Here is a 64894-nt window from a genome sequence, read left to right on the forward strand (position 1 = left end):
CCGGGTTCACGCCATTCTCCTGCCTCAGCCTCCCGAGTAGCTGGGACTACAGGCGCCCACCACCTCGCCGGGCTATTTTTTTGTATTTTTTTAGTAGAGACGGGGTTTCACCGTGTTAGCCAGGATGGTCTCGATCTCCTGACCTCGTGATCCGCCCGTCTTGGCCTCCCAAAGTGCTGGGATTACAGGCTTGAGCCACTGCACCTGGCTTGTGTTTTGTTTTTTAGAGACAGAGTCTTGCTCTGTTGCCCAGGCTGGAGTGCAGTGGCCGGATCTCAGCTCACTGTAGCTCTGCCTCCCGGGTTCACGCCATTCTCCTGCCTCAGCCTCCCGAGTAGCTGGGACTACAGGCGCCCACCGCCTCGCCCGGCTAGTTTTTTGTATTTTTTAGTAGAGACGGGGTTTCACCGGGTTAGCCAGGATGGTCTCGATCTCCTGACCTCGTGATCCGCCCGTCTCGGCCTCCCAAAGTGCTGGGATTACAGGCTTGAGCCACCGCGCCCGGCCCTTATAATATTTTAAATCAACATCCCACATGCTCATTTTTTAATTTCTTTTATTTATTCATTTTTTTTTTGAGATGGGATCTTGCTCTGTCGCCTAGCAATTTAAGAGCTCTGTCATTCATTCATTCAAAAATATTTATTAAATGCCTACAATCACTAGGCCCTGAGTAGAGGCAAAGGATACCACAATAATCAGAAACAGAGATGATTCCTGCTCTTGTGCTCCCATTGTTCAGTGGTGAGATAAATATTCTCAAATCAACCACACAAATGAATGTCACTTTACTACCATGATAAGGGCTACTGTTGAATTATTCTGAGAGCTCTGCCCTGGTTCTCTGGCAGTGAAATGTCTGCAATCAGGGCTGTCCCTTTTTTCATTGGCAGCAATGATAGTGGAATTCAACTTTCCACAGGACTACGGCCCCATGGAGTATAGGGCATGGGGAAATGGTGTTTCTTAGCACTCCCCTATACGTCTAGCACCTGAGATCTTCTGTAGTGTTCTTGATCTCAAAGTGTTTATTTCCTGCCTCCCTCCATGCAAGGCACCCTTCATACTCATTCTATTAGAAGAGTGGCTAGCAGAGACTCCGTTCTCTCCACAGTGAATTTAACAGAGACTCAACCTTAAGTGAGTGTCTTTGGAGATACTAGAAGTGTAGTGACCCATACACCTTTTGAACTTTCTGCTCATAAGTAAAGCATATCCCACATGATCACTTGGCTCGATACCTACAAAAGAGATTAGGTAATCGCATATTGACTTGAGATGTTCAGCAAAGCATACCATAGGAAGTACGACTGGGATGAGGTCGGAAGGAAATCTAGACTTAATTAGACAATGAGCCAAGGGAATCATGTCTCAAGTAGAGGGAAGAGCGTATGCAAAGGCAGAAAGAAACAAAAGGGTGAGAAACGAATCTAGCATGGCTGGATCACCAAAATAGTACAAGATGAGTCTGGAAAGATGCAGGACCGTGTCACAGGAGCCCAGAGGTCACGTTTAACGTTTGAATCTTTATATCCTTGTTAGTATTTGGGGGGAGGAGCGAAGAAAGCTAATACCTACTTTGCCCTCTGAAAACATCCTTTTGGATGGAGTAGAAGGAGAAGGACAATGGAAGAGGAGAGTCACTTAGAAGACAAATATGATATCCAGGTGCAAGAAAATGGTTAGTGGGACTAGGATGGTGACAGTGATATTGGGGTAAGTGGGTGGTTTCCAGAGATTTCAAATCAATATCTCTTGGTAATATGGCAGGAGAAGGAAGTGTCCAAAAAGAGTACCCAGGTTTCTGACCTGCATAGACGACAGTGGTTCCATTCACTGAAGTACAGAACTCTACAGGAGCCCCAGTACATTTACTGCTGGGGTGGAGATGGGGGCGGGAGAGTTTGGTTTTGAAGGTGCTATGTATGTATGCAGCACTTTCCAGTATCTAAGTGAAGTTGGCAAGTACCTGACTCTCACATGGGAGTTCTGGAACAAAAATATAAATGTATGAGTCATCTGCACAGAAGAGGTTTTGCTGGGGTTCAAATTTCTCTTTACCATGCTTCTTCTACCTTTTAAAATTTGAAGATCATGTCCTCTGATAAAGAAAATAGTAGAAAAATAAAAGTGTGAGAGATTGATATTTGTCCTTCTCCTCCCTACTGCTCCTCCTCCTCTTCCTCGTCTTTCATTATCATCTGTTCACATTGTACCATCTGGAAAAAGCCTTGGGATTTTCCTTGTTCTATTCATTCCAAGCCATCTCTTTTAAAAAGTCTTTTTTGCTTTTACCGTCCTTGGCTTTTTTTTTTTTTTTTTTTTTTTTTTGAGACAGGGCCTTGCTCCATCGTCCAGGCTGGAGTGCAATGGCACGATCATGACTCACTGCAGCCTCGGACACCTGGGCTCAAAGGATCCTCCCACCTCGGCTTCCTAATCAGCTGGGACTACTTGCATGCTAATTTTACTTGGTTAATTTTTTTATTTTCTGTAGAGACAGGGTCCCACTATGTTGCTCAGGGTGGTCTCAAACATCTCAGCTTCCCAAAGTGTTGGGATTACAGAAGTGAGCCATCGTGCCTGGCCCTTGGCTCTTTTTAAAATTCACAAACCTCATTTCATTCTGGGCTTTAGCCCTTTTGGGGCACTTCGTGTAGACACTTATCACTTACCTGTGTTCTTTCTTGATTGTGAACCCATCTCTTATGCTTAAAACAGGTTTTTTTCATTGGAATACTTCAGAATCATCATTGTGCAATTCTTTTGGTTTCTTTCTAGGCTTCTTTTATTCTCATCTGGATCATTTGATAGGATGTTGCTATAATTACATTTTGTGATCCTACCTTCCCTTGAATCTCCTGCCCTTTCATGCTATTGATCAAACACAGCTCTCCCCCCATCTCGTTCTCCTCTGTCTTCCTCTTCCTCTTTCTTTTACTTCCTCCACTTCATCTTTATTCTCTTCTTCCTCTTCCTTCTTGTCCTCCTCTTTTTCCTGGTGCTCTCACTCTTGCAGATTTGGGGATTTGTTTTCTTACTGAAAGTTAGCCATGATAAAACACCGGTACAGGTGGTTCTTGAAATACGTCTGCAGCCTTCTAGTCCTCAAGATCATCCCACATTTGGGGTCATCCTTTCTCTTCCCTAACCTCTCACTATCTGCCTTGTATAGAATGTATTATATATAACTCATTCATATAATTATAAACATATGACAATGTTCTTTTGGCAAATTAATAATTTTATACATCTTTTTTTTTTCAGAATCAGGATTTATTTTCTTAGGCCAGTGCTATCCTGATACCCAAACAAGAAAAAGATATTACAAGAAAAGAAATTTACTGACCTATCTTCCTCATAAAATAGACATGCAAGCCCTTAACAAATTGAATACATCAATATATTGAAAAGATCATATATCATGAGCAAGCAAATATTATCTTAGGGATATAAAGTTGATTTAATATTCACAAATCAATGTAATGCATCATGTTAAAATAAGTTTTATTGTGATATTATTTACCCATTTAAAATATACAATTTAATGGTTTTAGTGTATTCACAGTTGTGCAGCCATCACCAAGATCTAAGATAAGAATATTTTCTTCGCTCCAATAAGGAATCTTCTACCTGTTAGCAGTCACTTCCTAGTCCCCCTATCCCAGGTGCAGGGCAATCACTAGTCTACTTTTCTGTCGCTGTAGATTCTGCCTTTTCTGGACATTTCATATAAATAGAATCTTATGATATGTGATCTTTTGAGACTGGCCTCTTTCAATTATCATACTATTTTTAAGATTTATCCATGTTATAGCAGGTATTAATATGTCATTTGTTTTCATTCCAAATAATGTTTTATTGTATGGATATACTACATTTTTAATCCTTTCATCAGTTAGTGAATATGAGGATTCTCTCCACTTTTTGACTATTGTGAATAATGGTGCTATGAACATTTGTGTATAAATGTTTGTATGGACATTTGTTTTCATTTCTTCTGGTATATCCCTGAAAGCATAATTGCTGGGTCATATGGTGACACTATCCTTAACACTTTGAAACAAACCAATCATTTAATTATGATTTTCCTTATCATTTCTTATTAAATGCACCCATGCTTTTATTAATTCAGTAGAGGAAAGTTTTGGCATTTGGTTTTGTATGGTGACAAAGAAATGAAAGGTGGAAGTCTTTGCTCTAAACTGAAATTGTTTTGCTCAGTCGTATTGTCCTTGTCTGTTGATAACCTACAAGTGATCTTACTGGTGTGGTTGCAGATTGCACTCAGTAAAGCTGGATTTTAGTAAATGCTGCTCACTTAAAACTTAGAAAGCGAAATACTTGGAAGAGGACGCTGCAACTGTTCCTTTGCCCCATCCCGAAATGAGACACACACACACACACTTTAAATAAGTTTTACTGAGATGTTGCTCTATGGAAGTCAATTTTTTAAAAAATGAAGTGTTTGCCAAGAGATTGCGAAAACATGTTTAATTCTTTTGAAGAAAGTGAATGAATTATTGAGAAGTATTACTTAATTTTTCTCTAAAAGAGAATTTGATATCTCAAGGATGGAAATCTATTGTTATTTTACTCCTTAAAATCTGTTTGTTAGCTGACTGAATGTTCTATCCAATTTGTGCATGTGCACACTTCAACATTGTAAAAGGCATCTGCCTTTCCATCACTAGTCAAACAACCAGGCACGCTTCTTCTAGCAAGCTGCAGGGACCGTTCCCTCATGGGGACTTGCCTTTGACAGAATATCTGTTACCCCCTATATGTGCTGCAAAGTGATCAACAGCCCAGAATTTACTGAGATAATGAAAGATAGCAATATGATTTTGCTGGGACAGTGAGCATGCCGGACACTATAAGGACAACTGCTATGCAAAATTGCACAGGCTGAAAAATCTGCACTAAGTATTCACTTAAGTGTTATTCTTCAGTTATAGGGTTTTATTTCATTAAGTATCTTTATATGAATGAAGATGTAAAGTTGCAAGTCTTGAGTTGTGAGCCATGACCAACCACTCTCCCCCCACCCCCAAGTCCTGTGTTTACTGCCTCACTCAACCACTTAGAATCGGCAAATCATAGAGAGAAGCTAAATGCTCTCAGCTGCACTACACCAAATCAAAGCTGAGATGAATAATGAACTTAATTTTCCATAAAGACATTCTGTTTGGCATTCCAGCTAATAAGGTAAGCTAATAGCAATTCCGGGCTATGGAAAGGAAAAGAAATCGTTTCTTTGTGCTTGATTTCTGTGCTAATCCATAATCTTTCTTTTAACATGCTGGAGTTAATTTCATGTTTCATGATGTCTGTGAATTGGGGATGAACAATTTTATAAAGAGTACCCCCAACATAGCCTTTTCCTCTGATTAGGTTGCTTATGGTACTTGCAGGGCTAAGGGAGAAATCCAGCTTTTTAATAAGAATGAAATGTGTATATTAATATTTTTATCATCTATAGTACGGAGTGAATTTAGCTAAACAGCAGAATATTTAGATGCAGCAAAGACAGGCTAAATTACTTAAGCACTGATTGTTGAATATATTTAGTATGATATAGTGTAAATTGATGTTGAATTTGCTCTAAGCTGCAAAGAAAAGCAGAATACATACATCATGTTGATTTCTGAATCATTTCATTTCTAAGTACATGTTATTCTAGAGAAGGTAGTAATTTTCAATTGCTAAAATTATTCCACAGCTTCAGTTTAGGTGAGTTTTATTTTGTAAAATTGGATTTTTAAAATAACAGCATGCTGGTAATGTGAATTTTTGTTATTACTTTTTTTGATTCACCATGGCGGCAATGATTTTGCTTCATGTGGAAAATTGTCCACTAAGTTTATGGAATTAGAAACCATCAGGTCTCTCTGAGACTTCTATTGCTACCTTGGTTACTCTATCTCAAAAACAAGAAGTGATGAGGCAATTACTAGGTTGGCTTCACTTTTTGCGATATAGCTTTCTGGTGTTTAACACAGGGATCTTGATTTTCATCAGATGGTAGCAGAAATTCCTGAAACTAGAAAAGGCTTAGCAAGCTGGGGAAGAAATTATCATATTTTCTTTTCTAGAAGAATGACAAAAATGGAAAATATAACTAAGATTTATGTTTTCAGACATTCCGAGCTTGCTGCCGTGTCACCTGAAAAATCAGAGACTTTAGGCTCACAAAGTAGGTGACCTCAAAAGATATTTCAGAAGGTCTATTCAAAAACAGCCAAAGCATGTGGGAAATATTGGAGAAATAGGAAATGCCCCTCCTATTCCTACTGTCTCATCTTTGTACTCTGTTTTTATGCATGGGAGACGAGCTGTGGGCACAGGTGTTTTTGTTTCATAGAAGCCTTTAAACACCACAATCAGACTTTTATAGATAAAGAAGAACATTTATTTCATCCCCTGAAATTGTTCACAGTGTCTGTTTTTCCTAGAAGTATACACAGGATGCTGAGAGCTTGAGCACAGGTATTTAGCTGCCACATATAACTTACTTCCACCCAAAATATCATCGATGGTTCCCCTAAAATTTTTAGGCATTTCTCTTGAAATGCCTGTAATTTAGTAGACCATCAAGAAGTAGGAGTGTGGAATGGAATTTCAATCTATCACACTTAATTTTTAAGAACAATAAGACAGACGTATGTTACCTATTCATACTTAGATGTTTGATTTCACAGCCATTCTGTCTTTGTAAAATTATATTGGAGGCTCAAACGTGTGGATTGTTTTGGATTTGAAAGGTGTTCATTTTGTTTTCTTCTTTTCTACCTTTCTCTCTCACCCCTCATCACTCCAGAGCATCCTGGGCTGCTCCATGCACTTTTATGCTTACTTAATTCTGCTATTTTTCCCATTTCCTTTCTCCCCAATAACAGTAATTCAGAACCTATGGATTGATCTATGTTCTTTTTTTTTTTTTTTTTTTTTTTGATCTATGTTCATTTTAAGGGTGGCAGAAACAAACTAGGAAACAAATTTTTGTAACCACCATGATGTGGTCTTCTATTTCCTGCCATTTGTGCAATAAGAAGACTTTTATACCAGCAGAGCTTTTTATCCACAATTGCTCCATAAAACCAACTTGAGGATGAAAATGTGCAAGGCTCCTTGGCCAACATCAGTTTCATGATCTTTTGTCTATAGTGGTCAACCCATGCATGCTGGGAGATGAGATGCACAGTTGTTAGCCCTCGAAGGTATTTTAGCAATGCCAAATGCAAGGCATGTATTATTTACAAACTCACACATTAGCTCTGTGTTAGTTAATTAATGGAGAAAATCTAGAGAAAGCAACACCACCACCTTCCCTACATACACACACACATCAAAGGCCACAGAGCAGGTACCAGCTGAGGACAGTGGTGACTGAGGCAGCAGCATCAGTACAGATGGCCCACAGTCATAAGAAGTTCTTGGCACCATTGCAAAAAGGCCTAACAGAAGGCAACAAACAGATTTGTTCCCAAATACACGTGAAGCTCATTCTTGGGGACAGTCAGAATTAACTGGGGAAGGAACAAAGATGAGAGAGGACTAAAATATCACTGGACTTGGTTATTACTGTTAATATGACCTCATATCTTCTCACAGGTTGGGGTACACAAAGATATCTAGGTTACAAAAATGAAGGCATGACACAAAAACCTATCATGTCAAAAACTGCACTCAGTATCTCCCCAAGAGCCTGCTACCCCATGTTTCCTACCCCTGTAAATCACACCACTATCTATGCATTTTGTTAACCCTGAAACATGGGGCCAATCTTGATACCTCTCTCTATTTCACCCTCATGTCACTCCTCCAAGGCAGACTCATAAAAGTTAGTTGAATGAATGAATGAATGAATGAATGAATGAATGAATGAATGAATCAGTAGGGAAGGAAAAAAAAAACACCAAATCTCATTTCTCTCCACTTCTCGCCTTTCCCTTTGCCACAATCCCAGTTAAACCTCCATCATTTCTCAGCTAGACTATTGCAGATATCCCCTAGTGGTCTTCCTGCCTCTAGTGTCTCCTCAATCCAGTTCACTCTGCACATTATAGCCCAAATGATCTTTCTAAAATACAGCTAAAATCACTAAATCTTCTGCTTCAAAATCCTTCACCGGTTCCTCTTCACCCTTGGGATAAAGTCCAAACTTCTTAACATGACTTACAGAGTATGATGTAGCTGGGGACCTTTTTCCTTCACAATCTCATTTCCTAACACTGCCTCTGTCCACTCCACATTTCAGCCATGCTGGTCTACTTTTCCCTTTCTTAGCAGTGCCATGTTCTCTTGCCCAGGAGCTTTGCATGAACTGCTTCCTCCTTTGTCTCTTCTGCCTGCCTACAACCCCCCCTCACCCCCTATCCCCCACCCCGCCAAGCTCCTCTCTTCCCTACTTAACTTCTTACCAACTTTCCAGTCTCATCTAAGATGGTATTTCCTCCAAGAAGCCTTCTCTGACTGCCCTAGTTTAAGTGAGGTACCCTCTCCCAATATGCTCTCATAGCACCCATCATTTCCTTATCATGCTTCTTCTATCTTAGGTAGGATTGCCTGGTTTCTTGTTTGACTCTTCCGCTAGATCATTTCATGAAAGAACATAGCTGGTCTCTTATTCATAGTTGTGACCTGTGATCCAACACCATGCCTGGCACAGGGTGAATTCTCTCTGAATGCACAAATAGCTAGCTGGACTCTTTCACAAGCCGTATTACCTTTTGTCTTGCTGAGGTTGCAGAAACCAGATGCAATGATTCTTTATGCTACTCATTCCTGCAAAGTACTGTGCTAAGGTGGTTCATATAATTTCCTGAATCTTCATGTTGTCGTTCCCGTTTTGTAAATGAAGAAACTGAGGCTCAAGTTGTCATGAATGACGCTGATATTACGGAATGGGACCCTCAGTCTGTTTGACACCAGGGACCAGCTCTTTCTATTTTCCACGTGATCTACTGCCTTCTTAGAATAAAAGAAAAAGTTTATTCTTAAAAATGTATAGTGATCATTTTTTAAATCCTTAATTTCTCACTGCCTGCCAGTGTTCATTTGCCTTCTGACCTCCAGTAGTCTGCCCTGAGTGTATTTTTCCCTCAAATTAAACTGAAAGTACTTCTCTTTGTGCTGTATTCTTTATTCTCAAGCTTTCTTCTACGAGCGCTATGTCTGCAGGAGCTTTCAGCCTTTCTCACTTTCTCAACAGAGAAAGTAGCTGGGCCTTACGTTTCTGTTTCATTTCTATTGTCCTTTTAAACAGGCATTATTTTCCTGGACCTGCTCTGTGATTACTCTTTCCACAGCGCTTTGCCTGAACTCAGTTGGCCCTTAATGTTCTTCAGCTGTAGCCTGATGTCAGCCTACTTAGGGGGGCTTCCACTGGTATTTCACTGGGGAAGCAAATTGCTACTTGTTACCACCTAACCACTTAATTGACTGTGCTCTTTGTGGAAGAAATATCTGGAAGTACAGCTAGAGAAGGGACATGTGCAGTTTCTGGAAAATTTTCCATTGTGTGTTGACCGTGATAGTTTTTAGGTTCCTTTAATTAAAACCAGCACACAGACGCACAGTCAGTTGCAAAATGTGAGAGGCAACCGAGTGTTCTGTGAATGAGTGACAGCTTTCCAGTTGGACACATCTAGGTTTGAATGCTCTTTCTACCACTTCTCTGTCTATATGACTTTACTAAATTACTAAAGTTTTCTGTGCCTCAGCTTCTTCATCTGTAAAATGGAGATAATGCTGGTGCCTATTTCATAAAATAACGCCTGGCACAGAGTAAGTACTCGATTAACAATGGTGTTCGGCCGGGCGCCGTGGCTCACGCCTGTAATCCCAGCACTTTGGGAGGCCGAGACGGGCGGATCACGAGGTCAGGAGATCGAGACCATCCTGGCTAACACGGTGAAACCCCGTCTCTACTAAAAATACAAAAAATTAGCCGGGCGTGGTGGCCGGCGCCTGTAGTCCCAGCTACTCAGGAGGCTGAGGCAGGAGAATGGTGTAAACCCGCAAGACGGAGCTTGCAGTGAGCTGAGATCCGGCCACTGCACTCCAGCCTGGGAGAGAGAGCGAGACTCCGTCTCAAAAAAAAAAAAAAAAAAAAATATGGTGTTAGTGTGGGTGGTCGTAGTTAGTGGAATAGAGGCTCCAGATGGGGCCACACTCTAATGTCAGGAAACTGAGGAGGTTACCTTATGTGGAAATGATGACTTTGCAGATGTGATTACATTAAGGATCTTGAGATGCGAGATTGTCTTGGATTATCTGGGTGGCCTCTCAATGTAGTCACAAGTGTACTTTTAAGAAGGAGGCAGAGGGAGACTACATGGCCGTGGAAGCGGAGAGAGATTTGAAGATGTTTGCTCTTGGTTGTGAAGATGGAGGAAGGGAACACCGGACAAGGAATGCCAGGAATGCAGCTGTGGGAGGTGGAAAAGGCAGGGAAATGGATTCTCCCCTAGAGCCTCCAGAGGACGCCCAGCTCTGCTATCTTGGTTTCAGCTCAGTGAAACTATTTTGGACTTCTGGCCTCCACAACTGTAAGAGATTAAATATGAGATGCTTTAAGCCACTGGGCTTATGGTAATTTGATAACGCAGCCAAAAGAATATAGTGGTGATATTTTGGGAAATGAAAGATGGCTCCAAATGAGCTGGTAAAGAGGAATAAGATGTTAATATAAGAAAGATGATATTACAGGGTTAAATGTGTAGAGAGGCGCTCTAAGTATTATAAGTGTGCCTAAAGTAAGTGTGCCTAAATATGTGGTCAGAGGAATCGCAATGCTGGCGCTAGAGGAAATCTTGAAAGAGAGGGTTGAAGGAGTAAAGCCATTTGTGGGACTGTAGACATAAAGAGAACTGGGGTCTCCTTGAGAAGGGAGGTGACGCATGGTGATTGAGGGTGGGGCTGACAGCCAGGGGTTCTGAGCAGATGGCGGAATGTCCTGTTCAAAAGAGAGTGATCAGCTCAGAAGAAAGGCTGGTTTGAGGAATTTCCCAGGGCAACCAGGCATGAATCTTAGAAAAGAGGAGGTGTGTCCCAGAAACAAAAGGAACTGTTTTCTGTTGTTCTCAGTGCCATGTTGGTGATAGAAAGAGGCAATCCAAGAAAATAAATTCTGAAAAAGACCTCCTGGGTCTTTAAACCAAGTCCAGACTATTATAACAGGATGAGTACCTTCAGCAAAATCTGTTTCTAGCAGTACCCTGAGAGGCCCTAGGTCCAAAGTGAAGCTTGCTGCTTTCCATGAGTCTATATCATGCCTGTTTATGTGCTCATGTTTCTGTTTCCACTTCTGTACTGCCCTCCTCTCTTCCCTTTGCCCAGTTGCCAAAGTCTTGGCCATCATTCAAGTCCCAAGACAAGTATGACCTCCTTAAACTAGCCCCCATGCTACCAATGCCTACATGTGGATTGTCTAGCAATTTTCGTACTTTGCTGACACCAAGCTTGAGTGCCTGTTGCTCCTCTCCTCCAATAATTCCACCTGTCCCCCAATAGAGAGTAGACCCCTAGAGACAAATATAAGTCTGTTGATTTTATTGACTCTTATGGTTTCTACTCCTACAGTGCTTGGCACACAGGAAGCATTCAATAAATGTGAATGAATGGATTGATGAATTGATTCATTAATTGCACCCTGTGGGCATGGTTATCATAAGATAAAGAGAATAATGAAGTTCATGAATCCCAGGGTCAGTGTCTAAAGAAAATAAGCCCTTCCACCTTAACCTCTCAAAAGCAAGAAATTGTAAAAGAACGTAATAGAGCTGCATCATGCATGAAACAGACATTAATTTCATTATCATCTATTTAATAGTTCAATATCTAAGATAAAATTTAAGACAAGTTTTCTTCACTCCCAGATCTAATTTGCCATCTCTTTTATGACATGATTTTTTTTTTTTTTTTACCAAAGCAGGCTATGAAAGGAGAATAACAAAATACCATGTGAAATGCACGCTAATTTATTTTCAAGTACAGTAAAACCAGAGTTTGATTTTTGCCTGGTGTTTTGTACATTTGAGGAACATTTTCTAAGATTAACAATCATTTTCTTTGAAAAGATAAATGTGTCATGTTTAGTGCAAAATTTATAAATGGATGCAACACTTATCTTTTTATTAAATAGTAAAAGCAGTAGTAGAACATCATGTTCACATTTGAAACATAAATCACTTTAGATGGATTAAATATATCACTAATGAGTTACCAAGTGATTAAATATCTACAGCATATACCTACAACAAGCAGTTCACGACCTGGCTCTAAGAGTTTACTCATTGCTGTGAGCACAAAAGGGTGCAGCTCTCTATCAAATAGAGTGCTTTTGGGGGAGAGTGAAATCCTACACTTCCGTCAAACACTAAGCATGTCGTTTTGAACTTTCTGTGTATGCAAGGGACAATGCCAGGCACCATCAGAGATGTAAATATGTGTGGCAACCATGCCCGGTTACAGTGCTTTACCACTGCTGAGAATTTCTAGTCAGATTTACACATAAACCATACAACAGAATATTTCTTAACAACGGAAAGAACCTGATTAGCATGACTAAACTTGAGAAAGAACAATTGACATTTTGATATTTCCTTAGCTCAGGTGGACTGGTTACATTTTTACTAACTTCGAATACTTTATGATCAAATCCTGTGCATATGGTATGAGGGTAATCTTCGATGAAAACATCAGGAAAACTCAGTTCTTTCATTCACTAACTGAAGCTCCCCTTTTTCCACAGACAGTTGGCTATTATTCTAAAATTGCCTCTGCCTTCTATTTCCCTCTTCTCCCCATTGTTGAATTCTGTGGCTCCATCCCAATCTACATTTTGTTTTAAATTACTAAAACATTAGATGCCATCAATTAGTAATATACTGGTTTTTTTAAAAACTATTCTTTTCCAAACTATCATAAAATCAAGAGAGAGAAATGTGTACGATTTGCAGGTATCCCTGTCCTTTTTTTTTTTTTTTTTTTTTCTTTTTTTTTTGACAGAATCTTACTCTGTCGCCCAGGCTGGAGTGCACTGGCTTGATCTTGGCTCACTGCAACCTCCGCCTCCCAGGTTCAAGCAATTCACATGCCTTAGCCTCCTGAGTAGCTGGCTTTACAGGCACATACCACCACACCCAGCTAATTTTTTGTATTTTTAGTAGAGACAGGGTTTCGCCATGTTGCCCAGCCTGGTCTCGAACCCCTGAGCTCAGGCAATCTACCAACCACGGCCTCCCAAAGTGCTAGAATTACAGGCATGAGCCACTGCGCCCAGCCTCTGTCCATGACTTTCACAATCTGGGTTACTTTGCTTTCTCAAAGTGAGATTATCAGTTATGTCTATCTTTTTAAAAATTTAATATTGTTTCAAGTTTTGTTTATGAAGAGAAAGAGGCTACATCTATATAAAGTGTAGGATTTATAATATCCATTGCTGCATCAATTAATATATTTACAGCTGAGTCTAAAACCATATACAAATAGAACTGGAAAGATCTGAAAGGGGGCCATATGCCTAATATCACATTTCTAAAGGCTGCCTTTTTTAGAAAATAAACTCTAAATTATTGAGGAAGGAAAGCTAATTCATCATAATGGAGGTTTAAACATAAAAGGAAAAGAAGAAAGAAAATAACATATGCTTGGATTTCAAAATCCTGTTACATCATAACACCCAAAATTGGGAGGAAGATAGAAAACACATCTTGAAAGCCTATTTTGCAGGCTTGGCTCCACCTCACAAAATCCCTGTGCCATTTTCTTAACAAACTTCTTTACATGTAGCAATTGGATCTAATGAGAGGCTAAATCTTGCCTTTGTGTTAGAAATTGATTTTTTTTCCCCTCATTCTGAGTTCTCCTGTAGCCAGCCCCAGCATTCAAGAGCCTGCTTCTTTGTTCATCATTAGTATTTATCACTTTTACAGACTGCCACAGGGTGCTCAGAAATCTACCACGCTCTTCAAAAGAAAACACAAAATCCCTGCTCTTAGCAGGGGACCAACCCATTGAAAGCATTGGCAGAATCTAAGAAAAGAAAGCCACAGCAGTGATAAAACAATGCATCTGGTAGGAGGGCCACTTAGGCGACCTCTGAGAGGTGGATTCTGAGGGGAGATGGAAAAATGTGTGGCTGAGAACTCTTGCTCCTTCTTCACCTGACTGCCCTTGCAATGCCTTTAGGTCAGCGGCTACCTCAGAGCAGGAGCAGGTGGCAAGCCCAACATGGAACAAGCCAGGTATTCCAGTCACATCCTAGGAGGAGAGAAAAGAGCAATTCCTCCTCAGTGGGCAAATCTCATCCACCTGCGATCTGTGTGACAGTATTCAGGGTGAGGAGAACGTTTGACAAAGGAAGAAAAAAAAAACTTTAATCCCATTACCTTTGATGAGTGCTCAGAGGAAACTCCTATAAAAACTGAAGATTAAAATGTTGCATAGTGATGGCATATACGCATGCCCTCACACAGACCTCATTTCCTCTTTCATATTACCCGATAAATGCAGTTTTCTCCTGAAGTGTATTTTTTTTAATAAATAAAATCAGTAAGATCCTAAGATAGGTCTATTATTCTGAGTGGGAAAGTGATGTGTTTGGTTTCATTTCCTCCTGGTGTCATCATCCTTTGCCATCAGCAATGCTACCAAGATTGGAACACTGATTTTAATATTTCATACTTTAATTGACTATAGTTATCCTGTATACCTACCCAGTTTGCAATTTCATGTGACAGTATATTTTCAGCTTATTTTAATTCTTATCCTGGACTCTGTGGAATCGTATGACAGCAGGCTTAAGGCTAATATTAATCACTTCTCATTTTTGGCAGGTTGCTATAATTATTAAATAGGTATATAAGGTCAAGTTAAATGTAGTCGACATCATCTTTGTATTTGTTTTATAACAACTGTGCCTCCCATGGAGTAGACACTCAATAAATAGTTGATAAAAGAATGATGGTGATGGCGGGGAGGCACTACATAATTGGAAGGGAGAAGGGAGAGAAAAATCTTCCTATGCTATTATTGGAAACTTTCCAAACATGTTTATGTTTCCATTAAATTAATTATAATCATCAAATAATGAAACTCATGTGGGATGCCCTTATATATGCAATGATTGTGACTGGTTACAGAAGAGCTAGAGCTTTTATGTTAGAAAGGAGGATGTTTTCTTTTTTTGTTGTTGTTGTTGTTGTTGTTGTTGAGACGGAGTCTTGCTCCGTCGCCAGGCTGGAGTGCAATGGGGTGATCTTGGCTCACTGCAACTTCTGCCTCCCGGATTCAAGTGATTCTCCTGCCTCAGCCTCCCAAGTAGCTGGGACTTAGGTGCCCACCACCACGCCTGGCTAGTGTTTTGTATTTTTAGTAGAGATGGGGTTTCACCGTGTTACCCAGGATGGTCTCAATCTCCTGATCTCATGGTCCACCCGCCTCAGCCTCCCAAAGTGCTGGGATTATAGGCGTGAGCCACCGCGCCTGGCCAGAAAGGAGGATATTTTCTATGAAGCACTCATTCTATAAAAACTTGCCATTCTTATATAATGCAAATGATAAATATGGCATTAGTGTTCTGCTTCTTTCTCCAAAGGGTATTTTTTTAAAGAACCCACAAATGTCATCTCATCTATTTTTAAGTATAGGGCTGCTGGATAAACAGCTAAATCATCTAAACCCAATGGGAAAATTCAAAGTTTAAATAAGCTATTTTATGTCATTGAAAATAAGTGGTACAGACTGACACAGACCATATGGGTTTTTGCATACAGTTACATGTAAATTTTCTTAACTTTGAATATAAAATTTTAGTTGAAGCTGAAGAAATGGAAAAGCAAAATATAATCTGTAATGATGATTCTTTGAAGATTCTAATTTCTGATTTCTCTAGTCCAGGTTTCATCAATTTCCAGTCAAAGCCTGTTCATTAGGTTATCTATGTACATAATGGAGTTGTATCTTTAGGTTGAGATAATGTAAAGACAACACAAATTCTAAAAGGTGGATCTCCAGTGGTCGTACATTTGGGGTTCTTCCTCAGAATTCATTTTTTAATAAAAGTTACATATGCTAATTGTGAAAAAAAATTCAAATGGTACAGATTCATACAGAGTTAAAGAGCCCCTCCCCCACCGTTTTCCAGGCTTATTCACCAAAGGCAGCCATCACTGTCACCATTTTCACATTCGCCTTCTGCTATTTTCTACATATAGTCAAGCATACAAATATGTGTATGTGTACGTACATATTCACCTATGTACATATACTTGATTATATGGGGTGTTCATTCATTTGGCAAATGTTTAATGCTCATTTACTGTGTGCCAAGCTCACTTCCGGACACTGGGAACACAGGTTTGAATCAAATCAAAATTCTTTCTTTAATGAAGCTGCATTCTACTATATTAACATCACATATTAAAGAAGTAGTATATTAGCAATACATATTGAGGAACAGTATTCACTATCACGCATTTTGCTTTTACAACCAGTGCTATGATGAATCATCTGTTCATAAATCCTTTTTTTTTTTTTTTTTTTTGAGATGGAGTCTTGTTCTATCAACCAGGCTGCAGTGTGCAGTGGTGCAATATCAGCTCACTGCAAGCTCTGCCTCCTGGGTTCATGCCATTCTCCTGCCTCAACCTCCCGAGTAGCTGGGACTACAGGCTCCCGCCACCACGCCTGGGTAATTTTTTGTATTTTTAGTAGAGACAAGGTTTCACCATGTTAGCCAGGATGGTCTCGATCTCCTGACCTCGTGATCCGCCCACCTCGGCCTGCCAAAGTGCTGGGATTACAGGTGTGAGCCACCGTGCCTGGCCCATAAATCTTTATACCAATTTATGAGTTGGATAAATTGCAGAAATTATTTTTATATAGTCAGTCTTTAGGTCAATGTTTTATTTGTATTATCAACTTCTTTAGAAATGGATTCTGAGTTTTTCATTGATAATCTAATGCAACAGTAGAATTTTTACACTGTGGTACTTAATCTTTTGTAAATCAACACCTTCAAGTATCTTAATAAAGGTGTCAAAATTGTATCATTCAGATAAGTTATTCAGATAAATTTATCATTCAGATAAATCACTGTATCCTTCTAGATTCGTCTATGAGAATGCTCCAAAAGGAAATCAGTTCAGAAGTCCTAGTTTCCCTCTATTTTCATTGATCACACGTGCTAGAAACCTCTGATTTAAATATTTCATGATTAAATGCTTCCCAAACAAAATAGTTATCTTTTTGTTTGTTTCTGTGTAACAGAAGAGAAAAATAGACGATGTTTAGTAAATCAAAATAAAACAGGCCAGGTGCGGTGGCTCACACCTGCAATCCCAGCACTTTGGGAGGCCGAGGTGGGCAGATCACTTGTGGTCAGGAGTTTGAAACAAGCCTGGGCAACATGGCAAAACCCTGTCTCTACCAAAAATACAAAAATTAGCCGGGCGTGGTGGCGTGCGCCTGTGGTTCTAGCTACTCAGGAGGCTGAAGTGGAAGGATCGCTTGAGCCTGAAGGATCGAGGCTATAGTAAGCTGTGATTGCACCACTGCACTCCAGCCTGGGGGAGAAAGTGAGACCCTGTCAAAAGAAAGAAAGAAAAAGAAAAAAAGAAAAGGAAGGAAGGAAGGAAGGAAGGAAGGAAGGAAGGAAGGAAGGAAGGAAGGAAGGAAGGAAGGAAGGAAGGAGGAAGGAAATAGGGAGGGAGGGAAGGAAGGAAGGAAGGAAAGAAAAAATGTATCTTTTAATTCATAGAAAATTAAACAAAAAAGAAAATTATGCCACCAACGTAATTGAGCACAACAAAAGCTACTGTTATTTATGAGATTCTCCTTTAGAAAGCTATTTGAGCTTCTCTTACTTCTATGCCTCATGTATTTATTACAACTGAAACCAGGTCAAAATTTACATCCAGGAGCAGCCTCAAATGGAAGGAGAGAAGTTGAGAGACAAGTGGGTATACAAGGAAGAAAGGTGCTCTCACCTCCTCTGCCTCAGTGATGGGGGAGCACCTAAGCTGCCTTCCATTTTCCACCCCCACATTCCCCACAAAGGCCTTCTTGCCCTTACTTTGTATTTTCTGTTTTAGACTTCTTCCAGTAATATCGAGAGCATATGGCTGGTTTGGGCAGAAACTAGGAAGCCACATAAATTATTTTTCCTGACTTAGAATTATGTTCCTCCTGGAGAAAAAAAAAAAGGTTCTCTGTGGCCATTCCAACACAAAACATTTTTTTTTTTCTTGATGTTTATCTAAATCTGCTGCAAGGAAAAATAACATGATTCCTTTTGTCAAATGAGATATCAAAAATGAGGTTTAATTTAATGTTTTTCTATTGATTCAGAAGTTTTTAGTCTAAACAAATAATTACTAACTGGAGTAGGTGGCTAAGTGCCTACTCGTGTAGCTGTAGTGGGGCATTAGAATTGCAGAAAGCCAGCACTGTCACTAGAAGGAAGCATGAGTATCTGAACCATCTCACCCATCAGGTCAGCTTGACTCATCACCGAAAAGGTAAAGAAAGAAAATGACAAAAGAAAGTCTCCCTCAAGTGAAATATATCTGCATTGTTACTGTCCGTGGGTAGTTCACAGTTTTTGTAATAGGAAAAACATCATCACTGAATATGAAGTGTGCTTATGCGTTCATGTGTGTGTGACAGAGAGAGGATACTAAAGACTGAGTTCCAGTCAATGTCTGGAGACAAAAGGAATAATGGAGTGTGCATGCATGGGTTCTGGTTATTTCTATATGCAAAGATAATCATTTATTATCTTGATGAAGCATTCTTCTCTCATTACAGTTTTTACCATCAAAAGGTTGGCATGATCTAGGTTCTTGGTGTAAAATACAAGATGTGTTTTAAAATACAAGATCTATACAAACCTATTTGTAGAGATCAATGCCACTTACATGTCTCTATCACCACCTTTCATTTGCACTGATAACTTGGATGAAGTATGTCCTGGCACAGGCTTGACACAAAATATGAAGTTTCCAAAGGCTGGGTCCCTCCTATACACAGTAGCCATTCCTTCATGTTTGTCTTCTACATATTGATATAGGGAGATCAAAACAGTTTCACAGAAATTGTTGAAAGGTATTCATTAAGAGTTCAATGGTGAGATAAATAGTTCCAGTGTGATGAATGGGGAAAGTGCACTGGCCTAAAAGGAGATCTGAATTCTAATGCTGCCACTTATTAGCCATAAAAGCTGTAACTTACATTCTGGGTGTCAGTTTCTTTGTTTGGAATGTGAAGAAGCTGACATTTCCCAAAGGATGATTTGAATAGATATGAATGTGAAGAAAAGGAGTTTGAATTTGAGAAACTGAGTGCTGTGTTCAGAATTCTATATTGGCAGACAACCTAGAATCTTTAAGATGTTCATATGGATGGAAACTCTTTCAGAGAACAATACAATATCATGCATCTCCCAAACCCTCTTGGAACCACATTTCACAAAACATTTCTAAGGACTGGTGATCCAACAAACCTGCGTGTTCTGCACATGCATCCCAGAACTTAAAGTATAATAATCATGAAAAAAAAAGGATGGGTGATCCATAACATGTGCTTTGGAATACACAGGGTGAGATGACAGCCTTCAGATTCTGTTTGACTGGTCCTGCCATGATCTGGTGATGGGGCTCTCTGGGCCTGGTAGAGTTCAGTTGACCCTGCTGAGGGTTGTGGCCATGTTTCCCCGAATATCTCCACAGCAACAGCCAACTGCAGCTCCTTGGATGCCAACAGAGCCTCTCTTCTGGATACTGGTCATGCGTGCCCCCTCCACACACATGCACCAGCAACTTCGTGCACGGCGGTGTGTTCCCCCATGATCCCTGTTTGCCCACATCCATTGCCAGGTTTCTTCCCTGCCCTTGGTGGAGGAAAATCTGGTTATGAAAGGTACCCATACTTTATTGCTCTGTCGAATAAAACAGGTGCAACCTGGGTGATGTAATTAGAGATTTCATGAGCACTTTTACTTTATTGTATGTTGTTTTATTTTATCCTCTGCTTAGAACTAGAATTATAAGAATGAATAACGGTCTCTGCCAGACAAATGACATCATCCCTCCTCTCAAGTTGCTTACAGATTGGTGGGTGAGACAGATCTCTAAACAAATGGTTTTAAAACAATGTGATCAGTGTTACATTAGTAGTATGTGCAAGTTGCTACAGTAAATCTTGATTTTTTTTAAGGTTAGCTCTATATTTGTTTTATCAAGGCAGGGCATTATGGAATTCTTGGTCTTTCAGAATATAAAGGGCTTAAATAAAAGATGAGTCTATAAATTTCCTACTTATTTATTTATTTATTTATTTATTTATTTATTTATTTATTTTTGAGACGGAGTCTTGCCCTGTTGCCCAGGCTGGAGTGCAATGGCACGATCTCGGCTCACTGCAACCTCCGCCTTCTGGGTTCAAGGGATTCTCCTGCCCCCAGCCTTCTGAGTAGCTGGGGTTACAGGCATGTGCCACCATGCCCAGCTAATTTTTTGTATCTTTAATAGAGATGGGGTTTCACCATGTTGGCCAGGCTGGTCTTGAGCTCCTGACATCATGATCCACACACCTTGGCCTCCCAAAGTGCTGGGATTACAGATGTAAGCCACCACACCTGGCCAATTTCCTGTCTATTTACCGTGGTGGGATGCTTCAGGTGACTGTAGATTTTCCTGTTCATTTGTCGACAAGAAATAAAAATTCCATGAATGACTCTTTTGCTCTTAAAGAACATTGTCAATGAAATTGACATGCCAGGCACCTTGCTAGGTGCTGGTACAGAGCCAGTAAGAGGCTCACTCTGCTTACATGGCCTTTGTGCATCTGCTGATCAACTAGTGAGGAGGTGGTCTTTACACTCATAATTCCTCAGAAAATAAACGGGGCACATGCAGGTCACAACTGAAGAGAATCTAGATATCAAAAATCACTGCAGTGGCCCTGTCTGCCCATAAAGTCTCCCCCACACTGCCTAGAAGCTGCCACCCGAATTCCTGTCTATATGGTTAGTTCTGTGCAGCCATGTGCTGAGTTTAGAGTACCCAGTGCTCAATCAAACCCTAATCTAGGTGTTGCAGTGAAGTAATTTTATACATGTGGTTAAAATCTATAATTAGTTGACTTTATGTAAAGAGGATTACCCTCAGTAATGTGGATGGGCTTCAATCAATCAGTTGAAAGGCCTTATGACCAAAAACTGAGGTTTTTTTGACAAGATTCTGTCTCAAGACTGCAGAATCAACTCCGGCCTGAGTTTCCAGCCTGCCAGGCCACCCTGTGGATTTCAGACTTGTTACTTACCACAGTCATCCCAGCCAATTCCCTAAAATAAATCTTTTTTTTTTCCCTGTTCTGTTCTGAGAACCCTGACTGATCCACAGTCCCCTATACACAGGCCTCTAGAGATTCCCCTAAGTGAACTAATCTTCTCCACCCTCAACCCCCTCCCTCCCCAAGCTCAGAGAGTCTTGGATCTATTTCACAATCCATTAAGGGTCAGTTCTATTATGAATGAAACCAGCTTTAAGGGTTTGCACCATGTGGGAACTTAACCGTCATTTAAACATGATTTCTACATGAAAAAGCAACCTACAAATACACTTTGAATTATTTGGCATGTCATATATTACTTTATATCATCTTATCTTTATAATCAGTCTCTGAAGTAGTTATTTCTATCCTCACTTCATGTTTGAAAACCTGAAATTAAAAGATGTTCAGGTAATTAGGCTAAAAATCACATATCTGGTCTAAGTAGAGTCAGATTTGAACTCAGGTTGACCTGATATACTGTATCCATTGCACCATCCTCCTTCCTTGTAAGTGAAAGACTACCTAAGTAAGAATTACATGGTAGAAAAATATTTTATTTTCTTCTGTGCCACTTTTATAAGCATTCTCTATAGAGAAGGATTTAAACATTAGCTAACATTTATTGAGGACTTACCATGTACCTGGCTCTTGTTTTAAAGATTCTTTAAGTGAAATGTCTGGGTTAAGTTATATATCGTTTCTGTAGTTGGGCATTTCAAAATCCTAAGACATTGTTAGTACTAATGATTTTCCCAGCTCCATCAACTTTGGGTCATAGATATTTAATGAAAGATCTCTACTCCTGTTTTTAAATAATCAGTGTTTCATATTGACATTGAATACTATATAAATTATAATAAAAAGGTGGGATTGTTCTTGATTTTTTTTTTTTTTTTTTTTGTAGGTTTTGTTTAGTCTTTCTGTCCTTTTTTTTTTTTTTCGAGATAGAGTCTCACTCTGTCACCCAGGCTGGAGTGCAGTGGCATGACCACAGCTCACTGGAGTCTTCAACTCCTCGGCTCAGGAGATCCTCTCACCTCAGCCTCCCAAGCAGCTAGGACTACAGGCACATGCCTCCACACCCAGCTAATATTTAAATAGTTTTTTGAAATGAGGTCTTGCTGCATTGCCCAGGCTGGTCTCAAACATCTGGGCTCAAGCAATCCTCCTGCCTCAGCCTCCCAACATGTTGGGATTACAGGCGTGAGCCAGTGTGCCTGGCCTGTCTTGTTTTTAAAAATGTTTTGAACCCCACTGCCCCTGGCCCCCAGAGGCTGATGTACAAGAACATGAAAAAGCATTTAAACATCAGGCTTCCTGCCCTAACTCTGCACATGTGATAACCCAGGTGATGGACCCACTTCATCTGGGCGGTCATCTCCAACCCTGGCCAGTGTTTTCTCTGACTCTTGGCTACACAGGGACCCCTTTAAAAAGACATGCAGGTCTGTGTTTATTCTGAAGACACAGAGCTTTTAAGAAATATTCTTCTACACGACTACAATGAGTACAGAAGTACAATCAGTAAAACTAAAGGTAACTAAAGACCAAGGAGCTCAATTCAATAAGTATTACTTTAGGGTCTCAAAACTATTTTTCGACAAGGATCTACTAAGTGCTTGCTTTACAGAAGGTACTTGAGGAGGAATGAAGATGAATAACAGTATCTATCTGATTAATAATGAATATGGCAGAACCCTGTGGCAGACACTCTAACAGTAGCACTTTTCTAAGCAATGGTAGCAACCAATTAGTGGTAGTGAAATCTTTGTAATGGGTCACAAATACCGTTATTTTTAATTAAATAGAATACAATAGAAGAGAATGAAAATAAAGACAGACTGCATGGCATGCCAAAAGGTTAAGTATTTCTCTCTGTCTTTCACTTGTATACGTGCTTATACTGGTTTCCAAAGTAACATGTATTTCTTACTGTGAGATGTAGCCAAAAGCTATTTAAAAGCCACTGCTGTAGAGAGAGAGAAAAAGAAAACAAAAGCCTTGCTCTCAAGAAGTTTGCATCTTGCTGGGAAGATAAAGCTATTCATGAACAGCAGAATCCTTTGTCTATGGCAACTGATGACTAAGAGATAAAATTAACGTTGCTGACTTAGTGTCCCATGGGATTAAGATCACGGGAAAAAGTCAATGTGACAGTATGTTACTCCTTTCTCTTTGAAAAACTTTCTTCACTCAGCTTCCAGGACAGACAACACACCCGTGTTGATCCTGCCTAGTTTGTGGTTTCTTAGCTCCAAACTTCTAAGGGTGGAGCAATGCTGAGAGGACATGGCTCCTGGACCATTTCTCTTTTCTACCAACACACACTCCTTAGGTCAGCTCCTTCATTCTCAGCGTTCTGAGTACCAGGTGTCTGCCCACAGGGGTGTTTGCAGCCAGATTGCCTGAAGCCCCAGTCTTAGATAGTCAGCTACCCTGTTCAACATCTCTGCTTAGATGACCCATGGGCATTTCAAACTTCCTACATCCCAAACTGAACTCCTAATCTCCGTGTCTACTCCTTCTTTAGGCCTCGTCATCTCAGCTAACGGGAATTCAGTCCTTCCAGTTGATCAGGCCGAAAACCTTGGAGTCGCCCTTTACTACTGTTTCTCAGTCCGCATATCCAAATCATCGTTAACAAACCTCTTGGCCCTATCTTCTCCCTCCACTGCTGCTCCACCCTGGCTTCTCCCCTTTAGTTACAATCTAGGTTATTACATGAGCCCCCAAGGGTCTCTGATTCTACCCTTGTTGCCCTTGAGCCATTCTCAATTTGGCAACCTGAGTGATTCTCTTAAACTAAAATGTGTCTGTGTCTCATCAAAGCCTCCATTCTATTCCCATCTCACCCCGAGTAAATGCCACAGCCCTTACCACAGCCTATAAAGCCTCCCGAAATGGACCCCCATAGCCCCGCAATCACTGTCCTCACCTTCTGCCACCTCTCACTCCACTCCGCTCACCTGGCCTCCCGCTGGGTGCATAGTAGTCCTGCCCTTCCTTCAGGACTTTCTCATCTGTGCTTCTTTCTGCCTTGAGCACTCTGCTGCCAGACCCCAGGGCAGACTCCCTCACTCCATTCAGTCAGTACCTAGAGGTCTCTTAACGTAGCCTCCGATGATGACACTATTAACATTGCCTATCCTACCACCCTCCTCTCCTCCACACACTCTTTCCCCCTTTCCTGCTTTCATTTTTCCATAGCACATATCATTGCCTAACATACATTTTGCTTGTTTTATTAGTGGCTGCCCTCTCCCTTCCCCATGAGGGCAGAGCTTTATTTTTAAATTTTAGATTCAGGCCGTACATGTGCAGGCTTGTTACATGGATAGATTGCATAATACTGAAGTTTGGGCTTCTATTGAACTCATCATCCAAATAATGAACAGAGTACCCAGTAGATAGTTTTTCAACCCTTGCCCTTCACCATCCCCTCTTTTGGAATCCCCATTGTCTACTGTTGCCATCTTTATGTCTGTGCGTACCCATGGTTTAGCTCCCACTTACAAGTGAGAACAGGCAGTATTTGGTGTTCTGTGTCTGCATGAATTCATTTAGGATAATGACCTCCAGCTGCATCTGTGTTGCTGCAAAGGACATGATTTTGTTCTTTTTTATGGCTGCATAGTATTCCATGGTGTATATGTACCACATTTTCTTTATCCAACCTACCATTGATGAGCACCTAAGTTGATTCGATGACTTCAGTATTGTTTAATAGGGCTGCGATCAACATGTGAGTGCAGGTGTCTTTTTGGTAGAGTGCTTTATTTTCCTATATATACTCAGTAGTATGATTGCTGGGTCAAATGGTAGTTCTATTTTTAGTTCTTTGAGGAACAGAGATTTTTTTTCTTTGCCTATCAATTGCTGTACCTAAAATAGCACCTGTTTCATGATACAGTCCTCTCTATGTATCTGTCAGTTCTGCATCTGTGGATTTAACCAACCATGGGTCAAAAATATTTGGAAAAAAAAAAATCCACAAAATTGCACAAAACAAAACTTCAATTTGCTGTACCCTGAGTACTATGTTGAATCCACACAAATGAAGTGATGTGCAGGCATTGTATTAGGTATTACAAGGAATGTAGAGATGACTTAAAGTATATGGGAAGATAATGCATAGGTTATATGCAAATACTATACCATTTTATATCAGGAACTTGAGCATCCATGGATTTTGGTATCCTGGAACCAGTCCCCCACAGATACCATAGGACGACGACTGTATATACTCCATAAATATGTGTTGAATAAGTGAATGAATACTTTTAAAGCATTTTGATAAAGTCACAGAAGAAGTGGCACTTTTAACTGCAGCTTAACCACGAAGTAATCAGTTTAAACTGAAAGAAGAGAACCCTGTAATGAATATTCCAGTTGGAACACTTCCTTTCAATGGACCTTGAGCTAGCCCGGAAGCAGTGATTTGGATAACTATTGAGTGTATCATACTCATCTGTACACATGTTTGTGGGACATCCTCTGTTCATTATCGATACCTTGCTGCCTGTGGAAAGTAGATTGAAACGTAGTTTAAAGTACACACCCTCAAGAGGCAATGTCCCTGTATGATGATTATGAAAGTGGAATTTTGAATCACACATGTGCATGAGGACACCAAAATATTATTCAGTTATTTTCCCGATATCAAGAACTAGATGCATGTGGTTTGATGGTTTCATTGCATTAGAATGGATGGGATTCAGGGAGGAAAGATTATTTTGGCCCATTTGAATGCCATATGCTTTCAGGTGTTGTAAATGTAGCTTGGAATAAAAAGTCCAAACAGTCCCAAGATGCAGTGGGAATCAGACAATGATGACGAAAAGCAGGAGCTTCTGAGTTGTAGCTCTTCCTAAATCTATCAGGATTTTTGTTTGTTTATAAATGTCAAAAACGTAAGTTAATGATTCACAAGGAAGCCTCATTTGAGAAACTTAATACTTCAAAATTGATAATAGAGAAACTAAAGGAAAATATTTGCTGAAATCTATTTTAAAATTTATAATTTTAAAATTAAGTATTAATACTTGAGATGATTGACTTGATAATTTATAGACTCTAGCTGTACCATTTGTTAATAATAACATTATCAGATTTTGTGTCCTAAGGAAAAAATTCATATACAAGGTTGACAAGTAGTTAGGTGTGTACAGCAACAGACAGATGTGCCGAAAGGTTTATGTGATTTTAGACAATACCGAGGATTAGTGTTGATGAATGATGTTTCCACATGTGGGCTTCTATTGACACCAAGAGGAAGGTCACTAACCTTCTACCCACATCTCTGCCTCTCAACACCAGACACAGAATTCTAGTTTGCCTCAGGGAATTCAATGTTCGCAACTAGGAATCATAGCAACAAACAACATAGGATGTGGTGAATAGACACCAGCACACTAGTAACTATAACAATAATGGAAAGCTATGATGGCTCAACTAACAATTCCAAGCCCACAGCTAATGCCCTCCAATACGCCAGAAAATGAAGTTACATTAAAAACTAAAAAAGGGTTCTAAGTGAGCTTATCTCCTATATAGTAAGTGGAAAAAATATATTTACCATAGACCTAGACCTCTTTTTTTTTTTTTTTTTTTTTTTTTTTTTTTTAAAGGGAGTCTCACTCTGTCACCCAGGCTGGAGTGCAGTGGTGCCATCTTGGCTCACTGCAACCTCCTCCAACTCCCAGGTTCAAGCAATTCTCCTGCCTCAGCCTCCTGAGTAACTGGGATTACAGGCGCCCACCATCATGCCTGGCTAATGTTTGTATCTTTAATAGAGATGGGATTTTACCATGTTGGCCAGGCTGGTCTCGAACTCCTGACCTCAAGTGATCTGCCCGCCTCAGCCTCCCAAAGTGCTGGACCAAGCATCTAAGATTCAGTACTTGTTACAAGTTCCAAAATGCTATGGGATTGTATCTCCCAGCAACTTCACACTTGAATATAAGTTTTAATAGAAAATTACTGTAACAAAGTTTTGAAACTCTTATAGACTGCAGCCTGGTGTGATGAAAAGAGTGTAGAAATTTGAGTAAGACAAACCTGTCTTTCAGTTCTGACAAGCTGTAACGTTTGGTGTAAGTTATTTCATACCACTAAGTCTCAATTTTTTCATCATTGCAATGGCATTAAGATAACATAGGGTTTTTGTATTACGTGAAATTATGTTTGTGTATTAGGTGTTATAAAATGGCTACCAGCAGGTCCTAAGGTCACATGCATCCTTATTAATGTATTCAGTGGGAGAGGAGGTATCTTTGTCCTGGCATTTCATGTACAGGTCCAGAGACGCTTGCTGACTGAGTAAGCTTAGACCATTCACCTCTGCCCTGAGCCAAGCAATGAAGCCAGGAAGTGTGATTTGCTGTTTGTCCTACCCTAACTCCTGGGCTACTCCTTAAATACATGGACCTCGAGTTGGGGAGAAATCTTTTCCCAGAGCAAAGTCAGGAGGCTTGGCTACAAGAACCAAAAGTGGAACTGGGATAGCTAAACCCATACGTATTCACTACAGTCAAAAGAGTGGGTGAATAATTAATAAAATTCATTTCCCTTCCTGTCCCTACATCATACTAGAATCTTAGTATCTTAGCTGCTATTTCTTGTAAAAAAATTTTTGAGACAAGGTCTCACTGTGTTGCCCAGGCTGGTCTTGAACTCCTGGATTCAAATGGTCCTCTCCCCTCAGCCTCCCAAGTAGCTGGGACTACAGGTGCATTCTACCACGCCCAGCATCTTAGTTATTATGTCTTGATGTGATGTCACAAGGGTGTCTTATCCACAGGTAGTGCCCCTTTTAATGTCACCCAGGACCTCAGTAACATTTTCTACTAGTCCCCAAAGGCCCATGGCTCCCCAATCCCTTGGAGACTGCAGACCGAGCCCCTCTGCCATTCCCCCGCAGGGCTGTTTATCAGTGGCATGTGCACTTCACACACATATGTTCAACTTTTAAGGAACAGTTTCATCACCGGGAAAGGGGATTTATGGGAACAAACTTCAAACCCAGTAGGAAATTCAGAGGTACTGAGATTTAATACTCGACTCGGCTTGACTTACTTAAAGCTGCTTTTTACTCGTTTCCTTCATCCACCCTCCAGATTCACCAGATCCACTCAAAACTTATAAACTCCTTTAACACCAGAGACTGTGTTTTATCAAATGCTTTTGGTGTATTTACCCAGCCCCTGCTCTGGTGCTGGGTACCCTGTAGGTACTATACATGTCCGTGGGTAAGAATAATTCTATAGGGTCGTGGTAAGCAAATTACCATTATATATCACTGTTTACAACGTTCTATTCTTTCAAGATCATTTAAAAATGTTATTTGGAAGAGCTGTGGCAGAGGGTATAAATTCTATTTAAAGAGGTAGGTATTTACTCTTATCCTTAAAAGGTAATTTTAAGCAATCTAAAACAAATTAAGTTTTCCACCAGTTTCGGGCTTCCAGGGGAGTAAGAAAGGGCGGTTGCCAGGGAAATCTTCTCCTGATTGGGAAGCGACAGTCATGCCTAGGGATCTGCACATTGCATAATTGTAATTTTCCTATTCTTGCTCTTTTTTTTTTTTTCTGTTTTTGCTATGAGAAGAGCAAGCTAAAAAGGCTAAAGGGACATTTAAGCCAAGTCGCATTTGTCAAGGTGAAAGCTGTGTGGAGCAGAAAAGCAGTTCTCCCAGCTGCAAAGAAGATGCAAAGAAATCGAGTGAGTAGGGAATCTGAGAGCCCACTAAAAGTGCTTAGAAGGCCAACACATTACAGCCATTTCTCTAAAAAGCTGTAGGCAGGAACCAAAAGTCCAGGGCGGAGCCTTCCTACAAATGCTAAGACACTGTTGGGACGCTTCAAGGCTCCCAAAGCCACCCTTAAAGGTGTGTCTGTCCTGCAAGTTTTCTAATCACCCCCGCACCCCCATCCCGAACTGTTCATGTTTGTTTAAACAGCAGCTGCAAACAGTACTTGGTAAGGCAACCCCAGACCAGGAAATGACAACACTCTTTCACTTCAGCATTAAGTATTTATTATTTTGAACCCTCTTTTAGCAGTGCTAGAAAATTAGTGACACGAGAACTTTTGTGCTTACTTGAATGGTTACATTTTATTTTAAAAACCACTACTGTTGAGTGGGAGTATGCACCCCATTCTTTTCTTCTTTTTCTTAGTTTATTGGTTCATTCACTTAATCATCACAGATTCATCAGAGGCAAGGTGATATTATTAAAAGTTTTGGTGTCAGACAAATACACATTCCTACCAATTATTATGACCTTGGGCAAGTCCTTTCATCTTTTTTTTTTTTTTTTTTTTTTTGACACAGAGTCTCACTCTGTCTGCCAGCTGGAGAGTGGTGGCACCATCATAGCTCACTGCAGTCTCAAACTCTTGGGCTCAAGCAATCTTCTTGTCTCAGCCTCTCAAGTAGCTAGGACTACAGGCACATACCACCACCACACCAGCTACACTTAAAAAATTCTTTTGTAGAGGTGGGATCTTGCTATGTTGCCCAGGCCAGTCTCAAACTCCTGGAATCAAGTGATCCTCCTGCCTTGGCCTCCCAAAGTGCTAGGATTACAGGTGCAAGCCATTGCACCTGGCCATTTTACCTTTTTGAATCTCAATTTTGAAGCAGTAGGATGGAAATAGTAATGCCTATTTCATACAACTGCTGCAAAGATTAAAATAAAGTAACATAGGCACTGCCCCTAGCTCATTGAGATTATTCCATAATTGTCAGATATTTCATGAATGTCAGATGCCCAACTCTCCTTTCATAATGTAGGTTTTTCTCCTCCTATTTACCATTCCTTTTCAAGCACAGGAAAGGCCAAACAGGTTGACCCCTAAGTCACTGCCAAGCACCCTTATTTACCTGGTTGTTGTCATTGAAACACCTTGTGCTTGGGAAGGAATCAACAGCTGCTGAGGGGTAGCTGTGCAAATAGAAACTTATCCCTGATGCCCACCATTCAACTGTGACTTTTCCTTGCTCTAATGTCTTTGTTTGCACCAAATCAACCAAATGCTAAGTTCCTTATTCCCAGTTCTTTGGTTCCTGATGAAATGGAACTTTGCTTTATGCACTCACAGCCTTGGGCTCATCACTTTTCCTCCCAAATCTCTGCAACCCAGAATAGCTCATGGAATCGCACTGGCCTGCCCTTGTATATTTTCAGGACATATGCTCCATTTCAGCTGTCCCGGCTTTCTAAGTGTCTTCATTCCTTTTGTGGCTCTCAGATTTCCCAAAATCTCACGCATTCTCATTACTCCACACCTCACCATGCAACTTCCCATCCTGAGATAATCTGCTCTCAAAGAGTCATATGCACATGGCTTCATCTCTCAACCATCGTCTCTCAGACCATCACTGGCACAGACTATATCTATTTAGTTACATTTTGATAACTGCAGCTCAGCCAAAGCGGGGCACTCAAGCTAGATGCGCTTGGGGAGAGACTTTTAAAACTAAGCGTTCCTACATCTGATAGAGTAGTTCTTGTAACTTTTCTTTCAAGGGATTGTAACTCATTATTTGTTTATCAATTTTTTCCTTCAGACAGACCTTAAAGCACTATGACATTATTTTCTTATCTGAAATATGTGCTTTGTAGTTTATCAAAAAATAATTGTTACCCAAAAGACATGTCATATGTCATATATGAATATGCTAGAATATGCTAGAAGGGGACGGGGGAGATTCCTGAACTGTCAGTGGCAGACCTCAACTTGGGCACAGTGTCACCCTACACTAGTTACTAATGTCTCCGGACCTCAGTTTCTCTATATGACAAACTGAGGTTATAATATTTACTCCTCATATCCTTCATGATGGTTGTAAGGATCATGAGACATTATGTGAAGTTATGATTTTTTTCCAAAAGCATGTCATGATAAATGTAATTGCTATTATTAATTTGGTCATTACTAAATATGAACATTAAGTTCGACAATTACTATCCCAGAATAAATCCATTTCTTGTTTTTCTTTTCATACATATTTTAAGAGTTTTTAATTTATTCTAAGAGCCATAGTTTCCACGTTTTAGCATTTTGGATATTGGGATAAATCACATATTCTATGGAGTGTCAGAATTTATTGGTGATGTTTATTTCTTTCTTAGCAACACGAAAAATGTTGGGACAATTGCATTAGTGTCTTAGATTCAGTAAAATGTGCAGTGACATGATCTCAGCTCACCACAACCTCCAACTCACGGGTTCAAGCAATTCTCCCGCCTCAGCTTCCTGAGTAGCTGGGATTACAGGTGCCCACCACAATGCCCAGCTATTTTTTTGTATTTTTAATAGAGGGGTTTTATATGTTGGCCAGGCTGAACTTGAACTCCTTGCCTCATGATCTGCCCGTCTCGGACTCCCAAAGCGTTGGGATTACAGGCGTGAGCCACCACATCCGGCCATGTGTTCCTCTTTCAACTGAGTTCAGGAAAACCTAAAGTGAGGGGAAATGTCAGCACCAAAAGCTAGTCCACTTCCAAAGCTCCCGGCAGAGACACAAATACCTGTTTGTGCCCGTGGGCCAACTTAGGAGAACCGTTTTCTTACCATGAAAGAAATTTTTACAATTTTGCAAATTATTTTTTATATAGTCCATTTGCACTTATATTCTTATACTAGAATATATAGTGGATAGAAATATGGCAGCCACTGCTTTTAATCCACTGCTTTTAATAATAAATGCCACTACTTTTAATGCCCAAGATTTTTATCATTGACCATATTCTTTAAAAGTAGCCATGAAGAAAGCCAGGTGTGGTGGCAGGTGCCTGTAGTCCCAGCTATTCAGGAGGCTGGGGGGAGAGGATCACTTGAGCCCAGGAGTTTGAGGAGCAGCCTGGGCAACAGAGCAAGACCTCATCTCTACAAAAATTAAAAAGAACCAATTGGAAGTGGAGAGAGACTATTTTTGCTCCTAACTTGCCAAAGAAAATTGAAGGTAGGCATCAGAGTCTTGGAAAGCCAAAGTCATTCATCATCGGGGGTGTCTGTGTGCTCAGTAACATGGCAGAGTACAGTGTACAGTGAAGAACTCCCATCAAACAGAACTTTATGAAACACTTCCTATGTGCTTATGGACATTACCTCATTTCATCCACACATAATTCTATGGGATAGGAAACTGAGGCACAGATAAGTTAATTAACTCACCCAAGGATGTACCTAGTAATTTACCCAGCAAAAATTTAAACCTGGAATTCAAGTCCGGGCAGTTTAATTGCAGAGCCCACCCTCTAATCCTTTGGCAATACAGCTTCCCGTGATTTCAGTAAGCTTATGGAGTAGTTGGAGAGATGAAACAAAGACAAAGAGCCATGTCCATAAAACAGCACTTCGTGATTATTTAAGTACTCAGTATAATCATGTGGACCGAGGGTTGGGATACTTTCTCTATGAGCCATATTGTCTCCATCGCTACCATAAAGCTCTGCCCTTGTAGCTCAAAGTCAGCCATAGATAACACAGAATGAATGGGCATGCCATGTACCGATAAAACTTTATTTACAAAAATAGATGATGAAACAGATTTAGTCTGCAAGCTATATTCTGCTGACCCCTTATATAGATGGTACATGCTATAAATTTCATAAAGGAAAAGATTAATTTAGGCTGAAGTAGTTGGAGGGAGTTTTGGGAGAGCAGATTCAACTTTAAGGAAGACTTGAGATAGCTTGAGATGAGCTATGTGACCTGACCCCCTTTGCTTCTCTTGCTCAGTGCTCTCTGACCAGGCTGGCATTTTCATTCCTAGGGCTGCAATTACTACAATCTTCTTCTTACTCTAGATACTTTGCACCGGCTGATCCTTCTGCCTGGAAGCTCTTCCCCTAGATCCTTCCAAGGCTGGCTCTTCTGGTCATCAAATCTCTCAGATGTTACTTCTTCAGGGGGCTTCACTGAAGGAGAAGTTGAAGCAGCCCCCCTCCCGCTACCCTGGCACACCCCCTTATCTTATTTCCTTATAGCATTTATGCTTTCTGAAATTATCTTGTTCATTTATCAAGTGCTTGTCTATTCGCTGTCTCTTCTAGCTCTCCTTCTAGAATATAAATTACATGGAATGAGACCAACGTTTGTATTATTCACTGGTGTGTATTCCCAGCACCCAAACCATCGCTGGCAAGTAAACAATGAAAAAATACCTGCAGAAGTAAAGAAACAAGGGAGTGAGACAGGAAGAGAGACAGAAAATATGAGCATGCCTCATTAGGTGGTGTTTTATTGTCTCCTGTTCTGTGACTGAATAGACTACAACCTTCATTAGAATGGCCCATCCTTCAGTGCCCGTGACATCATTTCAATTCAGAAAGCATTCTCATCCTGGCTGGGCACGGTGACTCACCCCTGTAATCCCAGCACGTTGGGAGGCGAAGGCAGGCAGATCATGACGTCAGGAGTTTGAGACCAGCCTGGCCAACATGGCGAAACCCCGACTCTACTAAAAATACTAAAATTAGCCAGGCATGGTGGTGGGCACCTATAATCCCAGCTACTAGGGAGGCTGAGGCAAGAGAATCTCTTGAACCCAGAAGGCAGAGGTTACAGTGAGCTGAGATCGTGCCACTGCACTCCAGTCTGGGTGACAGAGCGAGACGCCATCTCAAGAAAAAAAGATATTGAAATAATTATTTCAGTACGTTCAAGACCAGCCTGGCTAACATGGCAAAACCCTGTCTCAACTAACTATACAAAAATTAGCTGGACGTGGTGGCACAGGCCTATAATTTTAGCTACTGAAGAAGCTGAGGCAGCATAATCGCTTGAACCGGGAGGTGGAGGTTGTGGCGAGCTAAGATCACGCCACTGTACTCCAGCTCAGGCAACAGAGCAAGACAGTATCTCAGAAAAAAAAAAAAAAAAAAAAAAAAATTCCCTATCTTGTAATTAGAGGGTGTTAGCCCTTGATCATGGCCATTTCTTAGTCCAGGGCAGCTCTTCCGGTTTTCTGAATGATAACATGTGGTTTCAGTGATAGATGGGCTATCACTGAAACAGCGAATGCACACTAATCCTCATTTTGTTTTAACAAAAATTAAGATTTCTGTTGGAGTGCTAATGCTTAAACATAATAATTAAAGAGCAATTAATCCTCTTTTCTCATCCATAACTACTGTAAAATCTAACCTGTATTATTTTGTTTTTATTATTGTTTGTTTATGTTTGTTGAGTCCAACCCCCTCCTAAACTGGTGCACACACGCAGGGCATCCCACCAGCCTAAAATCAATGAGGTCCTGCACTGTTTGTCTCTGCTCCCACTTTCCTTCCACCAAGACTTCCAATTCCTGAAAGTGCCACCACAGTAATAATGCAGGCTTTTCTGAGACAGCTGCAAGGTTATCTTTTTCTTTGGATTTTCCTAAATCTTTTCTCTCTGTGCAGCTGAAATGGAAAGACACAGCAACCTCTGCCCAGCTCACAATAGCAGCTGCAGCCATGTAATTCCCCCTTTCTTTCCAATCAAAAGGGATTAACATTTCACTCTTTGGACCTGGTATGCTTACCACTCTATATGCTTTTTTCTAAAACTATCCACCTAAGTAACATCTCCCTTTTGCTTTAGTGTTTAAGAAACAAAAAATAAAAACTGACTCGATTATACCCATGGTAATGGCCCTTGCAGTTCAGCAACTGTGTGTTTCTTCTCCAAGGTCTCGATTTTCTGTCTTTACACTTTCCCTAGAACTGATTACTGTATTATTTTATGTGTAATCTTGTTGTATGCTACCTTTAGGTATATAAATAATGTATTACTATTCAAATTCCACTCCAATGGAAGTCGCTTCCACACAACTTCTTAGCTGCCATCATTTGAAAAGTATGATTAATTGAAAGATCTACAGGTTAAATACTTCTCAGCTGATTCCCTAAACAACAATTACAGACTGTTTCTAGTAGTAGTTTCCACACAGACTGGAGTGCAGTGGCACGTTCTCAGCTCACTGCGACCTCTGCCTCCCGGGTTCAAGAGATTCTCCTGCCTCAGCCTCCCTAGTAGCTGGGACTATAGGTGCCCGCCACCATGCCTGGCTAATTTTAGTATTTTTAGTAGAGTCGGGGTTTCACCATGTTGGCCAGGCTGGTCTCAACTTTTAAAACAAATATCTGAACAAAATTTGCCTTGTTTTGTTGCATAAGCCATATGAGCTAATCAGTTTGTCATGAGTCTCTGATATACTCCAGAGAGCAATGCTTATGAACTTCACACCAGTGTTGAGAAATAGCAAGTGTGGGGTGCATCATCTATGACCCTCAGCTGTACCAAGTGAATTTTTAAAATGCAATTGCTAAGCCTGTAATGAGGCTCTGAATGTGATCCTATCTCTGCAGTGAGTCACCTGCCAATGCAAGGAAAACAAGACTGTTCTCAGCATTTACAATTTCCTGAGAAATCTTTGTTGCTGTGGTGATTTTGATGCTTTTACCTAAAAAAGTAAAAACATGACATTGTTACTAGCATAAGTAATAAATGGCAAGTGTATCAAATGTGATGAGCACAAAGGTGTCCGGGACTATAATTGCTCAGTTCTGCAGGTGCCACAAAGCACAGCCTAGAAAGACAAGGAGCATCAAACAGTGGTCAACATGTGGCCCTAAGAACTGCCTCATTGGAACTCAGCCCCTTCTTAGCTGTAACTCTGGGTGAGTTACATAACTTTAGTGTCCTCCTTTGTAAAATGGGAATAATAGTAATACACCCCTCCACTGTGTGGATCAAATGAGCTGATATTTATAAAGTGCTTAGAACAGTGCCTGCGCACAGGAGCACAATATAAGAATTGATTAAATGAAATGAACATGCTGCAGGGTGATGCTTCATCTTGGTTAGGACTTTTCAGAATTAGAACCTACAAACCACTTTTTTAAAGTCCACGAATAGTAGCACTTCTTCAATCTGAAGTTCTTAGATCTAAACTTTCAAGTTATACAGGTAAATTCACAATTAAAAAGGAAAGAATGATCCTCTTTTAGTATAACATCTATTCTCACTTCCTTAGAACCTATGATATTTAGAAATCTCTGTCTGATATGTGTGTGCGCTATTGTGGACAATTTTCTTAACACTTTAGATTTCATCGTGATATATTATGAATCATAAAATTTTGATTAATGTAATTTTATCTTAGGAGTTAAACACTTCCAACTGTAGTGCTGCTGTTTTAGCTGTGTGTCCTTTGGCAAGTTACTTACCTTCTCTGAGCTCCTGCTTCTCACCTGAGAAAAACAGAAAAATATGCACAGGTTGTCGTATTGATGAAGTGAGATCTTGTAGGCAAATGTTTTTTAGCAGAGTTAATGTTAATAATGAAGTACCATGTTATTTTAATGTATAAGCAGTAAATTGTTAATATCAAAGTATTAAAAGCCTTTTTATTTTCTCATTGCAAACCTGGCCAATTCCAGGGAGCCTTTCCTGGATCCTCCTTTCCCGGATCCTCCTTTCCCATCACCATTACTGCTAACTCTCGTTTCTCTTCTCGTCTCTGTTATAAATATGTTGAGGGCAAGAACAAGCCTCCCCCTTTTTTGGTCTCTTTTACTTAAGCCTTGTGCAGTGAGTGCTCTGTGCACTGTAGGATGTTTGCTATGTTACTTCTTAATGGATAAAAAGAGTGGCTACTATGCATCTTTTTTCACATCATGAAAAATGAAGAAGGAATGAGATCTAGGTTGAGTTCATGTTGAAGTGGAAAATCTAAGAGGAACTTAAGAGAAAGCCACGAAGACGGCTTCTAAAACATAGTGCAATGTTCTGCTGAACTCGGAGAAAATGACTGTGGAAAGAAAAAAAAGAGCAGTGCACTAACAGCATTATTTTGTTGTGGTACCCACAGTTAGGGACTTAGAGTAGGATCCAGCGAAGCAAAAGGAAAGGAACAATTCAGACAAGTAGTAGCTATACCAGGTAAGTCACAGAATCAGAAGGCCAAAAGGGGAGAAACTTGCAAGAGGAGTTATTTGTATGTAAGTGTGTGCATGGGTGTGCAGAGGCCAACAAAAAATAAAAGCAAGAAAATGCCATTATCTTCCAGAAGGAGATCATTGAAAACCTTTAGAGAGTGCTTTAAGCAGATCTTTGGAAGCTGAATCCAAATTAAGAAAGATTCAGAAAGAATAAGTGATTGGGGAGTAAATGCAGCTGGTGGAGACCACTGGTTTAGGAAGAAGACAGACTGGATATGAGATGGTCAAGTCGAAAGGTTCAAGGAAGGCATAGATCAATCAGAAAACATTCCCGAATCTTAAATGGCAATTGAAAACAAATCACTGGAAAGCTTAAATAAAATTGCTCTCCTTTCCAATGGCATTCTTATGCCTGACTCAACTATTATCAGTGTGAGAAAACTGAGATGCACACATGATTCAAAGCCAATGGTTTTAATTTTTCCTAATACATGAGTCATGTTAAAGATTGAAAGACATGGATTTGTATGTATTCAAAATATTCTTGAGCCTATTACAATACAATATTGTTATTGAAAGGTTAATGTCTAAAGTTTCAGATAATTATATTACCAACATGCAGTACCATACCAAAAAAAAAAAAAAAAAACTTGGTCTTATTTATACGTTTTAAAATAAGTAAGAGGATAATTGGAATGTTTATAACACAAAGATACGACAAATGCTTGAGGTGATGGATACTCCATTTACCCTGATGTGATTATTACACATCATATGCTTGTATCAAAATAGCTCATGTACTCCATATATACTTACTGCGTACTCATAAAAATTAGAAATGTTAAATCTAAAAAAAAAAAGGGGGGGGAAAAGAAAAGAAAAAGGTAAGATTTTGTAAAATGTGATTTATCTGTTTTCTATCTGAATAGGTTCCTCAAGATGAATGGACAGGGTACACCCCTCGAGGTAAAGATGATGAAATTCCATGCCGAAGAATGCGGAGTGGTAGTTATATCAAGGCCATGGGGGATGAAGACAGTGGAGACTCAGACACGAGTCCCAAGCCTTCTCCAAAAGTTGCTGCACGGAGAGAAAGCTATCTCAAGGCTACTCAGCCATCCCTTACAGAACTCACCACACTCAAGTAAGTAGTCCTAACCCTGCACTTGTGATAGTCCAGGTGCTTGTATTATCACCGAGGCTCAGACGGTGTGTCTCCTACAGTAAGTGGGGCAGAAACATCCTACAGGTGGAGCAGTGCAATACATTGATTGTGACTTTAGATCTGATGTCTGTACCCCAGTGCCTTTGTAGAGAGGGGCAACAGATGTGCTCTGCATTGATCATGAGCTGAACCCCTCATCTCTAAGAAGCAGAAACAATCCAATCTTTTCAGAAGCCATTCTGGATTCTTTTAAATCCAGAATGGCTTCTGAAAAGAATTAAAATTTCTGGTCAATAAGAATATACATGTATCCCAATTCTTGAACATTTGCTCGGGCATGAAGTACATACAAGAACTTTTTCTTAAGACTCTTGAATTTTTCAGATAATTGAGTGACATAATAGAGGAGATTGTCTTGGAGAAGCTTATAGAATGTGGCCATGCTTGCAAATTGGATATGTGAAGGTTCTTGACATACATTTTTAAACTTGGGCACTCAATACGTATTACAATTTGAAGGCCTTAAAAATGTTTTGTTTGAAAATATAAATATAGTCATACAACATCTAATGATGGGGTTACATTCTGAGAAATGCATCATTAAGTTATTTCACTGTGCAAACATCATAGAGTATACTTACACAAAGCTAGATGGTCTAGCCTACTACACACTTAGGCTATATCGTGTGGCGTATTGCTCCGAAGTTGCACACCTATGCAGCAAATTACTGTACTGAAGGCTGTGGGCAACTCTCAGACAATGGTAAGTATTTGTTTATCTAAATATATCCAAACATAGAAAAATACAGTAAAAGTACAGTATTATAATCTTATGGGACCACCATATTATATGCATCATTAACTGAAATGTTGTTTTGCAGCATATGACTGTGGTCCTTAACTGTATTTGTGCTGTTTGTGAACAAAGAACAGCACTCCACAGGAAACCACTGAAATTGATTATTTTAAGCCAGACCTGATTTAATTCTAAATGCTGTTTATAGAGAGTACATTCTTTAGAGTCTTGAAATGTAGAAAATAGATAGAATTCCATTTGGACCTGAAAAATATATTACAGATAACTCATATTTTTAACTGCCATTGATTCCGTATTTTGATGAAATAACATTACTATTCGTGCATTTATATTATGTTACTAAATAAAATATTAAAAGACAAAATAAATAAAACAAAAAAATCAATGCAGTCGAGTTAAGGAAAACAAACCTATTTGTTAATCAAGAGCACTGAAAAACAGCTGACTCTTGTGCATGGGAATTTATTTAAATAGCAGAGTATGTTGTATTTTAAAGAACTGGACAGAGACAGCCTCTCATGAATTATTTGTCAAGCGTTTGTGTGGAACAATTCTGGATCGTTTTAATCAAAAATTAACACCAACGCATCAGTAAATTAAGCCAAGAAAAAAACCTCTTCTTTCTTTCTTTGGCTTTCAGTTGCCCTTCCTCTTTGTCTTTCTACTACATGTGTTAGTTTTCAAGAATCGTCAGAACGAACTACCACAAACTTGGTGGCTTGATTAGATCTACAAAGACTCTATTTCCAAATAAGGTCACATTCACCGATAGTAGGAGTTAGGACTTCAATATATCTATCTGGAGAACAGAATTGGACCCAAAACATTGCCACATGAGCTTAAAAAAAAAAAACATGGAAATAAAAAACAGAAACAAATCTTCATTGTATTTTGGCACACCTAGCAGATGCTCAGAAAATTAAATTAAAAGAACTGGATTTGTAATAAAGGCAGTGGACCAAGGTGACATGAAACGAGGGAGGCCAAGGACCCTTCTGAAAAAAATATCTTCTATGGACCTTAAAATATCTCTCCACTAGACACAATGCTAGGTAGTCATGGCTGTGGGGTTAACATCTTTCTGAAGATGCAAGAAAAGAATTGCAATGGGCAGGAAAGTCACTTAAACCAGCAACCTCCAGAGTCCTTTCCACCTCCTGAGTATCCTGTTAGGTTGTCATCAAGATGCATTGGTCACATTCGCTGAGTGATACTTTGGGTCTTGGGTGATAAGATAGAGGAACTGCTCTTGTCCACTGCGATATCCAGGTAAGAGGAGAACAGGAAGATGCAGAGCCATGAGGAAGATGAGAAGGGTGCTCTGAGGAGACTGAGGACAGGGGTGGTGGGTAGGGGCTGAAATCAACATCACAATCGTGCCCTGGGCTACTCTCATAGCTTCAGGATGTGGAGGATCACTCTGAAGTCATCGAAACTCTTTCTTTCTCATTTGCCTTCTTCACAATATGACCCTCCTCTAATGGCCTGGACCATATTTTTGTGACCACCATATATTTCTTTTGCTGCTCAGAAGTTTTCAGAGCAGAAAGAGACAAACATGCAGATGACAGCTAGGCTGATGGTAGAGGGCCAGCTCCTTCAGAGGGTGAAGATGTTGAACTGGTTATGAGTTAGTGACTGCTATTTCCTCCCTCCCCACTTACGGAAATTCAAAGTGGTGATAAGTGGACAGGAGAACACCTACTAAACTGAAAACATTTTACTTAGGATGGAGTTTCCCCAAACCATCTCTGTTGTCCCCTATTCTTTGGCAGGAAAGAGAACTTTTTTTTCCTATGTTTATGTAAGATGGATAATGTGCCGATATCATCACAAGGTTTGAAGGAAGCACATCTCATATATTACTGTGAAAACTCAATCATCATGATTATGATCCACAAAAGGATCACAAGAGAACCTTAGACAACCATCTAAACATATCTTCCTTCCCTGTGCTACCATCACATCCCCTAGAATCATTTCTCATAGTTCTACTTACCTCTATTCGTTTCACACTCACCTAGTTTATGAGTTCCCTTTGTCATTACAGTCTACACATTAAACCTCCGTCATCTTCAACTGCATGCAATTGTTAGTGACCTCTAGTTTAACCAGATTGGCCAGGCACGGTGACTTACACCTGTAATCCCAGCACTTTGGGAGGCCGAAGTGGGCAGATTGTTTGGGTCCAGGAATTTGAGACCAGCCTGGGCAACATGGCAAAACCTCGCCTCTACAAAAACTACAAAAATCAGCCAGGTGTAGTGGTGTGCACCTGCAGCCCCAGCTGCTCGGAAGGCTGAGGTGGGAGGATCACTTGAACCCAGGAAGTCGAGGCTGCAGTGAGCCTTGATTGAGCCACTGCACCCCAGCCTGGTCAACAGAGAGAGACTCTGTCTCAAAATTAATTAATTAGTTAATAGTTTAACCAGATTGAAAGAGATACAAAAGAAAAAAAGGAAAACACACTAAAAAGGCAAAAATTCAGACATGACATGAGTCATAATCAGTTCTGTCTTTCCTTCCTTGATGATGTTTTGACTGCAGATCATTATTTTTCTAGAAGTTTGAAGGATTCAGTCCCTTATGAGAAAAAAGATCCCCATATCCTGGAATTCTAGTTCCTCAAAAAAGAAAACTATATTTATGTTCCTACTTCTTTGACATTTAAGTCGATTTTTTTCCCTCCTTCCTCCTCAGCAATTCACAGCTTTAGGGATGAATCATAGCCCTGAACCAAGATAACTAAAATTAGGCAAGTGAGATTGGGGCAACATTTTGTTTAAGGTTTTCAACTCCCATCTTCTCTCAGAAATGTTGGAGAGAAGGCACTCCTACACTTTCTTACATTGTTTTTCTCTTTTCTTTTCTATTTTCCAAAGGCATCTTGAGGGTTTATTTATGTGGGTGGTTTTTCATCAGCTGCTTAGTGTTAGTCATTGGGTCCTCAGACATATAAGGCCTAAGGTCAGTTAAACATTGTGGTGTTAGGAGTAGTTTTGAGACAATGAAGTCCATCTTTGGGCCAGCAAAACCCCTCCTGTAACTACTCTTGGAAAACTATTATTTCGGTCACTCTCTTCTCTTATCCCACAGCTATTAACAAATCGCTCCACCTCATCACTAGCTTTTCCTTCTTCCTTACTTATTAGCTAACAATAAATTTGAAATGGCATATCACCCGAGAATATTAATATTTTCAAAAAGTTCTGAATGTTTAATAGTAAATTTCCAGGCAAGTAGAGGAGACATTTAGGGGCCAGAGTTCTCTCAAAGCATGTCGTTGCAGCCTGGCACTGATGAAGAACATAAGTCTCTTACTTGGAGTGCTATTTATTCTAGAACTGAGACTACTGCCTGCTACCATGATTAGTTAAAACCTAGTCCAAATCCCATCTGGGACTTTTATTCGATTCACTGCAGAAAGAACTTTTTAAAAATTATACTAAGTGGGGTGTCATTTAAAAGATTCTGAAGTTAAATTCAAATATCTATTAATCCTACATGAAAAATAGTTTAAAGTGACTTAATACTTCATCTCTTTATCCAAGCACTAAGAAAAATTCTTCCCCTAGAAGAAATAGTCAGTCTTTAATATTATAGACTTTGAAACTCCTCTGAAATTGGGGAGAAGGATCCCAGGCCGTTGCAAGAGAGCCAGTCAGAGCTCCTAGCAATTTTGATAAAGTGTCTGACGAAAGGCTTCAGGAAGATTTATTTTCAGTTCTAAATGCCTTGAAGGCAAATCGTTTTTCATTTTCAGGATGGTTAATCCTCTTAATCTTCATTTTTCCCCCTGGCCCTGAACCTTTTTTTTGTTTGTTTTAGATAAATTGGAAAATTTTAAATTTAAATTTGGAAAAATACTAAGTAGCTGTGTGCCTTTTGGCAAATGGATTAATGTCTCTGAACCTCCTCATAAATGAGAGTCTCAGTCTCTTAGCATGGATGGCACCACTTAAGTGGCTCTCCCTACAACTCCTCCCACCCCAAACCTGTGGCAGACAGCATTAGCCAATCCCAGCATTGATGGATCCCATCGCCCTACCGATTGAGAACAGACTGAGCCCCTGAACCAGTCTCAATGCAGGGCTCCAGCCACCATGATTCATTGATCCGAGATGCCCACAGGTGCTATCTTTAGTCTACAGGAAATATCTCCCAGGAACCTTTCAGCACTGATGTGTATAATTATAAGAACGAGGCACGGTAGGCTGGCGGTTCACAGTTTAAAGACAAAAGAAAGTAGTATTGGTAAAGAAAATAATTTGAGAAGAGGTGGATGGAGTGTTCTTCTTCAACTTTAATTCTGGATATTTTAAATGCGTCGATTTCTACGTAAGGAACCCAAAACCATAGGTTCTTGCTGTAGTCTCTTTTGTTGTTGTTGTTGTTTATCTTGTATACATTTTTTTCTCCCCTTTTTTCCTCCTGGACATGCTGTGTCCTTGCCTGTTCCTCACGTCATACACTCCCCTCCTACCTACCTACTGCTCCTCGTTCTCCTTTTCTTGCTCGAGAAAGAGGGGGATGGGATGAAGATTGGAGCATCGCTATTTTTTTCCCCAAATATATGAACCGTATTGCGAACATAGCAATTTGTATCATCCCATCTCTGTTCTAAGTAGTATGAAATATCTGTTTTGCCTAATGCTTTTTTGTTCCTCTCCTACCTGTTCCTCTGTATCATTGTAACATACAACAGCAAATGCTCCTCACAAAATAGGTAGAACAAGAAAACACAACCTACCACACGAAGTTGTGAATTAACGTCCTCAGTGATCAGTGATATAAACTCAGGGTAGTGTCCCATTCTTCCCTGAGATAATACTTTCTTCTATTATCCTCTATCCTTCTAACTCCCCACTCCCACTTTCCAATATAATAAGAAATGCGACACATTTAAAACAGGGAAAGTCATTCTTGCTCACAGAAAAATTGTCACTTGCTCATCTACAAATTATCTAAATACCTTTCAAAACTTTGTTAGAAATCAGCTTGATTTGAAAAAGAAAAAAACACCTAATACAAGCTATCGCCTATTATATTCAGTCCCAGATCACCACTCCTAGTTTTAAAAAAAAAAAAAAATGTTCCTTCATTGGGAAATGAATGCCCTCCTCCAAATGATGTGGGCACGTGTGAGTATTGTAGTCTGTACCAAATCCTGGTATCTTGCTGTACAATTACTCTTTAGAAAAGCCTGTGTTGAAAGGAAGCCTGCATAGACTGAAAAGTTTCTACAATGATCATGACTACAGAGAGGTGAGAACTCCTTGTGTGTCTTTAAAGGAGGCAAAAGAATAAAAGAAAGTCCAGATACTTTTCTAGAGAGAAGGAATGGAGACATTTTTAAAAGTTAAGAGTCAGGGGTTGGGGGAGGGAAAGCATCAGGATAAATAGCTAATGCATGCTGGGCTTAATACCTAGGTGATGGGTTGATAGGTGCAGCAAACCACCATGCACACGTTTACCTGTGTAACAAACCTGCACGTCCTGCACATATATCCCAAAACTTAAAATAATTTTTTTAAGTTGGAGAAATATTTACATTTTAACAAGGTTCTAAGTGCCTGACTGAGTGCTATGGGCTTTACATACATGTTTTCTTTTGATCATCACAACTCTATGCATGCAATTTTGCCCATTTTACAAATGATAAATTTGCATCTCAGAGAGATTAAATAACTTTTTAAAGGTCACCTATCAATCAAATGTCAGAGCTAAGATTTGAGCCCAGGTGTTGAAAGCAGAAAAGATAAAAAGCTGGACGGAAAGTTGAACTTACTAAGACTGCAGTGATGAGCTATTTAAAAGACGTTTAATAATGGAGGGGAAAGGAAGATCAGCTGGGTGTGGACAACTGTCAAGTGGTACCCAGGAAAAACAGACATTCAAAACAGACTGTGAGAGTGAAGGATGGATTTGAAGGGGCATCAGAAGCCTGCAGTGAAGTGAGTTCTCTGTCTGAAGTGTAAACATCAAACATGCAGCTGAAACAGGAAGGATCTTGAGAACATCGTGACTCAGGCTTAGCCTCAGGTACAGAGAAGAAGGACCAATGACCAAAGAATCAGAGCTGCAGAAGGTGCTGGCTGACAGAGGACACAGGAAGAAGGGACGGACTCTTAGGAGCCTGGGTTCAGCTCTGTGGAGACTAATACAATCATGAGTCCTGGGCCTATATCTGTTCTATGGCTTACCGTGTGTAACCTGAACCTTCTTCAAAGGACAGCAGACCAGGTTTGCACCCTTGACAGCTGGCTTCAAGGGGCTGTGTAAACAAAGCCCTAAGACAGCAGAGGGAGGGGAGCCAGGGAAGGCCCTGGCTGAGGGTTCTGGAAACAAAGACTCCCCACTTCCTTTAGGTGGTGCCGATCACAGATGCTGCCCACTGTCCTTCTAGGACGGCTTCTCTTTGCAGAGAGCCTCAAAATTCTTTCGTCTTGTCTGCCTGCCACCTGCCATTTGTTCAATGTAATATCTATGTTCCCGTTAAAGTGCAGACAACGAGGTAAAGAGAACACCCTAATTACAATCAGAAATTATATTCATGCAATCACTCACTCACTCATTTATTCATGCAACAAACATTTGGTAACTTTAATAATTTAAGTACTGTGTCCTACATTTATACCTTGGTTTCAATATTCACTAAATGCTTTACTAAAATCTGGTTTTCCAGAGTCAAGTAGAAGAGAAAAATACACACACACACACACACACACACACACACACACACACAAAAGTCTAAGAATGGCAAAAGCAGGCACTGCAAAGAGGAAAGGAACTTAAAATTCAGAGGCTGGTGGTATTAAAGTTGATCGTTTTGGTCAGAATTATTTTCTGATGAGAAAAATCCGTGTTGCCTGGCATAAGAAAGGGTGGTATTTTTTGTTTCTTTTTGTTTTTGTTTTCTTTTGTTTTGTTTACAGGTTACTATTTAGTTGGCATAGTACGTTATTAGCTTTACTTTTGCTGTATCATTTATTATTAAAGAAATTCTTCTTATGCATGCAGATGGAAGGACATTTTGCAGGAATGAGAAAAGCTTCTTGAAAAGGAAGCCTAGGCGGACATATTAGGAGGTGCCTCTAATCCTTTATAGAAGCAGGCTGGGTGTAAGTCCTAAATAAATGTATGTTTACAGAAGATGCATTTGAAATAGCAAAACCATCAACATTCCTATCTATAAACTAGGAGGAAATTCGATCAAAATTGCAGCCCAGGGAATTCAGGTTAGCTGCAAGGAGGAACTTCTAAGTGCAAAGTTATTAATTATCCAATCAATTAATTTGGAAATTGTTAGAGAAAACTTCCAAGGCCTCTTTTGAAACCAGCTGAGTTATATTCCTCTGAGACGTTGGATAATTCTGCTTGAGCAAGACAGACAAAATGTCTATATAGGATCTTTCCAGCCTGAAGAGTCTAAGACTGTATCATAAGATCTGCACCATCGTCTGATCTGTGCATTGATCCTGTATTTTCAAGCTAAGCATGCAGGAAGAAGAGATTTCAAAGCACCCACATAACACAGTACCCCCTAAATATATCACTTCTCTTCCTGACACTTCTCTTTCTATCAGTGGAATGATCATTTTCTAAATACAGTCTGGAAACTTTGCAACTCACCTCTTACCTCTTCCAGCTTTACTACTTTTCACTTGAGTGATTGCAATGGACCCATTTGTCTTGATGCCCCCAGCCTCTCTCCGCTCCAACTCCTTCTCTAAGACTTTCTACCAGGTTGCTAAAATATTATCTCTGAATCCCATGTTGTCTAGGCACAAAGTCCCAAATGTAGCATTCAAAAGTGTCACAGTAAGACTCCATTCTCCTTTGAGATCTTCTTTCCTGCTATTCCCTTACAAGCACAGAACACTTGCATGGGAAGTAACATCAAGCCACTTCAACAAGCCACTGATTGTTCAAGCGTAATTATGCAGATTCAAGAAGGTGCAGTGTATGTGGCACACTTAGCACCGTCTCTGGCACACGGTAGTTGCTCCATATATGTTAGCTATCACCATCATTATTATCAGTTTTGGCCACCTACTATGTGCTAAGCTTTGGGATATATTATAGTAGTCAGGATTCCCAGTACAACAGAACTTGCGATCTAATGGGGGAGAAGACGAGAAGAAAGTCTCCATTCTTTTAAATCTTCTTCTCAAAGTTAACCTCTGGCTGTCGGCCATTATTTCTTCCTCCTAAGAATTCCCAAAGCACTGTGTTAACATTTCTCAAGGTAATATAGCCTTCTTAAGTGCTGGTCTGTTTTCCCCGTCCCTCGTGTAGAAAGAGATTCGATGCTCTCTGAAAGAATGCTTTTGAATCACTTGGCACAGAGTCGTCATCCCAGAGGGGAAGTTGAACAAATGCTAACGCATCATTACGCAATCCCTCTATGCCTAAGGTGCCCTGAACAGTACCCTCCACGAGTAGCTTTAATGCGCAGTGGTTGAGTTGAGTTGCCATCTAACATCTGCCCAGCATCCTTTGACTGCGTCTGTGCTCTCTTTGATTCTTCCCCCTCCCTCTGCTTCTGAATCTGTGGTTCTCTGAAAAGCTCCCTATTCCTTCTCAACCCTGCTTTGCATTGCCAGCCCACCTGGAGGCTGGGAGCTCAGTCTGGCAGGTACACATTAGCTCGTTAAAAATATCCACGCAGCCATCCCTAGTATTGTTATCCATTTTGAACATTAGCATATTTCCTTTAGTTCATCTGGGGAATCCCAGTTCCTTCTAGTTCTATGAGGGGGCAGGAAGCACCAGCATTAACTAGTCCTTTTGAAGTTGGGAAGGGTCTTCTTCAATGATCACATTAACTACTCCAACATTCTTTAAAAATTATTTGTGGCTGGGCGTGGTGGTCCACGCCTCTAATCCCAGCATTTTGGGAGGCCAGGGCAGGCGGATCGTTTGAGGCCAGGAGTTCAAGACCAGCCTGACCAACATGGCAAAACCCCATTTCTACTAAAAATACAAAAATTAGCTGGGCGTGGTGGCGTGTGCCTGTGATCCCAGCTACTCAGGAGGCTGAGTCACTCGAACTCGGGAGGCAGAGGTTGCAGTGAACCAAGATCTTGCCACTGCACCCCAACCTGGCCAACAGAGCCAGACTCTGTCTCAAAAAATGTGTGTGTGTGTGGATATATATATGTATATACATATATGTATGAACCCACATAAACCAATGAGAAAATATCATCTATCCTGATAGCTAGTAATATTTTAATTTTCTTCTAAGCCTATTGTTTAACATAAATAATTGGAAATAACAGTCATCAAGTGTTTTTAGTACATATGATAAGATCCTCCCAACGGTGTCAGAAGGAGTTTAGAGTTGATTTGTAACCAACACTTTACTGATACACCAAGGCTTTCCAATGGTTGTGAACCTCACGAGACAGAGCCTGGGCCTTCAGCTCCAGCCCTCTACTTTCTCTCCAACTTCTTTCCTCCCACTGACTCCTGAAACTCTGAGGACTTTTCCCTGAACAGTCTGGAGACTGTTTCCACCATCTGGACATTGTTCTTGACTTACAGCTCAGAACCTTCTTTTAGTTCTGCGGGCCACACCTCTTTCCCAGAAAAAGCAGAGCTGAGAGCTCTCGGAACAGATCCAGATTACCAACTGCATATAAAATTGCCACCACCTCGGTAGCATCATTCCTGTGCCAGATTCCAAGAGAGAATGGACACTGCTGTGGGTACAGGCACCTGAGAAGATTGGCCTGGTCCTGAGGTTTGTGCCTTCAGAGCCTGGGTTTGAAAAGCCAAGCTGGAGGGCCGGGCGCGGTGGCTCAAGCCTGTAATCCCAGCACTTTGGGAGGCTGAGACGGGCGGATCACGAGGTCAGGAGATCGAGACCATCCTGGCTAACACGGTGAAACCCCGTCTCTATTAAGAAATACAAAAAACTAGCCGGGCGAGGTGGCAGGCGCCTGTAGTCCCAGCTACTCGGGAGGCTGAGGCAGGAGAATGGCGTGAACCCGGGAGGCGGAGCTTGCAGTGAGCTGAGATCCGGCCACTGCACTCCAGCCTGGGCGGCAGAGACTCCGTCTCCAAAAAAAAAAAAAAAAAAAAGAAAAGCCAAGCTGGGAGCATTTTCCATTGTCGTTGCCATCTCCACTCAGTGAAGAAAGATTGTGTTGGAATTTTAGAGTGAGAGAAGCTAGAGACAAAGCTAGCTGGACGTGCTCATCTAGCCCGAGGCTGCGTTTCTCCGTTGAAAGGAGCCCCTTCACAATGCTAGGCGGGGTCCAGTAGTCGGATGAGAGCCAATGGTGGACATCTCTTCCCAACTCCATATTCAGTTTGGTCATCCTGGGAGCCATACTGGCCATGATGGGAATATTTACACCATGGAAATCAACACGCTCTACAAGGCAGAGCTTCTTCCTCCCAAAAAGTCCATTTCTAAACATTTACCACTTTACCAACAGCATTATTTTCCTGTAGCCTTTCTTCAGAGAGAGAATAAATGAAAAATCTTAGACGCAAATCTAGAAGGAACCTCAAAGATGATTCTAACCCTTTTATATTACAAATGAGGATATGCAGGCCCCAAGGAAAGGGGTATGTCACTGAAGCCCTTCAGCAAGGTTTAGGACCCAAGTCATCTCACTCTCAACCAAGACTTCTTTCCAGAGGAATCAAAGTTTCAAGCTGCTGACTGCCCTGAGGCAGACAAGAGACCTAGCAGACTCTGTCTCCATTGCACATATACGATTAAGTGCCGCCAGGAACAATGAACACAATGTTGTATAATTATTTGTAAGTTGTGAAATTACATCATGTATGTTACCTCTAACTAAAAGTGCTATATTTGTTCAAAAAAGAGAAAAATTAATATGAATTGAAAAGAGGAAGGGATGACTTCGTGAAAGAGAAAGGATTCAATTTGGAATCTGAATAATCACTGAGAGGCAACAGACTAGGGAGGAGGAATTTTGTCTGAGTATAAAGAAATTAAGTTGACTAGTGTATTAGAAGAGTATTTAAAAGTGAGAGGCCATCTTTGGATAGAAAGTGAGAACTTTTCGAAGTAAGATCCTTAAATATCCAGATAATTCATTTTGTTTTAATAAAGAGAGCGATAGGAAACCACTGATAGCCGAGCCAGATAATGAAGTGATGTAAGTGTTGTTTTAGAAAGATGGCCTGCGTGGCCAGGCACGGTGGCTCACACCTGTAATCCCAACACTTTGGGAGGCCAAGGCGGGTGGATCACAAGGTCAAGAGTTCGAGCTGAGGCAGAAGAATCACTTGAACCCGGGAGGCGGAGGTTACAGTGAGCTGAGATTGCGTCACTGTGCTCCAGCCTGGGCAACAGAGTGAGACTCCGTCTCAAAAAGAAAAAAAAGATGGCCTACGGGGTGTGGAGTCAAAAATCCAATTACAGCATTTCTTGTGCTTTTCTCTTACTTTTTTCTTCTGGCTTCTTTATTTGTTTTTCTTGTTGTTGGACTATATCTCGTTTTAACCCCCCAAAAAATCACCTTGAAGAATAGTAATGGCTAACACTTAGAAGCACTTCCTCTGTGCCAGACACAATTCACATAATAACTAATAGTACCTATAAGACAAGAATTATTATTGACTAAGTTATACAAGGAGGAAACTGGGGCACATAAATTTAATTGACTTTCCAAGGTCACAGATCTACAAGTGTCACAGCCAGGATTTGAATCCAGAGCCCATGTCATTAGCCACTATACTAGCCTGCCTCTAGATGAGATAGAGAGAGACAAATTGGAGACAGACAGTTTGAAATCAAGTAAGAGGCTAGAGAAAGTTGTACTGCTCCAGAGAAAGAATGGTAGAAGCAGAGATTAGGATAGTACCAGAAAGGGCTGATATACGAAGTTACACAGATAAATAAGGGCACCAAGAATCAAAAGCCAACCAGGGACAGGTGGTATAGTTTGGGTGTTTGTCCCCCCCAAATCCCATGTTGAAACGTAATCCCCAGTGTTGGAGGTGGGACCTGCTGGAAGGTGTTTGGGTCTGGGGGACGAATCCCTAAGGTATGGCTTAGGTGCTGTCCTCATCATCACAACTGAGTTCTCACTTTGAGTTCATGCAAGATCTGGTTGTTTAAGAGTGTGGCACCTCCCCACCCTCTTGCTCTCTTTCTCTTACCGTGTGACATGCTGACACCCTGTCACCTTCAGCCATGATTGTAAGCTTCCTAAACACTCACCAGAAGCAGCTACAAGTACCATGCTTCCTATAAACCCTGTAGAATCATGAGCCAATTAAAACCCTTTTCTTTATGAATTACCCACCTTCGAGTATTTCTTTCTAGTGACCCAAAAACAGCCTAATACAACAGGTCAAATCTCCTTGTTGCTGCTGCTATTATTTTGTCTTGCTTACTGTAGTGATACGCTATTCCCCAATATACACCATACCCATATAAGTCTCTTTTTTTTATTTAGGAATAATAGGAAGATTTCCTTTTTTATTATTACAAAATATAATACTCATAAAAATTTTAACAGCACCAAGAAATATTTTAATAATGTATAAAAGTCCCCCTCCCCTCTTCTTTCCCTTTTTATCCCTCCATAGAGGTAAGAATTCTGTTTCTTACAAATCTTTTCAGAAATGTTCTAGGCATACATTATATATACCCATGTCTAAACTTTCTTTATACATACTGTTCTACAATTTGCTCTTTTCACTTGAAATTAGGTCTTAAACATTGTTTTATACAAATACTTGTGGGTTAACCACACTCTTTTTAACAACAGCAAAGTATTCCATTGTATGCCTGTACTATAATTTATGCAACCACTTCCCTCATTGAATGGGTCATATTCTTTATGCAAAGCAATGGAAGACAAAAAGACCTACTTATAACAAAAAGAGATATTCACAACATATCAGCATGGTCATGGGAGTATAGGCCTTGGGCAAGAGTGCAGGAATTAGCTAAAAGTGTAAAAGTAACTTCAATAAACATGAAGGCTTGGCATCTCAAAGCACTTAATCATTTAAAGAAAATGAAAATGAAGCAAAAAACAGGATATAAAGTAAAATATGCTCCCACCCGCCAAAATAGACAAGTATAATCATAAAACCTGCTGTTCCAATTCCCTGCTGGGAAGACTGGGTTCTAAGACTATGCCCCTCAGGGTTGAGTATAAGCTATCTACCATGGGAAGAACAATCCAGGGGCCATTTTAAAAATAGGTGCATTTTTTGTTTGTTTGTTTGTTTGTTTGTTTTTTTAACTTACAGCAGTGGTAATATTTGATCAACAGTTAGAATTTTCCAGCTTCTCTTCCTTTTTGAATATTTTGAGATGGACTTCACTATTCATATGATAGGTTAAGATCCTCCTCATTTCTCTTTCCTTGGCTGTCTTAAAGAAAACAATCATCTCAGGTAGAGGAGTATTAGCAGGAGGGAAGAATGATCCTTGGGGAAAAATTTCGAGGTGTTTTGTTTTGTTCTGAATTAGGTGAATCCATTAACTGCCTGCACTCCACAGCCCTCACTCCCCACACTTTCCCTGAGTTTATTTAAGTAGTTGCCCATAGCAACCACCGACACTTTAAGTAGCTGAGCTGAGTATTGCGGGGAAACAGCTTGGCAAGCCTCTGTCTAGCTTCCATGATCATTCACTGTGCCCTGGAGGTAACAATATAAAATTCAAATGATAATTTTAAAATACTAACAATGGTTTTGTGTTTCCTGTGTTTAAAAAAAAAAAAAGGCACTACGTTTTTTAAGTGACATGGTACAACAGGGTCTGCTGGTCACCCTCAATACCACTGGAAATGGAATAATTTCAGGAATGAGAGGAACGCTGTGAAGAAACCCCCGCAGAAGGGACAGCACACCGTAGCCACACTGCTCTTCTTCCCTCTCCCTTTCTGGCAGCACCCATGCCCCTAGGGCTCCAGTCCTGCTGACTTACAGGCAGCCTGAAATAATAAGAGAAGGCAGAACTGTGTACAAATCTGGACTTTACAAATTTGCAGCCTTATGTGAGTGACTTCTCTGGTTGTGGCTTTTTGTTTTTCATTTTATAAATGAGTCTATTGCTGGGTGCAGTGGCTCATGCCTGTAACCTCTTTAGGAAGCCAAGGCTGGTGGATCACGAGGTCAGGAGTTCAAGACCAGCCTGGCCAAGTTGGTGAAACGCCCCCCGTCTCTACTGAAAATACAAAAATTAGCCAGGCATGGTGGCAGGTGCCTGTAAGCCCAACTACTGGGGAGGCTGAGGCAGGAGAATCGCTTGAACCTGGCAGGTGGAGTTTGCAGTGAGCCAAGATCGCACCACTGCACTCCAGCCTGGGCAACAAAGCAAGACTCCATCTAAAAAAAAAAAAAAAAAAAAATTCTTTTGAGGCCATTAAGTGAGATCAGAATGTTAAAATTTTTTAAAAATTAAAAATGGTTCTAATTATCTATTATTAAAAAAATATTGTGAGAATTAACTGAGCCAACTTATGTTAGGCACCTTACCTAGAATGCCCTATACAGTAAGCATATACTTAGCATCTCCTGTGTGCAAGCTAAAATGTTACTCAAAAATACATAAATAAATAAACAACCTTACAGGGAAAAGACAACAATAAAACCATACAAACAGATGCATTCAGAGACCAGGTTACTCAACACCCTCCATGTGCCAAGTCCCATGAGGCTCTTCCGCACGGAACTGGAATCCTACTTTCCTCTCCAAGTCAATCCCCCAGGATGGGCCCTGGACTGTGTTTTATTTTCTACACTGTAGCTGCCTGTAGCCTTTGATCCCTGTAGGTCTATCCCTGTCCCTGTCCCTGTCCCTAGAAAGAAGGTACTTCCTTCCGTCGCTCACCCCAAAGGGCTCACTGGCCGACCATGAAGCTACCCCCAGCTTTGTTCTCTGACTGTGGATCTGTGTGGCTGCTTTTGTGTCTCTGTCCTTTATTCATCTCTCCCTGACTCCTCGCCTCTGTTGGAAGCGTTTCACTGGCAAGTTGAATGATTAACTTCGGGTTTGGCGACGCTAAGTGTTTTACCTATTCTAAACTAGTGCCTTTGCCTGTGTTTACAGGAATTCAGTGACTCGGGGTATTAGTGCCTTTTCATGCTGCCGATAAAGACATACTCAGGACTGGGTAATTTATAAAGAAAAAGAGGTTTAATGGACTAACAGTTCCATGTGGCTGGGGAGGCCTCATAATCATGGCAGAAGGCAAGAGCGGCTATGAGAGCCAAGTGATAGGGGTTTCCCCTTATAAAACCATCAGATCTCTTGAGACTTATTCACAACGACAAGAACAGTATGGGGGAAACTGCCCCCATGATTCAGTTATCTCCTACCAGGTCTCTCCGGCAACACGTGGGAATTATAGGAGCTACTACTCCAGATGAGATTTGGGTGGGGACACCGCCAAACCATATCACAGGGGAAGCAGGGCTTACAGTATCCCAGACTGTTTTTCCTAGTACATTATGATAACACTGAGTCCTTGTCTCATTTGATCAATTTGGGCAAAACACACTCTTCCAACACTGTGTGTAGTGACCCACCTGACCCCTCCCTCCCGCTTTAAAAATGTTCAGAATGTTCTGTTTTTATGCTCACCAGCCTTTAACAGTATAAAGCTTTCTTTCTTCTCTTATTATTCGTATTTTTCATCCTTTGAACTACATCTGGTAGTTTGCTCGGCTGCTATAACAAAATACCATAGACCGGGTGACTTAACAAAAGTTTATTTTCTAGAGGCTGGAAGTCTGAAATGAGGGTGCCAATATGGTCAGGTTCTGTGAGGGCCCTTTTCCTGGCTAGCAGATAGGGCCACCTCCTCACTGACTTGACGTGGCAGACAGAGACAGAGCTCTTGAGTTTTTTTTTTTTTTTTTTTTTTTTTTTTTGAGACGGCATCTTGCTCTCTCACCAGGCTAGAGAGCAGTGGCGCGATCCAAGCTCACTGCAACCTCCGCCTCCCAGGTTCAAGTGATTGCCGTGCCTCCTGAGTGGCTGGGACTATGGCCCACACCACCATGCCCGGCTAATTTTTTGTATTTTAGTAGAGATGGGGTTTGACCATGTTGGCCAGGATGGTCTTGATCTCCTGACCTTGTGATCCATCCGCCTCAGCCTCCCAAAGTGCTAGATTACAGGCGTGAGCCACCATGCCCAGCCTCTGGTGTCACTTCTTATAAGGACACTATTCCCATCATGAAGTTCTCACCTTGTGATCATATCTAAACCTAATTGCCTCCCCAGAGACCCCATCTCCAGATACCACCACACTGGACATTAGGGCTTCAACATATGAATTGGGAGGAAAACAATTCAGTCCATAGCATCCGATATTATTTTCTGTCTTTGAGTATAATCGTTTATGGAAGGGTGGTGATGCACCCCAGCCATGAAGAAGAAACTATGAGTAAATGCATTTTAAGTTATTGAAATGTGAATTCTGAGCATTATTTTTACCAGCAATGTGCCTGCTGCTGGAATTTGCTTTGATAGCATGGTGAGGATCCAACAGTTTCCATCTCATGCTTCAGCTCTTAGCTCAGTGGCTGAGCGGCTGTGACTGACAGGTCTAGAGCGTATTCATGGATCGAGCTCACCTTACACGTCTGCTTCCTCCCAGGAGCTCTTTGATGGGCTGTCACTCAGCGCATGTTCCCTCTCTTTAGGGCCTCTTAAGAGAACACACTACCTGAATCCTACCAATGGAGTGGTACAATTATTAGAAACATTTGTCATATGCAGTACTCATGAAATCATTAAGTTTTCATGTAGTTTTTACAACTGTAAAAAGTTTGTGGTTTGTATCTCATTTGATCATTAAACAGCCCCTTTGTATACAGGAGAATCTGTTGCATTAATGACAGATCATGGGCAGACCAGAGTGTAGCCCAGGACTTCTCACTCCACAACCAGGATGTTTTCCATAGTATTAAATACCAGTGAGAAATGAGAATAGACGAGTTTTTCCCTCCAAATCTTCACTATGGAAGATTTCCTGGGACAATCTTGAGTCTACAGGTCTGAGTGCTTTGCCTATCTTAATCACAAATTAATTTCTCTCTCTCTCTATGTCTGCATTAGAACCCAGAACACAGATAAAGAGGGGCGGTAACAGTAATCAACACCAGTGATAATGTTTGCTTGGGGCTGCTGGAGAAACCTGGCTGCTAATTGGCAATAACCCAGTGGGCGATGTAGGGCCTTAACTCCTTAATCATATGAGCCGTTTGGCCATCTGATAGCATCCCTTTAAGACTGGCCCAATCCTGCAGCCCTGCTCGTTCCACCTGCTCATTCTTCCCAGCATTTCCAGATGTCCAATGAGATCATACAATAAAAGGATAACACATTTTTTGTGAGTTTTGGCTGGTATATACAAGGAGAACCTTTGTGTTTTATTTAGATAATTTGTATTCAACAAGCCCTGCAACCCTAAGAAAATAGGTGATGTGCCTGTCTATCTCCTGATCTAGCTACTTGGGAGGCTGAGGTGGGAGGATCGAATAAGCCCAGGAGTTGGGAGTCCAGCCTGGACAACATGAGTGAGACCCTCATCTCTAAAAATAAACAAACAAGTAAATAATACAAGTAAATTTAAAAATAGAAAACAGGTCAGGCGCGGTGGCTCATGCCTGTAATCCCAGCATTTTGGGAGGCCAAGGTGGGCAGATCACAAGGTCGAGAGATCGAGACCATCCTGGCCAACATGGTGAAACCCCTTCTCTACTGAAAATACAAAAATTATCTGGAGGTGGGGTACGCGCCTGTAGTCCCAGCTACTCAGGAGGCTGAGTCAGGAGAATCTCTTGAACCCCGGGGGGCGGAGGTTGCAGTGAGCCAAGATCGTGCCACTGCACTCCAGCCTGGCAACAGAGCGAGACTCCGTCTCGAAAAGAAAAAAGAAAACAGATGAGGACAATGGAGAAAATATATATTTTTAATAAGTGTTTATCTTAGCTTCCAATAAGAAAATCCCTGTGTCTGTTTCAAGGAATTTGGGGGCTTCTTCCTGACTTTTCATGACATCCAACTCCACTGTCACTTAGGACACTCAGTGAGTGTCTCTGTGATCCTCTGGATCCCAGCTAGAATGAGTTGTATATGTCCACAGAGTCTTACACTCACGCCAATTTGGAAGTAAGTGAGTAACTCACAAGGGAAATTGGCTTCAGTTACGTTCTCCCTGACCAATAAATAAGTTTTCATTGGATCGTTTGCATCTCTAAGATATTCCACGTTCTTCAGGATGCTGATTCCATCACACGGGAATGAATGCCTAAGGCCTCGCAGTGGGAGATAAGTGGGAGAGAAGCCGCTTTGCAGAAGTCAGGCGTGGTACGAGAGGAAACCGGTGACGCACTTTTTCTCCTCCATATGTTATCAGATTAGCCAGATCCTATGTGCTGAGAATTGGCAGAGCTCCCTCCGCTGCTGAATAGATTGGGCAGTAACTCCCAGCCACACAGCCACCTTGATAATTAGGTGACATTTCTGCCAGCTTCTGCAACCTGCCCTCTAGGGGGGCAGTGGGCCAAGTCACACCTTTGTGGCTACGTGTGTTCCCACGTGAATGATTCAACCCCATTGTTTTATGTCAGCCTTTCCTGTCCCACACAAAAGCCCCGAGTGTGAGCAGCTCTCTTTACACATAGAGGAGCCTCCCGCCTTCAGCCCCGTGTCAGTGCTGACTGACAGCATCCTGAGTGGGTTCTTCACGGGACGCTTTCCAGGTGTCATTCCCCATTGCTATAGTCAAGTTCAACAAGGTAGTAAGAGCAAGATTTTTAACACGGAGAGTTTTGAAGTCAGAAAAAAATGAATCTGTGCCTAGAATCGAGATGGGCTTTGAACATGTATCACAATAATGCACGCTGTCAGCTGCACTGAGTCTCTTCTGTATATGTTCTGTCCCAGCTAACAAGTTTCCTGCCTCATCACTGACCTCTGAGCTGTCACCTTCCATGCTGCCACAGATAGAGAAGTGTTAAAGGAAGATGTGCAGCCAAACAGGAGAGTCTGAGGGCAGGTGAAACCAAGAGACAACTGCGACCTAGCCAGCCAGGCCCTCCTTGAGAAAGGAGATGGGGGAGACGTGCAGAGTTAGGAACAAAGCATTTAAGTATATGCGGTATCTTCATTCATTCATGGGTTCATTTGTTCAGCTGGTACTTAACCTTGCTGTGCAGCAGGCACTGTGCTGGGCGCTGGGGATACCACAGTGAGCAAAACAGGCAGTAGCCCCTGCCTTCACAGAGCTTGCATCCTAGTAAGGAAGAAAAAAATCAGCAAGACAGATAGACATAAAGAGCAGGGAAGACTAAGATAACAGCTGAGAAGGAAAAAGTTAAACAGGAGGAGGTGCTGTTCAGAGACCGTGACCCCGAAAGGCCATAGTCACAAGGGGATAGTGTCAGGGTCACAGGGTGGGGCATGCAGCTGTACAAGGGGAAAGTGAGTCAGACAGGGAGCAGCAGATCCTGGAGGTGCACCTGGTGTGCAGGATGCCCCGTGCAGGAGGAGAGCAGGGGCGGCCACAGCAGAGAGCATGAGTAGCAAGCTGGACCAAAGGGAGCCGGACAGCCTGGGGCCTAGAGGCCACAGGGAGCACTCCGAGTTGTACTCTGAGTGACACGGTGACTCTAACAGCCTTGGGTGGAGGAGCAGCACTTTAAGGGAATAAATCTGGCTGCTCTATCGAGAAGAAATTGGAGGGGGCAAGGATGGGAGTCAGGGGAAGCCGCATAGCGCTCCAGGACAGCGACAGTGAGAGCAGGGTGGGGCAGTGGACAAGCACGCGCCCATCCTGAGGGCAGGGCTGGCAGGGTGCTTTTGTGGATCAGATGTGGGCTGTGGAAGGAAACAGAGCTGGCTATTGGATCACATGGACGACTCTAGAGAGGCCACATGGAACCACGGCGTGCCGAAACAGTCCATCTCAGAGAGGGGGCGAATAATTCATCTGCTAATTCCTCCTGGTCTGTCTTTCATTGGTCGAGTCATATTCCACGGGGTATTAACAGTGTTGCACTTCTGAGCTGTGATACTTACCGAGGGCCTTGAGGCTCCTAGTGAAGAAGCCTCCACAGGCCCAGTGGCTCAATGGAGTTGGGAAAGCCTGGCCCCGTCCCTGAGGGAGGTCGAGACACCAGCAGTGCCGCAGGTGGAGGAAGAGGCACAGTGGCCAGGCTTCACAGATGGCAGCAGCACGAACCATCCTGAGGCTGCTCTGTCCAGGAAGCAGGGCCAGCGTCCAATGCTGAGGGGTCAGGCAGGACCAACAGGATCTGGGAGGTACATGCTCAAGCCCCAGTACATTATCGCAGCAGTTCAGCCAACACAGGCTCAATCTGGGCTGACACCGGTGCCCAGAGAAGCTAGTCTGTATGGTGAGGTGTGGCCGCAGATGGTGGTGACACACATTGTCAGGTTAGTGGGACTATCCCATTCCTTCTGGCCTGTAGTGGAGGCCAAGACAGCAAGTGGAATTGCAGAGCTCAAGGTCCAACCTCCATATAGAAGGGGTTGAGAGAAGGGAAGGGAGAGGTCAAGGTCTCCATCAAAGAAACCAGTATGATGTCAAGACAGAATGTCCCATCATAATATCTTTTTTTTTTTTTTTTGAGATGGAGTCCCCCTGGAGTGCAGTGGCATGATCTCGGCTCTCTGCAGTCTCTACCTCCCAGGTTCAAGCAATTCTCCTGCCGCAGCCTCCCAAGTAGCTCGGATTACAGGCATGCGCCACCAAGCCTAACTAATTTTTGTATTTTTAGTAGAGACAGGGTTTCACCATGTTGGCCAGGCTGGTCTCGAACTCCAGACCTCAAATGATCCACCTACCTCAGCCTCCCAAAGTGATGGGATTGCAGACGTGAGCCACCACGCCCAGCCCCATCATAATATCTTAAGTACCCACAGCTGAAGTTAGGGAAGAGGGCTGCTGCCCTGCAGGCCCGTGAGTACCCAGGGCCAGCTGGTTACAGGGGTGGGGCGTGGGGCTTCTGCAGTGCAATGATACAGGTTAGATGTGGCCTGCAGTAAGGCTCTAGCCAGCCAGCTACAGTGGGGTCGGGGGTGGTCCTCAGTGTGGATGTGGGAGCAGACAGGGATTAACACATTACTTTGCTATTAAAAATGATAAATAGCCCCTTTGCCTATTTTTTAATTTTATTTTTTAGATGCAGAATCTCACTCTGTTGCTTAGGTTGGAGTGCAGTGGCAAAATCATAGGTCACTGCAGCCTCAACCTCCTGAGCTCAGGCAATCCTCCTGCCTCAGCCTCCCAAGTAGGTGAGACTACAGGCGTGCACCACCACACCCAGCTTCCTTTGCTTATCTCAACTGTGCTTCATTTCAGTAGATTACGTTCAGTAATACTGAAATTGTTATACTCTCTAGGAAAATACATTTTAATTCACAAAATACATGACTACGTATAATGCCATATATTACATAATGATTATCATTGACTCCTAAGTTAATATTGTGTTTTTGTCTGAATAAGATTTCTATCAATTCATCTCTTTCTCTCTCTCACACACACACACACACACACACACACACACGCACATGTGCACATCACCTTGCTTCAATAAATGGCATCATACAATGCAGACTAAGCTTTGACAGCTCTGGACTCAAGCCAACTTTTGGATCCATTGTTCTTATAAGCCACTTTGAGCTTTCTGACACCACTGGAGTAACAAATGTGTATGAAATCACGAGAGAAAAAAATGCTGGTTTTCACAGCCTTCCCATCTGTGCTGATTTCTAGTGAGTACTGCTACGCTATATTAAGCCAATTTTGATTAGTAATTATCATCATGTCTTGCAAAGTTCCTAGAAGATAAGGTGCTTGTCAAGTGTATTATTACAATGCCTGTGCCTGCTTTTCTGAGGGATATCATTTTTCAGATCCCGAGGAGCTGCCACATATTCCCCCACCGTTCTCCAGAAACATCATCAGAGTTGACAGGTCTTTATTGCCGCAGCCCAAAAGCCATGTCCATGGTGTACCATCGTGGTGAACCTGCACTAATTGATTCTGTCATTTCTAAGAGGCAGAAACCCCATCTGCGGGAGCCTGGTTGGTTCTTTTGTTTAATGAAGCAAAAGTAGCCTCCATGTTTGTCTGTGCCTGTCTGCAAAGTGACAGTGATTTATCTCGTGCTGAAAACAAGTTCAGGGGCCTCCTAGAGAAGCACATAAATCTACCAACCCCTTGTGACAGATGCTGAAGCCCTGCCAAACCCCTCACATTGACTCCTGCAAAGGAAACCTTCCCCACTGCCTGCCGCCACAAATGCACCATCCACTTCCCTGCAAGTCGTGAGTCCTTCCCTTTTCCCCAAATTCTTGCGTGGATATATCCAATTTAAAAGAAGATGCAGGCAAATACTCTTCCTTGAGTTAAATCTGATGTCTGTTTCCTGCTTTTCTCTAATCAAGTTGATAATGAAAATCACGACCTAATCCAACTTACTCATTTTGAAGATTAAAGAAACAAAGACTGGCCAGGCGCCATGCCTGATGCTTGTAATCCCAGCACTTGGGAGGCTAACACAGGAGGATCACTTGAGCCTGGGATTTTGAGACAAGCCTGGGCAACATAGCAAGATCCCATCTCTCCACAAAATTTGAAAAATTAGCCAGTCATTGTGATGCACACCTGTGGACTCAGCTACTCAGGAGGCTAGGGCGGGAGGATTGCTTAAGCCCAGGAGTTCGAGGCTACAGTGAGCTATCATCATGCCACTGCACTCCAACCTGGGTGACACAGTAAGACCCTGTCTCAAAAAAAAAAAGAAAAATAAACAAAAGAAGCAAAGACTCAGGAAGATTTTGAAACTGTCCAAACAAAAAAGAGGCAAGTTCCACCATTCACTAGGCATCTGCTTGTCTACCAACTAAACAAAGAGAAGGAAGGTAGGTCATTCTAAAATTTTTCTTGGAGACTGAGAATTTTACAATTTTCCACAGATTCTGACATACCATCTGCGGGCTAATAGGCATCTCCTCAAACTAAAAACCAGCTACTGTACCTAGTTGACATTTGAAAGCCATGAAGAACTTATCAACATTTGCCCACATTTAGGCTAAAAGAATTTTCTTTGACTCTGAAATAATCTATGTGCCAGAGCTACTGCTTATGGTATTTCCTAAAACATAGCTTCTGACCATTAAAAATATTATTGCTGGTTATCTTAGCATGGTGCCTAAATTCAGATATTTCCTTTTTGTTGTTGTTTCATATCTGTCACCTCCTTGGTATTTCGCATTAACTCTTGGGTCCTCATCACTCTTAACCTCACTCAAGTCCTCCCAAATGCCACAGTCAAGGGACATTTCTGCATACTCATCTTTTTTGACATTTCCATAATTACACTGTTGACTACTATCTTCTAGGAACTTTCCTGTTGGCTTCAGTGCTGCCCCTCTCTCTTTGCTCTCCTCCTAAAAATCAGACAGTTTCTCAGTATCTTTTGGGGGTCCCCTTCCTTCAGTGTCTCTAAATATTGATACATCCTGTGGTCCTGCCTTGATCACTGCCTCTTCTCATCCAATATAGTCTCTTTAGACAATCTCATCCACCCTTGCAGATTCATCTGTTACCTACTTGGCTTTAACCCCCAAACTTACCTCTTCGATCCTGGCCTTCCATCTGAGCTCCACATCTCTGAGAAGTTTCCAGCTTTTTCTGGATGGCTCCCTGGCACCTCAGTGTTGAAAGTTATCACAAGGGGGCTTTTCATGCTCAGTCTCTTACCTGTTCTTTCCTCTCTGTTTGTTACCATTCTTCCCCCAGCCTCTGTGGGAGGTTTATTAAAGTCCTACCTCTGTGGTAGGTTTATTAAAGTCCATTAATTATATCTTCTAAACATTTCTCTAGTAAATTATCCGAAAGACCCTCATTACGAGACGTATTGCACTGTGTCGGAACTGTTCGTCTACATGTATCTCTCCCCTGCTAGACTCAGAGCGAGGGCTCAGTCAAGGACTAGCACCATAATATCCATCTGTTTCTTCCGTGATGTACTAGCACTGTAGGAGCTGGCACAGAGTACGTGCTGAATTAATTGTGCGAATGAATTGATAAATGTATAAATGATCTGTCACATTAGAAGAATGTTTGAAAATGAAACAATTAGCTGTAATATCACCACAGAACAGGAATGGTTCTGTTGTGGCTGTTCTTTGTTTTCAGCATGTGTTTTCACTGTTTTGTTCATAGCACACATATTTTTAGGTGGCTGTAACAATAATAGACATGTAGCTTTGTGTTCTACTCTTTTTTCACTTAAACATTGATTCATAACCATTTCTCTGTGTATTTACAGGTGCTTTGTAGCTCTCCTTTATAATGGCTACATTATATGACAAAAGTAGCTCTAGAATGATAGTGATAGGACTGCCAAGCCTGACCCTGTAAGGATTACATCTGATTCACAAAGCCGAGTGCCAGAGGAGCCTGCCAATGTGTAATGACCTTGAAAAGCTACTTAACTCAAAGAGCAAATTTTCCTATTTGCCAAATGAACCTAATCATAGTTGTTTGTAATCCTCAGAAGAAAAGGTGTTGTAGAAGTAGAAATCATTTTTAGTATCTCACATGTTTGAAATGTTTGCGGGATAGAGATAACTCACTCTCCATGGTCTCTTCCTTTGAAGGCAGGGCAGGTTAGTGAAAATTTACCTTTCCCAAGCAGTGAGGATTGAAAGGATTAAGCGAGGGGAAATGAGGCAAAAACATCTAATTTACTCTGTTGTTTTGGAGTCATCTATTTTCATCTTTTAAAAGTTTCCTCCCTATCTTTCTGCCATATTATCATCTTTGCCTGATATGATTAAATTTTAGCACTGGAAGGAAACCGAGGAATTATAACTAGTCCAACTCTCATGTTTCAGATGAAGAAGGACTTTGGAAAAAGCACAGATGCTTGCATACCCCTCTTCTTAGGGAAAAGAGAGATGGAGAAGTGTGGATGATTTTACAGGGGTAGTAAATGCTTCTTAGGGGAATCCAGTGAGCTTAAAGAACATACAGTGGCCTGGGACAAAGTCTATTGGACCCACAGAGCAGGGAGTGGTTAGTGACAGAAGTCAGTTCAGGTGCGTTGACAGATTTAAGTCTTTCTTCCTGTGATATGAGTCCAGTTACTAAAGACTCGGGAAAGAACCAAAGGGAATTGTTTTTTTGACAAGTCCAGACTTTAGGCAGATGAGGGCACTTCAGAGAACTTCATCCTGTGTTTTGCAAGAGACAGAGGATAAGAGCTCGGGGCAGCGGGGTCAGAGAGACCTCGAGAGCCTTCTTCAGTGCGGCATATCAAAGTGCCATATTTTGGGGTATTGGTTTCTCAGCCCCAACAGAGTCAAAAGGAAGCCCAAATTTTGCACAGTTTTCTGGTAATATTTCAGAAGGAATGAATACCAGTAAGAATGAGATAAAACTGCCAAGAGGATCATACAGCCCCCGTTGTACTCATGGTAATACTATTTTCATATGACTCATCTTAGTTAAATCATATGAACCACAGTGAAGTCATGAGGAAATTCATATTAATAGAAGTTCATTTTCCTCTAGTTTACCTTTTTTTTTTTTTTTTTTTTTTTTTTTTTGAGACAGAGTCTCGCTTTGTCGCCCAG

General features: G+C 41.2%; 1 long non-coding RNA gene and 1 other non-coding gene across 2 annotated transcripts; one reads left to right on the forward strand and one right to left on the reverse strand.

Annotated features, from left to right (window-relative positions):
• The first annotated feature begins 2353 nt into the window (after nucleotides 1–2353).
• Nucleotides 2354–38324, forward strand: LOC116271507. The gene is made up of 2 exons (XR_004180131.1): nucleotides 2354–5208; nucleotides 38206–38324. It is a non-coding gene; the product is annotated as an uncharacterized LOC116271507 (long non-coding RNA).
• A 2737-nt stretch (nucleotides 38325–41061) lies between these two features.
• Nucleotides 41062–41165, reverse strand: LOC116271541. Its single transcript, XR_004180168.1, has one exon. It is a non-coding gene; the product is annotated as a small nucleolar RNA U13 (small nucleolar RNA).
• Between the last annotated feature and the right edge of the window lie 23729 nt (nucleotides 41166–64894).

The sequence above is a fragment of the Papio anubis genome, chromosome 19 (genome assembly GCF_008728515.1).
Source record: "Papio anubis isolate 15944 chromosome 19, Panubis1.0, whole genome shotgun sequence".
NCBI classification, from domain to species: domain Eukaryota; kingdom Metazoa; phylum Chordata; class Mammalia; order Primates; family Cercopithecidae; genus Papio; species Papio anubis.